The 72,089-nt window shown below is 34.9% G+C and overlaps 4 protein-coding genes across 5 annotated transcripts; 3 read left to right on the top strand and 1 right to left on the bottom strand.

Annotated features, from left to right (window-relative positions):
- The first annotated feature begins 23,414 nt into the window (after window positions 1-23,414).
- Window positions 23,415-24,055, top strand: LOC126689146 (monothiol glutaredoxin-S2). Its single transcript, XM_050384197.1, has one exon. It carries the CDS (start codon window positions 23,567-23,569, stop codon window positions 23,873-23,875), a length of 309 nt encoding a protein of 102 aa, XP_050240154.1. The 5' UTR covers window positions 23,415-23,566; the 3' UTR covers window positions 23,876-24,055.
- A 6,666-nt stretch (window positions 24,056-30,721) lies between these two features.
- Window positions 30,722-38,643, top strand: LOC126689145 (acyl-CoA-binding domain-containing protein 6). The gene is made up of 18 exons (XM_050384196.1): window positions 30,722-30,805; window positions 31,048-31,088; window positions 31,230-31,305; window positions 31,716-31,794; window positions 31,883-32,041; window positions 32,171-32,248; window positions 32,468-32,572; window positions 33,027-33,093; window positions 33,195-33,256; window positions 33,875-34,014; window positions 34,187-34,313; window positions 34,440-34,554; window positions 35,325-35,413; window positions 35,980-36,063; window positions 36,157-36,504; window positions 36,959-37,480; window positions 37,557-37,616; window positions 38,188-38,643. Exons 3-18 carry the CDS (start codon window positions 31,268-31,270, stop codon window positions 38,266-38,268), a joined length of 2,154 nt encoding a protein of 717 aa, XP_050240153.1. The 5' UTR covers window positions 30,722-30,805; window positions 31,048-31,088; window positions 31,230-31,267; the 3' UTR covers window positions 38,269-38,643.
- Window positions 38,644-39,727: 1,084 nt separating this feature from the next.
- Window positions 39,728-47,893, bottom strand: LOC126689144 (anaphase-promoting complex subunit 7). 2 transcript variants are annotated; one of them, XM_050384195.1, is made up of 19 exons: window positions 47,785-47,888; window positions 47,650-47,753; window positions 47,479-47,547; window positions 47,335-47,385; window positions 46,306-46,440; window positions 46,104-46,166; window positions 45,644-45,759; window positions 44,632-44,716; window positions 44,345-44,404; window positions 43,281-43,326; window positions 42,488-42,561; window positions 42,271-42,321; window positions 41,918-42,118; window positions 41,785-41,829; window positions 41,547-41,640; window positions 41,258-41,403; window positions 40,933-41,162; window positions 40,423-40,483; window positions 39,728-40,021 (listed from the first exon to the last, which is right to left on the bottom strand). In XM_050384195.1, exons 2-19 carry the CDS (start codon window positions 47,716-47,718, stop codon window positions 39,935-39,937), a joined length of 1,683 nt encoding a protein of 560 aa, XP_050240152.1. In that variant the 5' UTR covers window positions 47,719-47,753; window positions 47,785-47,888; the 3' UTR covers window positions 39,728-39,934. The 2 variants fall into 2 exon arrangements, with proteins under 2 accessions (XP_050240152.1, XP_050240151.1); XM_050384194.1 differs by having other exon boundaries at window positions 47,650-47,893.
- Window positions 47,894-51,794: 3,901 nt separating this feature from the next.
- Window positions 51,795-55,110, top strand: LOC126689142 (uncharacterized). Its single transcript, XM_050384193.1, has 5 exons — window positions 51,795-52,192; window positions 52,783-52,920; window positions 53,214-53,271; window positions 53,612-53,865; window positions 54,298-55,110. Exons 1-5 carry the CDS (start codon window positions 51,834-51,836, stop codon window positions 54,365-54,367), a joined length of 879 nt encoding a protein of 292 aa, XP_050240150.1. The 5' UTR covers window positions 51,795-51,833; the 3' UTR covers window positions 54,368-55,110.
- The last annotated feature ends 16,979 nt before the right edge of the window (window positions 55,111-72,089 follow it).

The following is a 72,089-nucleotide window of genomic DNA, read 5'->3' as shown; positions in this document are numbered from 1 at the left end:
CAACGGAGTGTATAAGCAGATGTTGAAAGCAGGACTTAGATTCCCTTTAAGTGCTCTTCACCGTTGTCTCCTTCAATACTTAGGACTGGCCGTCACCCAAATCTCTCTAAATGCTTGGAGAGTCTTCCTTGACGTGGAAGTCTTATATAGGGTCTTACTAATGGGGCGCGCAGGATGACGGTGGAGGAGTTCTTCCACTACTAACGTCCACCCGAGATTGTCTAGTCTAAGGGCATGTATAATTTCCTACCAAGGAAACCGTCACTCTGTTTAGTGTGTGAGACCCCTGATTCAAATAGAAACTGGAAGAGTCGGTACTTCTTCCTTCAAGGGGACGACTGGATGTGTCACCCTGACGATTAGGAGTACATGCCAATGGACAAAACTTGGGGTATAATGCCCTCGTCTGGTAGGTGTCCGTTTGTCTTAAGCTTCGTTTCCTTTTACTTGTTTTATTTGATATCCTAACTATCTTCTTGTTGGAGATCGTGATAGCTCAGAGGTTACTCTTAAGCAGTGGAATTTCTTGGAGCATATCTTTAGGATTAAGTTGTCGGACAAAACGTGGGTGAAGCTGGTTACTTTGGACACCATCCATTGGTATTGTGAGGGTCCTGAACCTACTGTAGCTGCCCGTCACCACGATAATCAAGCGTGCCGACGTAAGTTCATTGCTCAATACTTATTATTATTTTTAAAATTTTTGGTAGTTTACCTAACTCCCTCTTTCCATCCATCTTTATGCATAAATGGAAGACGGAAGGAGGAGGGCTTACATCAAGCAATAGGCGACTGCACGGAAGAAGGAGGGAATGGGTCCATCCAACCCGTCCATAAAGAGGAAACCGTCAGACAAGATCGACCATCTACCTAAGAAACCTAAGGTGGCGGTAGGGTGATAGGCCAAAAAAATATTGACCTCTTGTGATGAAGTAATTGATTAATTAGCCAAGTTTATTAATTAATCAAATTAACATGCAATTGTACGTGGTAGCACAAACAAATCACCAATAAACTAAACTATGCAACGAAAAATGAATTTATACGATGATTTGTTTACAAATGGGGAAAACCTACACGGCAAAAACCCTACTAGGTGATTTTAAGGTCACCACTCTCGAGAATCCACTGTTATCAAAACAAGCAGTTACAAGTAAAGGAATCCCAGTACCTTATACCAACCTATAGTTGAACCCTTACCCTAATACCCAATTGGACTTGTTCTGTAGTGATAATCTCTCATTTTCAATGCACGGCTCCCAGTATGTGATTAACCAATAGATGCGCAGATCCCAGTATGCGACTTGATCACCAACTTGAGAAGGATGTTAACTGCAAAGTTCTTTAGTTCATCACACGATGAAGATCATGAAGTTGCTTGGTCACAAAACCCTAAGGTGTACAAAACACAACAACTTCTTCAAGAGAAAGATGAATTAGGACATATGTTTCCGGTTCACAATATGCTTGTGAAAAACTTTTTCATTAAGTTGCATCAATTGTGATGGCCCTTAAAACAATCCTTATATATGTTTAGGGTTATGAGAAAAGAAAACCCAAACATACATTCACGGATTGGATGAAAATTAGAACTGAAAATCTGAACTTCATAAATCTAGACAGATACCCTATCTGTCGAGTCTCGGGCTGAAACAGCTCTCTTTAAACCTCGATAGATGCTAGCTGTCGAGCTTTAAAATCCTACACTTTCTGGCTTGATTCTTGGACAGACTTGCATGATTTTAACGCTTGAACTTGAAACCTTGTTTCTTGAAGCATTAAACACATCCTAGATCTACCCAATTACAAGTAAAGTGCGTTTTGTTAAAGGATTAGCTAATTACATAAAATAGCGACATATGTTCCTATCATTGAATCACATATGTCCTAACAATCTTCCCTTTGACAATCTGTGACAAAACCATAATAAACAAATGAACATATGAGAGAAGTCATAAATCATTCAACTCATATTTACTTGTTGAATACAATAAAATCTATCCTAGCATAAATTCTTGAAAAACTTTGCAAGAAGGGAGTTTATGGCAAGTAAACTTTGACAACCTGTAGTTTTGAAATACTTTAAGCAAAACTTATCAAGGCATCTTAGTGTGAAACAGAAATATAAGATTGCATACAAGAAAAATTGAAACATGTGTATAAAAAAAGAAAAGAAACAACACATGTAAAGACAGGTGAAAGAACTGTAATAACAACCTCAAATATATATATATATATATATATATATATCAACAAGTATAAGGTTTGCTATCACAATATGATCACAAGATGTAAGGTACAAGAACAATATATCTAAATAGAAAGGAAAAAAATAGATATATAAAGTCCTCACTACATCCCTCAAAGAAATGAACACTCCCCCTAACAAAAATCTCCTATACTAACCCTCCCCCTATGAGTATGACTACTCTCATATCTAAAACTACTTCTCATTTTTGTCACGAGTGACAAAGGGTAAGTATATCAAGTAGACATCTCATCATCACTGAGTGAGCTAGCACCCTTATCCTCATCATCATCGTCGTTGTCGGAGTCATCATCGTCGTCGGATGCCTTGGGAGGAGGAAAGGGAGACTCTACGTAACCACCAAGGTAAGCCTGTAGTTTGGCAATACGACTAACACGGGTGTTCACCTGACACAACTCATCACTGAGAGTGTCAAGGCGAGCATCCATACGCTGAAGCTGCGCTATGATCGCATCAAAAGTCACACCACCAACAGAAGAAGAGGGAGCGGAGGTGAATGGAGCTGAAGAAGTGGGAGGAGTTGCCGTCCTGGATCGCCTCGAACGTAGTTGTGCCTCGCTCCATTTAACGGTAGCGGCGTCTATGGCACACATGATATGGAAGTGGTCGGAAACAGGAAAAGGAACAGAAAATGGCGTAAAATCCTCATGATAGCCGAAGAGAAGATGAGCTTATCACGGGTCTCGTATCTCTATATACATCTATGATGGAAAGAATAAAATGAGAGGGAAAATCTGTAGTAAGATGCTCTAAAAGAGAAAGCAAAAATCGAGCACGGGGCTCGGTAATAGAGTTATAATGAGATAAAGGATGCAAAACAAAAGTCATAACCATGTTAAGAAACTGAGGACCTTTAACAAAGGCCGAACAAGGAGTGAACTAATAATTACCCCAATCAGAGGGACGCTCACAAAAAGCAGATATAAGCTCGTCTTTAGACACAGTCTTAAGACGCTTACAACTAGAGTAGTCAGGATGCGCTATCCTGGGGACATGGAGCACGTCGGATACAATATCCGGAGTGACCATGATGTGCGTACCTCGAACGCGAGTAACAAAGAGAGGAACTAAATAATCAAATCTATGCATGTTGGAGTAGAACTCCTGAACATAGTTGTCAAAACATGAATCGTATCGTGAATCGATTTTTAATTTTTTCATATCGTGTATCGTATCGTATTGTGTATCGTAAGATACACAAATACTTAATAAAATTTATAAAAAATTATAAATATACATATATAAAGGGTATATTCATTACAAATTTTGAATATATTCAACTAATGACTAATTTATTCATCACTTATGTAATAATATTTAACAAGCTAATTAAATAAATCAAACTAGCATGTGTTTATAACATACACATTCAAATTACTTAAATTCAAAAGTGATAATATATTACAAATGACCCAAAAATAATAATTTATTTTCATCATATTCATCAAATTTCCTAATCAACCTTATCTAAGTCAACACTATCATCATATTTGTAATTTTGCAAATTTATTTCTTCATTAAAATTTTCTTCATCATTATTCGTTATTAACATTTACTATCTCTTCTTGTTCTTTTTATTTTAATAATTTTTTTATACATTTTTTTTGGCATTCTAGTTTCTTGGACTTATAACAATAACAATAAAAATAAATTTAAAATAAATTTTTAAATATTAAAGAGAAAGGTAAGTATGTACTATGTAGTCCAATTATAGGAGAGAGGGGGAAAAAACTTATGAATATGTTATTTTAGTTGGCTAAATTAAGTAAACTAATAATTTTTTGCTAAAAACAAGTCTAACAACTTGTTAAATTCAAATAAAAGTACAAATTTTAACAAAAAATCTCATTTTAAAGTATTTGTCTATGTATTATACGATACATACGATTTTATGATATGATACGATTCATACGATATGCACACTATATCGTACAATTCATTAGCACTTACGATACGCCGATACGATACGAAACTTTTTCCACACAATACGATACGTATCGCGTATCATACGATACTGACAACTATGCTCCTGAATAAGCATGGATGGACAAGTGACCGAGACGTCACACAGTGACTCCCAACCCCTACTGTGAATGACAGTGGGTAGGTTAGTGTTGGAGAAGTCCGACAAAATGACTTGGCGTTTCGAATGAATGCCTCGTCTAGAGAAGTTCTTTGAAAAGTCCTATCAGGCTTTATCGTCACGGAACCGAACATGTGAGGGAGTAGGGTCAGAAGAAGTGGATGCCCCAGAATGAAGAGGTTTCCGAGACGAAGTAGACTTACGTTTAGGTGCCATGACGCAGCTAACGTAAATAAGAGAGAGAGAGAGAGAGAGAGAGAGAGAGAGAGAGAGAGAGGGAGTGAGAAACATGCAGAAAAGCATCAAACACAATCAATATATAAGAATATAGAGAATGTAAGGTACGTATGCATGAAAATACATGAGCATGTGATATGCAATAGTAAAAACATCATGAGCTCAGCTCAATCAAATCCTACCAGCATACAATCAGTTCAACAAAGTAAACACACACCTATAATGCATGAAACATTGTTATAATGCAAATGAGATGCAATGCATAATGATTTAGAACCATTTTCACAAAGCCCATCCCAAAAATTTCACAAAAATTCTACCAATTTTGAAAAACCCCAAAAAAATTTCAAAAACCCAAAACTTATACCTAAATGCATGAAAAATGAGAGATAAAGAGCATCTCAGAAGCAAGAAAAATGATCTTGAGGCCGAAAAGCTCTTGGGAAGGGAGTTTGAAGTGAGAAAGAAATGTTTTGAGAGGTGAAAAGACACAAAAGTATCAAGAGAGATCGAGAAAAGTGAGATCTGAGTCACGCAGATCCTATTTATAGACTCTCATAATTCTCAACAGATCAAGAGGTGTTGAGAGGTGTCAAGCTTTAAAGGTATGAAGAGAAACAACTATTGAGCAGTTGTCTAGAGGTGTCCATAGCAAAAAGAGGCTCGATAGATCGAGGAGCTATCAAGAAGCTATCGAGATTGCGATAAAAAGAAGCTGAAGAGCTCGATAGATAAGCCAGGTGTCGAGAGGTGTCGAGGAGCTATCGAGATTGCTCAAAAACAATTTTTCAAGAAGAGAAAAACACAGACATGAATGCAATCAAACATGCAACTCAACCAAGGATCCAAACAACATTTTAATCCCTCAAAAACATCTTAAAAAGAAAAATGTAAGCATATAGATCCTAAAACACACACACACACACACACACACACACTAAACAAGTCTAACTAATTTTTTATTTCAAAAACGAGTTAAGACAGTTTAGTGAGCATATATTAACACATGTAAACCTTGTGATGACCAAATCATATTGTACCTGCACAATTATCAAAAGTAGTAAAGAATATTGCATGTTATGTGTGAAAAACATCACAAGATTACATAAGTGTCTACATGTTATGACGATTTGAGATATGAGAAAATCAGTTTAACTCACACATAATCATAACTGTTTGATGGGGACTATCACCTTCAAGGTACATGCTATAACTCCCACTTCTCCTAGAATACACGCTTGCAATCATATATAAAGCATTTTGATTTTTTTGCTTTTATTCTTCTTTGTATATTTTTCTTTTAAGCAAATCATGCATAGGCATATAAGAGAGAGAAAAGAAATACCTAATGATGTCAAGCATTTTACATTCCACTTTTGCAATACCGAAGCATAAAAATGTCATTTCATAATTGGTGGGCAACAGTGATGAGATAGTTATTTATGCATTTTTCTTAAGATTTTCTAGTCCTTTCCGTCAAAAAGAGTGATACGAGTGTTAGGTACAAGAGATTACTTAATCTTACTCATCACAAACACGAGCCACAAAGTTTTAGAAAACTTTGTTTCAATGGCCATCCAAGATACACAAGTACCAATGTACACAAACACACACTGTTTTTTTTATTTTTCTAATTTTTAATTTTTTTTTAAATTTTTATATGAAAAAAAAAATAAACCAAAACTAAAAAGAAAAACAAGTTAAACAAAAAAAAAGCAATGCATAAAACTAGACTGACTCAAAACAATAAAGCAAAACACACAAGTAATGCACACACAAAAACAAGAAGGCGAGAGAGAGAAGAAGTGACAGAATCACTTAAAGCCCTTTTCTTTCCACATCTTGGAAGAACCTTTCCGTTTAGCAAACCTTTGATCCGGCGGTGAGGAGGAAGAATTAAAACCATTTAAGTTCGAAAGGAACATGAAGGTTTTGAGAAGATCTCCAAGAGAAGCAAAAGAGGATGGAAACTGATTCTGGTCTCCCAACGCGATTATGTTGCTGCCCTTTTGAGTGGCTAACTACTTGTAGGAATTAGGTCGAGTATATCCAGCTGCGCTGCAGTGATGACAGAAATGCTGCTTTTTCTGCTTAGGCTTTTGAGAGTTTCCCTTCTTAGTCCTAGGGTTTTTAATCTCTTTCTTATCAAGCTTAGGGGGTGCTTTTAAGATAGATTTACCCTTGTCTATGTTTTCACTAGCTAAGTCATTTTTAATATCATTGTTCTCAGTTTCAATATTATTAGCAGAAGGAACAAAAACAGTAGCACTAGTAGAAGCAATACTAGGAGAAGAGAAATCATATCCTAAACCGGTTCGATCGGAAGCAAATTTCTAAAAACTGAGCATCTCATCGAGCTTAGCGCTCCAGCTGAGCTCTGACTTGGAACAGTTTTGTCTCAAGCTTATTGGTCTTCTCAATCAATAAATTATTCTCAAATCTTAGTACTCCAATAGTTTGATTTGCTTCATCAAACTTTGTAGAGATTTTTTCTCACTCAAGCTCCACATCACTAAGTTTCTTGGTGGCCAACCTATACAACTTCTCATACTTTTCTAAGACCTTGTATAACTTTGCATAGGCTGTGTGGATGTCACTTGCTTATCCATCTTTTCAAATTTAGACTTCACCAATTCCTTTTCTTCATCCACATCTTCAGCAATCCTTTTAGTAGGATTTACGGTGGCAGTGAAGGCATTTAAGATTTCATCATCCTCATTATCAGAGTCATCCTCAGGCTCAGTGTTGTTCAAAGTAGCAGCAAGTGCCTTACTTTTTCCGATGGTCTTGAGATAAGTAGGGCACTCTTGTTTCATATGACTAAAACCTTGACACCCAAAGCACTTTGGTCCTGAGGGTACAATGTACTAACCGCCATCCTTAGCATCCTTCTTCCCTTTGTCTTGACTCTTGAATTGTGAAGAATTGGATTGCTTTCGGTCCTTGTCAAATCCTTTCGCATTGGCATTCTTCATAAACTTCTTGAATTGCCTTGTAATGTAGGACTTCATTTTAGAATCTTTATCGTTTGAAGACTCATCAGTATCACTGCTTTTGGCCTTCAATGCCATGCTCTTGCTCGATTTCCCGATCCTTGTCAAACCTAACTCATAGGTTTGCAAATTACCAACCAACTCATTCAAAGGAATTTTTTCAATATCCTTTGATTCCTTAATCGTGGTGATCTTGGCATGGAATCTTTCGGGTAGAGATTTGAGCACATTTCTCACAATCTTGAGTTTAGGAATGGTTTCCCTAAGATTAAAGGCTGAGTTCACCATGTCCTTGAGCTTGGCATAGAACTCATCGAACGACTCATCCTCCTCCATCTTGATTTCTTCAAAACTTGTAGTGAGCCTTTGAAACTTTGAATCCTTGACAGTCTAGGTTCTTTCATAGGTTGTTTGGAGGATGATCCATACTTCCTTTGCAGTTTCAGTGGAGGATATCTTCTTGAACTCCTCATTCGTGACTGCACTGAAAAGAGCATTCAATGACCTGCTGTTGAAGTTTGACGCCTTGATCTTAGCATCATCCCAGTCGGCCAGCATTTCTGTAGGCTTAGTCCAGCCTATCTCCACAGCTTGCCATACTTTCTCATCTAAAGACTACAAAAAAGCTCTCATGCATACTTTCCAGTATGCATAGTTAGTGCTATCAAATAAAGGAGGTATAATAAGAGACTATCTTCTATGCATGAAAAACAAGGGTCAATGGATCACACAACAAAGATTAACCCTAATCAGAGTGTGCGTGCTCTGATACCACTTGATTGGCCAAAAACGTATTGACCCTTTGTGATAAATTAATTGATTAATTAGTCAAGTTTATTAATTAATCAAATTAACATGCAATTGTATGTGGTAGCATAAAAAAATCACCAATAAACCAAAGTATGTAGCGAAAATAAATTGACACGGTGATTTGTTTATCGTCCTTGATTTGCATCAACACCTGATTAATCGGGGCAGTCAATAGGGTGAAGTTTATGAACCTTCCAGTAAGGGGTTTGGAGCGTCTATCATCCCGTCAGTTTCTGGTTCTAGCCATCTTCCATCCCCTTTCCTACGGTGTATCTTCCTGTCTTTCCCTCTTCTTGGGTTTCTCTTCCTGATTTAGTAACGCAACTTCGACGTTCATGTACTTAGTAGCTCGATAAAGCATGTCTGACATGGTCTTTGGGTCGTTTTTGTATAAAGAGAACATAAACTTCCCCTTTCGTAATCCATTGGTGAATGCAACAACAACTATCTTGTCGTCAGTTTCGTCTATCGAGAGGGCTTCTTTATTGAAATGAGTTATGTAGGATCTCAACGTCTCGTCCTCCTGTTGCCTGATGCTCATCAGGCACGCAGTGGACTTCTTATACCTGTACCCCTTGATAAAGTACGAGGTAAACTACACGCTCAGCTCTTTGAAGGTACTGATGGAGTTGGGTATCAGCCTGTTGAACCATACCCTTGCAGGACCCTTCAGAGTACGCACCTTTTTGGACGAACCGGTGGCTGTGGTGCCTCCTACAATCATTCTTATATCTCCTAGGGGTGGCCTGGGGCGCTCGTTCTCTCTTCCTGTTACCTTCTCCTGTGGTGGGTCTGCCATCTCTTTGCTAACAAATCATTGTAATTTCTCTTGCCTAATTAGGGCTTTAATCTGCTATTTCAAGTTATAGCATTCAGACGTGTTGTAACCATGATCCTGATGAAAACGGCAATATTTGTCTCTGGATCTCTTGTTGGGATCTCCCTTCAACTTGCTCGGCCATGTCAAGGTCGTATTGTCCTTGATCTGCATCAACACCTGATCAATCGGGGCAGTCAGCGGGGTGAAATTTGTGAACCTTCCAATAAGGGGTTCGGAGCGTCTATCCTCTCGTTGGTCTCCGGTTCTAGCTATCTTCTGTCCCCTTTTCTAAGGTGTATCTTCCTGTCTTTCCCTCTTCTTGGGTTTCTCTTCTTGAGCTAGTAACACATCTTCGGCGTTCATGTACTTAGTAGCTTGATAAAGCACGTCTGACATGGTCTTTGGGTCGTTTTTGTATAAAGAGAATAGAAACTTCCCTTTCCTAATCCATTGGTGAATGCAACAAAAAGTATCTTGTCGTTTGCTTCGTCTATCGAGAAGGCTTCTTTATTGAAATAGGTTATGTAGGATCTCAACGTCTCGTCCTCCCGTTGCTTGATGCTCATTAGGCACGTAGTGGACTTTTTATACCTATGCCCCCCGATAAAGTACGAGGTAAACTACGCACTCAGCTCCTTGAAGATACTGATGGAGTTGGGCATCAGCCTGCTGAACCATACCCTTGCAGGACCCTTCAAAGTAGTCGGGAAGGCTCAGCACATGATTTCGTCCACCACGCCTTTCAAGTGTATGAGGGTTTTGAATGACTCCAGGTGATCTAAGGAATCCTTTAACCCGTCGTAGGCTTCTACCTGTGGCATACGGAACTTCGGTGGAAAGGGAATGAAGTGAAGGGTGTGGTAAAAGGCAAGTCCGTCCGATGGACTAACTCGTCAAGGTCGCTTGACACCCGTCCTTTGAAGGCATTCATCATGAAGTCCATCCTCTCCTTCATCATCTGCATCTTCGCGACCATGTGTGGTGTTGTTGTTTCTGCAATGGATGGACAACTGGTATCTTGTTGCTCTTGTCTGCTCGGAGCATTGCTGCCTTTCGGTCCTTCTCGGTCCCTCCTTTTGGCACTAGTGCCCTCTTGCTTTTCTTCGTGACTATTGGGTCTAACATCCCTTTGGCACAACTATTCCTCCAGGTTGTGGTTTTGCTTAGTAAGGCTATCCACCGCCGCAGCTAGGGTCTGTACCTGTCTTTCAAGGGCAGTAATGCGTGGTTCCTCTCTGTTATTGTTGGTTGTCATCGAGGGAGTAAGTACCATGCAACTCTTTGTCTGGGAAGCGGTAGTATGGCCTCTGGTCTAATATTTCCTACAGACGGCGCCAATTGATGATGCCGAAAATTGTCAGTAAGTTGCACAGTTCTCACGTGTTCTAGACAAAACCTGCGTAACAAAGAAAAAAAAAACCTTACAGAGAATACCAGTGTGGTACCGGCAAAATACCCTCCAAAGGTTAATTTAGAGAATGTTCACCACTCTAGAATGCCAGAGCTGGGATAAGTTATGCGTACCTTGATATCTGGGGGTTTTGGGTTTTTATAGTAGTGTAGAACCGACCTTAGTATTCTTGGTGAAGAAGACGTTTCCTTATAGTTAAGATCTTCATAAATACACGTATTTTACGGAATTTTTCCCATATAGAGATTTCGTTGATTGAGGCTAATCGTGGGGCGCAAGACGTTTCCGTTTGAGATTTCTTGGAGACCACTTAAGCCACGTAGCTTAACTACCTATCTCCTTTGCATCTGTCTAATTTGAACTCGTCCATTATGGAGGGTCTGTCTGTTTTCCTGTTTCTTTGTCTAGGGCATAACCCGACCACTTCCTTAATATCGTCGCCTACAGTTAACCTTATTGAACTGATTCGTCTACCTCAATTTTATCCTCTCCAATAATCTACCACGTAAATCAATAATTATGGCAAGAATTGTGCATTTTTTTGGTGGTATTATAATTTTTTGGGTACGTGCAGGTGGGGAATGTCAAACTTTGGATAAAAATGATGATAACGTGGGATGAGAAGGGGACAGATCTACGTGTAAGTCATGCACGGATAGTTGCATCACAAAAGGCCATTTATGTGCATGGCTTAGCTTGAGCATAATTTTTTAGAATATTACATAAAGTTGTTGAGCTTTAGATATGATGTATATGTTTGTAGCACACTTCTCTATCAAAACTTGAGAAGATAAAAAGTGCGGAAACAGAAATAACCATGGGCGTGAACCACTAATTAGTAAGGGGCCGGGGGCCAAGTGAATCATCAAGAGGATAGAAAGGAGGCTAGAGAAACAATTTCCATTCAATTAAATGGTTTAAAGCGAAAAATAAACAAATAAATATTTGATAGGTGAAACCAAAATTGACAATTCATACAATTTTTTGAAGAAAACCTTTCCTCCTCCAATCCATCCACTTTAATTTGAATAGATAATCAGTTTTAACTTTTGACACTGGTTTTACCTTCCTCTCAATTTTTCTTCATTATTCTCTCCTACCAAAGGGAGAGATTTTATCTTCCCTTCCATAATCCTATAACCACATTCTATCCTAATTGAAAATTAGAAATTCTTTGTCCTGTTTTACTTCAAAACATCATATACTGAATAAATTATCACAAATTAATAAACTATACAACATTAAAAAAAAAAGAAAAAAAAAGAGCCCTACTGGCAATTTCTCTCTCTCTCTCTCTCTCTCTCTCTCTCTCTCTCTCTCTCTCTCTCTCTCTCTCTCTCTCTCTCTCTCTCTCTCTCTCTCTCTCTCTCCATAAACGGACCATTGATTATCATTTACGAAATCCACCAATGTTGGCCAACCACTAACTTTTTTTTTTTTTTTAATTATATTTTATATATAAATAAATTACTTTCTTGTTTACTTTTTTTTTTTTTTTTTTTTTTTTTTGGTGTAGATTCTAAATTTTTGGGTTTGTTTTCCTATATGAGATTCTCAAATCCTATTTAAGGTTTGATTTCATAAATAAAGGTTTAGTTCTTATAATTATTTAAAGATCAAGGTTTGTTTTCCTATTCAAAGATCAAAGTTTGTTGAAGCAATTCAAGAAGTACCTTCTATGCAATCTTCGATAGTCACTCAATTGTTTAATCACCAAAATCAAATAGTTCCTCAATTGATTCTTGATTGATTGAGATCTGGATTTCATCAGTTACTCTATTGATTGACGTCGCAGACTCTATTTTTCAATTACGTGTTTTAATTGAAGTCATGGTTTGTTTTCTTAACCCTACTAAAACACATTTATATATAGACTTATGTACTTACTTCCTAGCAGCTGATAGAAGTAGTAACCAAATACTACACACACAGAAAATCAAAGCCTCCATCTTGTGATTTCGTGAGTACAAAATAGTGATACATTTTCAGTATGCATTCATACTTGTGAGTTGTGAACAAGAGCTTGAAACCACAGAGTGTTGTTTCTCAGTGATTTCACTGCTATTTAAAGCTTCAATAGGTGCCTTGAAGTTAGTAAGATATTTTTGTAGTTTACATGGACAAGCCTTTTGTGAAGGGGTCCCTATACGAGAAGTTCAAAATTTTGAAACTGTTGCAGGTCGCAACAGTGAGTTCATCTATTGAGTTGTATATTCTAGGTAACAAGGGTCATTGTCTAGATTAATGGATTTCCTTAGTTGGGTTACGTTACCCCGTAATGGTTTTTCTTTTGAATGCGTTCTCCATTGGTTTTTACTTGACACCGTATCGATGTCTCATGATTGTATTGCTTTTATTGCCTTGGTACCAAATTTGGTGACTTGCCTTTTATTGGTTAAATCATTAGAACCCTGATTACATGATTTAATTGATAATTAAAAATGTATTGGGGTAATTTGGAATTATAATAAATATTGATGATTTTTTGTGTGAGTTAATAAAATATATCTTTTGACTTATTGCAAGGTTGTAACTAAATACAAGAAAACAAGTTAATTTTTTGAAAATATTTTTTAAAGGATGAATCAGTGTCTAAGAAAATATTTTCCGTTTGAAATAAATTGAGCTATATAAGTCTTTTTAATGCATATATGCATAAGACAAACAGACAACACATCCTCAAATAAGCTACATACTTACAAGCTTGCTTGATTACATAGTGCTACTGCTTGATGTGTTTAAAATTCGAATATTTTTAGACTTAAGTTTAGATTCTTTACCAAATAAAATAGTAAAAATAAATTTTTATTTTCAAGAAATTAAGTTGAGTTAAACTTTTTATGAATAATTTGATTCATTTACGGCGGGTACATATTAATTAATTTTTTAAGGAATATCGTTGGATTTTCCACTGAATGCCGATATGCTTGTACCGTGCGGCAATTTTGATGTCTCATTATCCTTTAACAACACTTACAAAGGAGCACATATAGTTATGCAATATATATATATATATATATAAGTATAACATATTCTTTTCAATGTATTATTTTGTTTTATTGGTACGTAATTAACATATTTTATTTCAAATCAGCACTAATTCGTATTTCGACTTGTCAAATCAAATTCATTAAACTTGCAAAAAGAATTTATAATTCCCATGTCTAGCCTAGACAATCAAATCAACATGTCGCATAAACCATGTGGGATGCGTGTGTGTATATTGCATACTGGGTACATTCCCCACTTTCAAATGCTAATTAATTAGTATATTTGATAATAATAATTATCTAACCAAAAAAATATTATAATAATAATAAGAAGAAGAAGAAGGATTTTATTAACATATTTCTATAAGGATTAACGTATATGTTAGGAAACCATTTAAGAAAGCTTTTTATGATAAGGGTCTGGTTAATGTATGTCTTTAGGACATCATTAACCATCTATTTTGAGAAAATTTTTATTGAAAATTGAAAAAACTGTCAAAACAGTTAATTACTTATTTATTTATTTATTTATTTTTTCATTTTTCTATAAAAAAGTTTTCTAAAATGGTTTACTAATGTATGCTCTAACGGCACACATTAGTAAAACCTGTTGGATATATTTCAACAATTTACTTTTGTGATTAACCAAAAGGAATAACATACGGATCTAAATACAAGCAATAACACAAATAGATATGATAGCCAAAAGTAATAAATAAATATTGTATATATATAAAAAGAAATCTGCAAATAATTAAAAACTCACAGACCAAATGCGTGAAAGATGAATGATTTAAATCAAGTCTTGTATTTGGCACAATTTCCTTAAAGCAGATTTCGCCCCTCACACAATCTGTGGTGCTTTAAGACTCACAGACATCTACCTCCCAGGATAAAATGATCTACAGCACGGAGAAGAAGCACACAAGGTCCATGCTCTGCGAACTACTCTATGTCTCTTTCTCTCTCTTTGACTTAAATGAATGTACAAAAGTTCTCGATAAAAAGTTTCTTAAAAATTGTTTTTCATGAATGAGGGGTTATGAAAATATACGTTACTGAACAGACAAATTGTTTCAGAAATAACTGTTGTATACAGACTTACTGACTCAAAAAATAAAATAATAAAATATTATTATTAATTGGACAAGTGGACCCAGTCCACACATACCTAAAACCCAACTCAATATCTAACCCAAAACTTATATTCTCTATCATTTTCTATATGGGACTTAAGGATTCTCACCACTTCAAATTATGTTCAAGTGAACACATTAGGAGTCAATTTCCTATTCACTCTATAATATTTTCTAACATAACCCTTATGATAAAATGAAAAAATAATTAACTTTTTTGATAGTTTTTCCAAATTTCCATAAACAGTTTCCAAAAATGGATGGGGTATATATTAACTGAACCCTAATAATAATAATAATAATAGAAGATGATTGTAGCACAAGTTACTCTATTCTTAAGATCAAGAAGAGCAAAATGTCAGTTTACTATAATCTATTTTGGTGAAGCTAAAATAAATTACATTTTATCTTAAAAAAAATAAGGCTTTTAAAAAACTTACATAGAAGAATGAATTAACTTAATTTCATTTTGAAATTGTATACCAAAAGAGTCTTAATCAGATTGTAAACAGATCCCAGATCTACGCACACTAATACATTGTATATTGATAGATTAAAGCAGCGTTTGGATAGCGTTGATGCGCGTCCAGCGTCTACGTTTTTCCTCTTTTTTTTCTTTTTTTTCTTTTTTTTTTTTTAAAGAAGCGCGTTTCTATCAGGTTTGTGGGTCAGGTGCACTATTCATGAGATCCACAAATCTCTTTTTTCACCAAAACTTTCATTAAAAGTGGGTCTCATGGCACTATTCATACATTTAAAAATTATTTTGCTATAATATTTTCAGTTTTCAACAAAATAAGTGGTATCTAAATACACCCTAAAGCAGCGTTTGGATAGTGTTGATGCACATCAAGTGTCTATGTTTTTTCTTTTTTTTTTTCTTTTTAGTTTAAAGAAGTGCGTTTCTGTTAGGTTTGTGGGTCCCATGCATTGTTTACAGGACTCACAAACCTCTTTTTTCACCAAAACTTTCATTAAAAGTGGGTCCCACGGTATTATTCATATATTTAAAAATTATTTTGTTATAATATTTTTAATTTTTAGCAAAATAAGCGGTATCCAAACACACTCGAAGTATGACATCAAAAGCAATGTTCAGGGGATGCTAGCTAGCACCAAGAACAACAAGAATCAAAATAAATATTTATAAAATCTTGGTGGAATAAGTAAGACAAATAAAGAACAAAACATGTGAAAATCAGTTTCTGAATAATTAAAACGATCACACACGCGTCGATGATATATATTTTGTTCGATAATCCATCTGAGGTGACCCAAGTTTTTGAGAGAATTTTCTTCTTTTTTCTTGCTTTTTGGTTTTGGATGGGAGAGAGATATTCTTTCTGTTTCGTATCTACAAAAGCAATAAAGGCAAAGAGTATAAAATATAAGGTAAAAATTCCCTGGCCTTTCCATTTCTTCTCTCTTTGTTTTTTTTGAGAGGAATAATAAGCTAGCAATTTGTAGAGGGTTTGTAATGCGGTACGCCTCATCAAACCAAAACCCTATATAGCTAATATATATGTGTGATGCTAGGATCCGTGCTTGCGTTCTTCTTTATCTTTTGCGCTAAAAGTTGACATTCTCTGTCCACCTTGCACGTCCCACACTCCTTTATTTCTTGTGGACCCTTATCCCCATGCCCTTTCTCTCTTTTTCTCTAACTAGGTGCATCTCATTCTCTTGAGTCATGCCTTCCTCATGTTTGTATTTTCTTTCACATATATATATATATATATATATATACCTACGTATGTATGATGGCAATTAATTCTTGTCAAGACCAAATTAAAATTATGAAGATTGATATATATATACACATATATAGAGAGAATTACAAACAAAATATATTGGGAATATACATGAATTTCATGATTTGTGAGAGGCAAAAAAATATACAGAAATATAACACACACAAGGTAATCACATGATACAAGAAATTAAGTCGTTCGGCAACTTGCTTACATTCACAAATTGTAGTGATTTATTATTTTCAAGGAAAAATACAAGATGCAGTAGTACAATGTCTCTCTCTCTCTCTCTCTCTCTCTCTCAAAACAACATACATTAAACCCTAATATGAAACAATGGTATTTATATCCCACGTATAAGATTCACAATGGGCTAAAAATGGGCCAAAAATATTTCATGGACTTATTCTTAGAAAATTTCCCATTAAAGATCATAACACTTTTATATCGGATAGGGTCATAATACAAATTAAACACAACTAAGCTCCACATAGCTCAACACAATAATCAAAATACAATATTTCTTAATCCAAGAAATGTATAATAGAAAAGTGTCTATCAAACTACACTAAAAATATACTAAGATTAACAAGAATATTATGACAATTTTATCTATCTCTAATCAAGTATCATGGAAATATTGGGTAGCTAGGTACAATAAGAAAAAAAATCTATAAAAAAATAATTAAATATTGTGAATTAAGTTGTAGCCCATGCTTTTTTAGAGAACTAAAATCACCAAGTATCAAATATGAACTAAAATTCTTAGTAATTTTACTTTCAATATAGACAATCAAAGTATCAAAAAAAAAAATTTGTCTTTGAAAATTCTTAGGATGCATAAATAAAGATGTATAAGAGCATTCACATTGATGGAGCTATAAATTTAGCAATTTGGCACTACAAAAAGTTACTTTATCTATTTTGCCTTCTTACTTTACAAAATACTTAACATCAGTGATTTTATTTTAGCTTTCAATACAATAAAATAATATATTCATTATAATAAAATATTATATTCATTACAATAAACAACGATCACAATCACAACCACCGCCATCACAACTGCCACCGCCACTACAATAAAATAATAGTTTATTCTTTCTCAATTTTTTTTTTACTAATATTAGCTAGTAATAACCTACTACTTAAGATTAATTTATTGTAAAAATATTGTGAAAATATTATGGTAGCATTTCTTAATTTTATTTTTCCCTTTTATCTCTTTATTTGTTTTCATCCATACACATTTCTTTCTTTTCTTTTTTTCTTTTTTCCTCTTTTTTTCTTCTCCACACATGTATACTTTACACTTCAGTCTCATTCATACATGTTTCTTTCTTTTCTTTATTTATTTTCATTTTTGTTTTTCTACTTCAACTCTCTCTCTCTCTCTCTCTCTCACACACACACACACACAGATCGGCTCAGATGGATCAGATTTGTTTGCTGTCTTTTTTTTAATCTTTTTTTTTTTTTTTTATCATTCTAATTTGATTAGTTTTAAGATTGTGATTTGAGTTTGTATTTTGATTGTGATTGGGTTTAGATAAAGATGTTTGTGAGAGAAAATATCTGGAATGGTTGAGTGGAGGAAGAAGGAAAAAAAAATGAAAGGGATAAGAGTGATTGGTGAGGTCGGCGCTGGGCAGAGGAAGTGCTAGTTCAAAGAGAAGAGAAGAAATGAGAAAGAATGAAAAAAAAGAAAAAAAAAAGAGAAAAAAGAATATTTTTAATACATAGCAATGTGAACACATGAATACTTTTTTTTTTTTTTTAACGTCTGAACTACAGTGCATAGATGTGGAGCCAAATTATTTAGTTTTGGCTCCATCAATGTAAGCATAGTTTTATATTCGGCGGTGCTAAAAATAATAAAATAACTTTTTAGCACAACCAATAATACTCCCTCCGTCCCACTTTGTTTGTCCTGTTTGAAAAGTCAAATATTTTAAGGGAACATCATTTATTATCTTGTCTGCCTTATAAAAATGTATAAGTTTACAAAACTACCCTTAAATAAATTTATCAGCTTTTTTTAAAGAGTTATTCTTAATGAGGCTTAGGGGTATAATAGGAATATTAGTAAACTAATAGCTTTTATTTTTAGAAACAAGACAATATTTTGGGACATCCCAAAATAGAATAGAGGACAAACAAAGTGGGACGGAGGGAGTAATGCTTTAAGTATGGTTGTGATTAGGCATAAGTAATAGTGTAATACTACTACATAAGTTAGATCTGCATGCATGCATTAACAAGTACGAAAGCTCTGTGTTACGTACGGTCAAGTAACCCTACAAACTGGCTTCCCAATTGGAATTAAGTCGGTCACTTCTTAATTTACAATTCACAAACAAGGAGTATATATCATATATGTATACAAAGCACTTATACTTTAGTGTTACCATCAAATATTGCACGAGCACGATTCGAATTTTTGACAAAAAGTTGAAAGCAAAAGTGAAGAAGCTTTTGATTTGATAACATCTTTCTAGAAATCACATATGATCTTTCTGAATAAACCATTCATTGTGATCGATCAAACAATGTATTGGCTGATAGCTACAACACTTGTTTTTATATACTTTTGTTTTTTTCTTTTGGCGATGAATATATATATATATATACCCTGCAATTTATTGCGTCATATGTAGGACATGGAGTCTATCCTTAGAAATTCTGTATTGATTAGTAACCACTCACAATATTTAAATTATGCACTACTCTTGATGGTTCACATCCACGAGTATATATAATATATATTTTACTCTATATTATAACTTAATAAAATTAAGTTTATATATATTTTCTATTATTATTTTACCACAACAAGTGGGGAATTTCTTTTTCTTTGAAAAAAAAGGGCGAATAGAGAGGATAATGTTTGGGGACCTCATGAGTCATGGCATCTCTGCCTTTTATTTCCATATGTACGGTCACTTTTCTGGGTATGGGACGTGTGCTGATCGAAAGTGTGATGAGAGATGAGACTCGGCTCATTGACAATGAGAACGTAAAAAACATTTCTTTTGTTAGAGAAGTTTCTACATGACGCGTGGTATGGTCTTTTTTTTTATTATATTTATTTATAATAATTGGTCTTTCATTTATATATTTATATATTGGGTAACTTAATAATTGGGTATATATTTACCCCACCAAAAAAAATGAAGTCTATTATTTCGGTGAAATTAACTTTGTGTCAATTGAATGGTTATAGCATGCATGCTACCATGATCCGGTTGCATCTAAATTTTTTAGTTTTAGTTTTAGTTTTTTTATTTTTTATTTTTTATTTATTTAAGTTTTAATTAAATACGTGAGATGCAATCTTCATCAAACGGTTGAATCAATGATGTTGATGTCTCGTATTCTTTTCATAGTATGTCCTATTTGGAAAGTATTTCCCAATAATCTTCTCTCTCACTGATTGCCCTTTTGTTTTACAAAACCAATTAGATATATTATTTACAGTTTTAAACAAGTTATATGATTCATTAAATATATTATATGTACGTGGGGGAATGGTTTTATCAATTTTAAGAGTTTTCCTAACAAAGGTTTGGAGGTAAATTTTTTCCTTAGGTTTCCTTTTTCTTAAATTAGATACTTCCTCCGTCCCATTTTGTTTGTCCTTTATTCTATTTTGGGATGTCCCAAAATATTGTCCTATTTCTAAAAATAAAAGTCACTAATTTACTAATATTCCTATTATACCCCTATTAATTTACTAATTCAATTTTTTGATAAATTTAATTAAGAGTAGTTTTGAAAACTTATACATTTTTAAAAGGTAGACAAAACAATAAATAATGTTCTCTTAAAAAGTTTGACTTTTCAAACTAGACAAACAAAGTGGGACGGAGGGAGTACAATTTTTCTTTAAAAAAAATAGATGTAATTGTTGGGTTATTGATTAACCCTAGTTAATTAATTCAATTACCCAAATTGATTAATTATTTAGATTTTATGCAAACATAGTAAAGGTACAAACAAATCACAAATCTAATCTAGAGTGTAGCAGAAAATAAATTGACACAGTGATTTGTTGATTTTATGGGAAAAACCTTCACAAGGCAAAAACCCCACAGGATAAATTTTAGGTCACCACTCCCAAGAACAAGCAGTTACAAATATAAGGAATCTTACCACTATGCAAATTATCCCAAAATACCAACCTACAATTATAACCCTTGTGCCAGTCTCCAATTAAACTTGATCTTGTAGAAACTTCTTCAATTACACAAATCTCTAATATGTGAGTACGTAACTCTTAACAACTTGAAGTTTGTTGTTGGATGCAAAATTCTTCACTACACATACTTGTAGAGAATTGAAGGCAACTTGGTTACAAAATTCTAAGGTGCATAAGAACGCAGTAGCTTCATAAAAAGCATGTAGATTCTTTATATGAGTCTCTGTGTATGATGATGACAGTAAAATAAAGCTTTTATATCATCTAGTAGGTTAAAAGACGAAACCCTAGAAAAGCCAAGTCATCATGGGTCGAAAAACAAATCTGAGATTTCTAAATCTGTGAAACTTGATAAATTGAGAGGTGTCGAGCTTCATTAATTCTTGATAGATAGAGGTATGGAGCTAGGTGTCCAGAATCCTATTTTAAGCTTTTACCACTTGGTTTTTTTTTTTTTTTTTTTTTTTTTTTTTTTTTTTTTTTTTTGCTTTAAAAACTTTTTCAAAGTACTTCGTGATATTCTTGAATCCACTTAAATCTACCCAAATATCAAATACAAGTAAATTGCGTTTTGTCATAAAATATACCAATTACATAAAAATATGACCCTAACAATAATTTTATTTACCAAATAGAGGTTTCCATTTGGATAAACTATTATTCATTAAATATTAACATAATAAAAGATATGAATAACTATTTTTTAAACATATTTCGACTTAGTCATTTATGATATATAAAAATGGAATTCGACGTTCTTTTATATCATCAAATTTATTTATGCTTAGTTATGTACTAAATTTTGAAACAATTTCTTGTTTTAATGTACAAAGTCAAGGAATCTATTAAAACATCAATTTTTACTACATATGTGAATAAGATTTTGAAATTTTCATAATAAAATTAATTTTAAAACTCTAGAAAATTTTAATCCTACGAGCCATTTTCTCTCATACTTGATTAAGCCTTACACGTTGGAATGCTATACATATTGTTAAATATACTAAAATAAATATGGAAGCAGAAATATAAAAGTAGAACATAAGGGTTATGTGGTTCAACCTGATAGCCTATATCTATGAAGGAAACCCCTTAAAAACTACATTTTTATTTTCAGAGTGAAGTACAAATCATGTGTTACAATGAACCCAACATTGGGTATATAATAAGATAAATCCTAGACTAACCATACACTATGATTAACAAACTTATTGTACAAATATAAGACTTAGTTTGCACTCAATATAAGATTGAGCTAGGACTTATGGTATTGGACTAATACATCTCAACCAACCACATCCGTTTGTATATTCAGTTTGCAACCGTTAAAAACACATTTGATTAGGTATTTTCAATATCATAAACAAAATAAAACTCTTATTATTTTATCACCACAGAACGGGGATTTTTCTTCTTCTTCTTCTTCTTAGAAAAATGAACAAAGAGAGAGGATAATGTTGGGGACCTTGTCCTTATGGCATCTGCAATATTTCTCTTTCCATTTACGGCTACTTTTCTTGGCATGGAACGTGCGCTTGACAGTGAGTGGAGACTTAGCTACTTAGCAATGAGAGGGAACAAAAATCTTTTGCTAGGAAAGTTTCCTTGTGACGCGTGGAATCGTCTTTCATTTTTTTTTTTTTTCCTTATTTAACTTATGCCAATTATATATCTTCTGTGAAACTTTAGTTTCAATTGGCTGGTGATATAATATGCATGCTACCATGATCATTTGTTTTTTTTCTTCCTTACAACAAGGGGAGGGGAATCCAAATTCCAAACCAATTAAGTTTCTCCTATATAGATGATCAAGATAATGCTACTAAATTTTAAGGCTCTTAATAATCATAATTGGGTTATATATCCTAATGTAGTATTACTATACATATATGAGAGATTCACTCTTCATAAAACAGTTTAATGCTGGATGTCTCTCTCACCTTCTTGCAACATTGCGGTCTATGTGAAAAATATTTCCCAATAAACTTTCCCCTCACTTGGCTTTATTATGTTTCCCTTTCTTGAATTAGATGCGATTCTATTTATAAAATAGAGGTCCACAATTGGATAAATCCAACTTCTTTCTCCAACTCAACAGATGCCTCCAAGATAGATACGGCTAAAAATAAATAATAAAAAAATAAAAAAATGCACCCCCTTCAAATTACCAAAATACAAACCAAGTTCACCCTATGAAAAAAAAGGTAATATATGTAGTCTGTCTCACAGAGTAACCAGACTCTTGATAAGACAAAATGAGTTTATTTTATCCAAATAATTCCTACTCCTCCCATTATATTTTCAAATACTCTGTATGTTGTCACTGAGTTGGAATATAATGTACGTAAATCTAGAAGAGGCATCGGGTCTTGCATAGATAACTGTCCTAATATACTGATAATATTGCAAGAAAAAGGAGCACGAATTAAAAGAAGATTTCACAATAAAAAAAGTATGCACATATAGGCACTGGATAATACTAAATGTCAATTCTTACCAAGGACAAGTTTCCATTGTTGTATGCCAATATTCGTTGTTGTGTAACTTTAGTCACTCTCTAGCCAAATATTAATCGCTTTCGAGTAATGATAAGAACAACATAAAGACCCAATTTAAAATATCTAAAGGAACATTCTCGTTTCACTTCACTATCAAATGTTCCCCCTTGTAATGTAATGTATGATATGCAAATCCTATATAAATAAGTAGCGATGGGAGCCAAGTCCTCCACACCAAAACTCAATTGCCTTCACATTCCTCACAACCCTAGCTACATTTTCGAGTGAAACCTTTCTCTCAAAATTTAGCATTGTGTCCAAATTTAGTCTTTTTCCTATACTACATTTCAAAATTTTGCATTAATTGGCAATGGAGAGAGTGACAACTTTGGCATCAGAGAGACCTGTGGTGATCTTCAGCAAGAGCTCTTGTTGTATGTGCCACTCGATCAAGACCCTCCTCAATGATTTTGGGGTGAACCCAACTGTGTATGAGCTTGATGAGATTCAAAGAGGGAGGGACATTGAGCAAGCTCTTTCAAGGCTTGGTTGTAGCCCAAGTGTCCCAGCTGTGTTCATTGGAGGTGAACTTGTGGGGGGAGCCAATGAGGTCATGAGTCTTCACCTTAAGAGGTCCTTAATCCCAATGCTTAGACGTGCTGGGGCAATATGGGTTTGATTAACATAGCTTATAACATCATCAGGCGCTAATAAATGTTGTGGCTATAACACAATAATATATGCATGAGAAATAGCCGTCAGATGTATTAAACCTATAGAGTGAGAGCTTACTATAAAGTCTACTACGTACGTGTACTCTAAGCTTTTTGTAATAATGTAATGTTATGCTTTTTGCTAATGTACGTTGTCCCAATTTGCATCAATGGCATAACTCCTAAGTTTAATATTGTTCTTAATAAGCTCATATTGTTGGGGCAAACTGACGAGCTTCAATTTTTTTAATATTTATTTAGTAGGGGAAATTACATTTTGCCCGCTTATGACTTGCCTGAAAAATACTTTGCTTACTTGTAGTTTAAAAATTAGCACTTTACCCACCTGAAGTAAGCTCTATTTGTCTCTAGTTACCCACATCTATTAAAAAAATGGACAAATTTTTATTTTTGCTACTCTTCTATGTTTCTCTCATCTCAAAACATAAAAAACTAAAAAAAATCAAGACAAAAGAAGATCTAAAAGCTAGGTTTTGTAAAAATTAAAACCTAACTTTTAGATCTTTTTCTCTTACCTTTGAAGAAATTCATTGTCCCAAACTTGAAGTCTAAGAGTCTTCATGTTTCGAAGAATACATGCTTCAAGGATCTTGTGTCAATATCTTTAGTCATGTATGAGATAAGAAAATACTTTGCTTATTTGTGGTTTAAAAATTAGCACTTTACCCACCTGAGGTAAGCTCTATCTATCTCCAGTTACCCACATCTATTAAAAAAATAGACAAATTTTTATTTTTGCTACCCTTCTATGTTTCTCTCATCTCAAAACATAAAAAACTAAAAAAAATCAAGACAAAAGAAGATCTAAAAGCTAGGTTTTGTAAAAATTAAAACCTAACTTTTAGATCTTTTTCTCTTACCTTTGAAGAAATTCATTGTCCCAAACTTGAAGTCTAAGAGTCTTCATGTTTCAAAGAATACATGCTTCAAGGATCTTGTGTCAATATCTTTAGTCATGTTTGAGATAAGGAAATACTCGAGGACCTTCTAAGTCATTGAATTGAGGTCATGCTTTGATAACCAAGATTTGAATTTTGTGGATTCAAAATATTTGAACTCGAAATGCATGGGTTAATATTTATTCTCTGCGTCAAATATATCAATGGAAGGCCTTACAATCTGAAAGTTTTTGATATTGTCTTTGAAGGCCTTAATAGCATAGTGATTTGGATTGGGAACTCCCTTCTCTCTAGACACACGTGCGTAGCAAAATAGTGCCCAGAATAGAAGAAATTAAATGCAAACTTTGTTCTCCGTCTTTTTGGCTTTGAACTCGGGGTATCCGTGTCTTTAACCAGGATTAATGCATTAGAGCATAGCATCAAGAAAGCAAAGGACTACTTCAGCCAAGAGATCGGGCCACTTCAAACATGAAAGACTCTTGGACTTCAAGCATGGGACAATGAATTCCTTCAAAGGTTAGAGAAAAAAGATCTAAAAGTTAGGTTTTGATTTTTACAAAACCTAACTTTTAGATCTTCTTTTCTCTTGATTTTTATTTTTATTTTTTTAATTTTAATTTTAATTTTTTTTTTATGTTTTGAGAGAAGGGGGACATAAAATGATAGCAAAAATACAAATTTACCTATTTTTTTAACAGAGGTGGGTAACAGGTGGAGCTTACCTCAAGTGAATAAAGTGTCAATCAATTTTTAAACCACAAGTAGGCAAAGTATTTTTCGGGCAAACCAAAGGTGGTATCTCTTTTACAAATAGTATAAAAAGTCCTGCCTCAACTTGGCAGGCTTTATTGCCATTCATCTATGTGCTTTTATACTGGAGTATAGAAATTTTAATAATTTATATAAATAGTATAATACCTACTGTGATAGTTTTAAATAAAATTATATATTTTTTTAAATATGATTTCATCTAAAAAAATGTTATCAAAATACTCTTTCAGAAAATACTATGTTTTGTTGTCTTGTTTATCTAAAATATAATTTTAAAACTACCATATCTTCTTGAAAAGTTTTGAAGTTCTTGTATTTGCCTGGTAAACTGGAAAAGGAAAATTACAAAAGCTTAACGCACAACATGTATGATAGATATAACAATAATTACAATAGAGATCAATTCCAAAGCTCCAAGCAGGCAAGCAATGGTTTTATCCTAAACTCATAGGAAATTAACAAAATTGATACTTCTGTTGAGTTACACGTGTGAGTAAAGTCCCACATTGAATAAAAATGAGAAAAACGAGTGATTAATATAAAATAATTAAGCACATACCCATTTGGCTTAGACTTTTTAATTTGGGCTAAAATGTGTCTCTATATATTATATTAATTAATCAAGGAAGCTCCCTAAAGTGTTTATCCCCCTAACAAGTGGTATCAGAGTTCATGATGATGTGCGGCGAAGGTGGTGAAGTGTTCATGGTCCCTATCAGTGGGGACAGAGAAAGCCTAAACGGCCCACACATAAAGATTCTAAAAAAAAAAAAAAAAAAAAGTAAAGAAAAGAAAAGCCAAACAAAGGAAAGAAAAAAAATAGCCCAACAAAGGAATATTGCTAATGGCTTGTAAATAATGGTGTGGTGTGAGGTTTCCATGGACATGGATGTGCGGAGTTTCTATGGATGTGCGTGCGGGGTTGACATGTGATTCCCATGGATGGCATACGAGAGACCCATGGATGATGCGTTGATGAAGTGAAAAGCCCATTAGGCAAGGGGGAGTGAGTAGGACTTGTTCATGGCCCACAGAGAGGTCTTGAAGCCTATGGAGAGGTAGAGACTCACACATGAGGGGGAGATTGTTAGGTTACACGTGTGAGTGGAGTCTCACATTAAATAAAGATGAGAAGAACTAGTGGTTAATATAATATAATTGAGCACATACTTATTAGGCTGAGGCATTTTGGGTTAAAGTACGCTTCTATATGTTATATTAATTACTCAAAGAAAGTCGCCAAGGTCTTTATCCCCCCAACACCTTCTTAGCTTCTTTTTTATTCCCCGTCTCTTTCTCCAAAAGCCCTAGCATGCTGTACTATCTCCATCAATATGGCTTTCTTGGACTTTAAATTCATGCATATAGTCCCAATTAATTCTTTCTTATCCAAACGACAAAGCATTCTATGGTACGTACAATGATAGTGACATATTTGTGCATCAAATTCTCATTAGTCCCTCCTTCACCATGAGCATTTTCCCTTTAGTTATAAGACTCATAAATGTCAAAAATGTATTAGATGCCACAAATCAACATCCTATGCATATGGCAAATGTATATATAATTAATGCATTGGACTTTTTTTCTTTTTCTTTTTTTGTATAAAAAATCACTCGAGCAATAGGCTGGCAGTAAAAGAAGGAAAAAATTAATTTGAGGGAAAAATAAAACTAAAATTAGCCTAATCAATCACGGGCTAGCCCAAAACTCAGTCCAAACCACTTCTGAAAATGAATGGGGCTAATTTCAGCCCAAAGAAATTAGTTGGGAGCGAACTGGGCTTAATCAGGAATCTTTAGGCAGGCCATTGGTCCTCGGCCTAATCTCAACAAGGCTGTACATTCCCAATTGGGCACCTAAAACTCAGTTTTGTGTTTTCTTTTTAGGAAATTAGAGGCCCATCAGTATATGGCCTATCCGCCTGTGCTTATTTCATGTTAGGATGGCAATGTTTTAGAGCTTTTCAAGTACTTGACTATTCTCGTGATTATGTGTAGTTCCCTTCTCACACTCGTCAAGTAATTATCTTCAGGTAATTATAAGGAGGAATTCTTTTGAAGTGTCTTTAAGATGTTGACTAATGTTACAATCGGTTGAAGTGAAAAGGTGAATGATGGAAAGGGGGGGGGGGGGGATAAGAAATTAGAGGCCTATTAGTATGTGGTCTATGCCTATGTAATGTAAGGAAGGCAATGTTTTAGAGCTTTCAACCACTTGACTATTCTTGTAGTTATGTCTTCTCTCACTCATCAGGTAATTTATAAGGAGGAATTCCTTTGAGGTGTCTTTAAGATGTTGACTAATGTTACAATTGCTTGGAGTGAAAAGGTGAATGATGGAAAAGGGGGAGAGGGGTGGGGAGAAAATGAGTGTTTTGCATTGTTTGATTGAGGGGAAGGAAAATTGGTGGGTGATTTTCCAGCCGGCCCACAAAATATAATCTCCCCAAAATGGAGAGAAAAAGATGATGTGAAGTTTAAAAGACACTATTACCCCTATTATCCCATTATTTCAAACTATAATAAGGGCATAATAGTAATTTAATTTCTATCATTTGACTTTTCCATCATTCCTACCAAAATGGAAAATTAAAACATTTTTTTTATCTTCCCAAAATTTTCCATTCTTGAACTTTTTCATCTTCTCAACCAAATAAAGCCTATGTGTTTTAAATCTAGGACCTTATGGATCTTGCGAGAACCTAATAGGTTAACCCCCCTTTTTTTATGAACAAAAAAGGGTCTCACGCATGTGATCATTGACCTTGCCCACTTAAATCCGCTATTGATGGTGTGGGGCATCCCTGAGCACGTTAGGCTTATCCGCGTTATGACATAGCATTTTTGTGAAGCGCACGACTCAAACCAAACCTGGCAAATTCTAAACTGGCAAATATGATCAAGTCCAAAACTCCTACCAACACATCACGCCCTCAAGAGGCTAATAGGTTAACCCCTGAAGTTTATCTTTTTAATATTCTAATATGTAGGCACAAATGCTTTCAAGATTCTTATAAAATAATGTCAAGTTTGGTTAAATTAGATTATTAAGATAAAATTAGACTACCCCTAAAAAGTAAAAAATAAAATAAATAAAAAAAGAGCTAAAATTAGATAGTTACAATTGCACAGTTTGTTTGTTTGTTTGTTTTTTGAATCTGTTACAATTGCACTTAATTACACAAAATCATATGCCAAATTTAATTTTAAAAAAAGAAAAATCGATCACATTTCTTATAATACAAATTTATTTTCTTCCTTTGATAACGAAGTCAACAATCAAAAAAATTTCTCTTAAACTCCCACAAGTAGAGAGAAGCCAAATTCCTATGTAATCTCAAGAAAATTCAAAAGTTGTTAAAGTGTATGTTTGACATCTCATTTAAAACCATGCCATTTCAAACTGTAACTTTTTTTAAACCCCACCATTTTTTTTAGGTATAGCTTTTTAATTGCATGATCAAAAACACATTACTCTTAAATGGATTTATTTTATGAGCATTGCTATGAAAACTATAACATTTATTGAATGTATTTTTTACCAATTGATCTATCTAACTTTTAAATACAAATAATATATTAATTAAAAAAATATTCGTAATTTTATTGAATATTGATGGCCAATTATTATTATTATTTTTTACAAGTCGAAAAGAAAAACTAAATTGGTTATAATATCAATCTATAAGTTTCTTTTTAAATGAAAAGTATAGTAACTTGTCAAAATGTCAAAACATTTTAAAAGTGAGTCTAAATTTGTCAAGAATTGAGAGTAAATTTCATACTTTAAACCATTTAATAAAAGATTGTTACATCAACATTTTACCTATAATTTAATATATCTTACTATACTTAAAAATATCTCAATAAATCCTTAATTTAATTGGATTTATATATGAATATTAAAATTAATTAAATATAATTATATTTATTTTTAAATATGTAATAAGATAATATAACATATTAAAATTAAAGAAGTAAAATATGAATTTTATTTTATATTATTTATTTACCGAATTTAATCCGTTCTAATATATATATATATATATATTATAGCTTAGGAAGATGTGACATCTCACCTATTCCGAAAATGTTGTGACATATAACCTGACAACTATTTTTACTAAAAAGTGACTTTTACTTCTGTTCACAAGAAAAAGAAAAAGTGACTTTACTTGGAAAAATTGAAGGAAAAGATATCAGAGTGTCTACGAAATGCAGTTGCAGAGAGAGTCAGCTTGAATTGCTTCAAACTACAAAGTTACAAATCCCAACACGTGCGTGGTAGAGAGATTCTGATCCCATGGGTGAGTCTCCTCTCACATATTCCAAGTCCCGAGACAAGCCCTGAAGCTATGGCCCATACACAATAAATGTCTCTCTCTCTCTACAAGTCACATGTCACAAACTCTCTAGTCTCTACCTCGAGTACCAAACCAAACAAAAGACCCCATCAACGTATTTCTCTTCACTCACTCAACGGTCATTCACACTGTTTTTAAAACCACTACCAACCAAAACCTCTCTCCCTAGTCTAAAACCCAAATAAACCCCACACTCACCACAAAACAACAACAAAAAAAGGCACAGCCAATGCTAACCTACGCACTATAATGTTACTTCATTGGTTCACTTCACTCACTGGTTATTATTACTTCACTAGTTCAGTCACACGTTGTTGCTCTCTCTTTCTCTCTACTTTGAGCTAGCCAGCAATCTCTCTGAATGATCATAACTGTGAGTAACAGAGTAAAAATGGTGAATTTATAATTTTATTATTCATAACTTGTCATATGAGTAAGTTATGGTAAAAGTTGTGATCTTAATTTTTGTGAATTATAAAGTTAAAAAATACATGTACTTATAAAGTTGAAAAAAATAAGATAATAAGAAAGCCAAAAAAAATTATCAGTTGATTTAAGCAAAATGACAGTTAATTAGAGTTTTTTTTTTTTTGGATTGAGACAGTTAATTAGAGTTTGTCACTTAAAAATTATGATAAAAGATGTGAGTTTATTTGCGGCCGCAGAACTCCACCACAAAACAACAACATTAAAAACGCAACAAGTGCTTAACCTACGCACTATAACGTTACTTCAGTCACTCACTGGTTATTATTACAGCTCACTGTAGAGAGAGAGAGAGAGAGCAACAATGTGTGGAAAACAGTAGTATTATAAAACACTGTCTATCATTGAAGGTCTTCTTTTTGTACTTACTCTCTCAAGTCTCAACTATTTTTTATTATTTTTCTCTACTTATTATCTATATTCATTTCTAACACTTCGTCTTCAATCTCACTCTCATCTTATTACAATGTTGCTCTTCCTCACCAGCCTTCTTCTTCCACTGCTTCTTCAATAATAACTCTTTTTTGTTCCTACTTTTCTTACTTACTTTCATATTGTTTTATTTTACATAACTTTCTCGGTAACCAAACAGCTAGCGCGGTCATTCATTGTTTTGTTAAATACTTCTCAGAGGTGAGCTTGTTTGTCATTTCAAAAAAAAAAAAAAAAAAAAAATCTCGATTAATCTCTGTTTATTATTGTCAGTGAATATTTATTGTTATTATTATTATTTTTAAGTAATATAATAATGTGGCTTTATTCGTTAATTTTTAGGGTCTGGTTTTGGCATTTCAAGCTCTGATCTCAGAAAAATGTTCAGTTTTTCTCGTAGAAAATTGAAGCATACAAGGTCAGCTTCTCTTTATTTACCTCTTTATTTATAAATTTATTGTCCATTTACTTTTTATTTTATTATGCAGAAATGTTGTTTATTTTTTGTTTTAGTTAGTGGAGAAATTTGAGCTTGATTTTGAAGCATATCGATTATTCATGTATATAAAAAAGGAAAATAAAATAAAAGACTATTGAAGTTTTTGAAACATAAATGCATTATCAATATAAAATCTCCAAAGTTAGTGCCATTTAACTCATTATATGATCTTTTTGATAAACACCAACATTGTAGTTAATTCATATAATGTTATTCTATTGATTGACAAAAACAAATGTTGTAAAGTTTAGAATCATGTTGAAAAAACAGAAAGATGGTATAATATACATTTGTTGATACTAATTTTGAAATGTGGGGAGGTGCATCAGATTGAAAGTCCATCTACCGGACACTGCTCAGGGAACTCGAAGTCCCATAAGACAGACGAAGAAGACTAGTGGATCAAAAGTATGGATTTTTATTTCAATTCTGAATTTTTTTTTTCAAGTGGGTTTGCATTGATGAGTATGTGTGTAAAGTATTTACAATTTTGCAGAGTGAATGTGCTGCACCTCCAACTAGTGCTTCTGATGAACTCAATCACCAGTGTTCGTCTTCTGCTGCTGCACCTGAGATTAGTAATTGTGCTTCTGGTAACTTGGAGAATTGGATGGTGTTGTCAATTGCTGGAGAAAAACCTACTCCTCGATTTAATGTATAATGTTATTTGGCAGTAACTCGTGAATGAGCTTGATTTATATGGTGTAGCTGATTGAATTTGATTAATTTAAGTTTTTTTTTAAAAAAAAAAAAAAAATCACCATGTTACTCTTTTCATGAATAGCATGCGGCAACTCTGATTGGGAACAAGATGATAGTGGTCGGTGGTGAATCTGGAAATGGGTTGTTGGATGATGTACAGGTAGGGAATGTTCCTTTTCCCTTAAAAAATTTACATTCAAAGTGGCACCAAAAGATTTAAGTTGTTCAAAAAAAGGACAGGGAGGTGGGGGTAGGGGGGGGAGGACACCAGATTATTTATGTTTAACATCAAAGTAATTGATTAAATTAGATTTTTAATTTAGTTTCACACCATAAATGCATGATATACATGTATGTTTTTTTTCATGTGTATTTTCAGGTGCTTAATTTCGATAGATTTACCTGGTCAACAGCATCATCAAAGATTTACTTGTCACCAAGCAGTCTGCCACTAAAGATTCCTGCTTGCAAGGGCCATAGTCTGGTATTATTATATGTCTCAACTACTATTTTGTTTTGCTTTGTTTTGTAGCTGAATTGTTATTTATTTATTTATTTATTTGAGATTTTTCAATATTGGGATATTGAATGTAATGGACGAGAGAATTTAGGGTTCTATTTCTGAGGATCTATCTATGAACACCCACTGCTCAAGCAAAGAAGTAAGAACAATTGTTATTTTGTGGGTGCAAAAGGTTGGCGTGCACCATGGTTTGCACCCTGCAGAAGTTTTTTAATGCCACTCCCCTGTATGTATGTCAGTTGAGCTTTGTGTGCGCTTCTTTTTCCTCCCCTGAATCAAGCATAATGCATATAATATGCGGACTATCCCCTAGTGTTAGTTTGCTGGTTAATCATATTGTCCCAGGTCATGTAGGCTGCAAAAACCTTAAATTGCTCAAGTGCTGACAGTTCTTTTTGTTGCCTTCCCTGACTAGGTTTCTTGGGGAAAAAAGGTTCTCCTGATTGGAGGAAAGACTGAACCTAACAGTGACAGAGTTTCAGGTTGGGTATTTCTGCGTGTATATTTTGATTTTGTTTTGTCATATTTTCATTTACTATATTTTTCCAAATGATGCCTAATCACATGATTTTGGATTTTGTAGTGTGGGCATTTGACACTGAAACGGAGTGCTGGTCACTTATAGAAGCAAAGGGTGACATACCGGTATATCACGTGGCTTGATAAAATTTTAGATTAGCTGTGTTGTAGAAGTAGGTTTACTTAACACCCCCCACCACACCCCCCCCCCCCCCCCCCCCCCCCCCCCCCCCCCCCCCCCCCCCCCCCCCCACCCCCCCACACAAAAAAAAAAAAAAAAACCACCCACAGTTTCTTCTTTTGGAAGTTACAATTTGGCAAGGTCATTATTGGAAAAGAAACCCCTCCCATGCTTATCATGTGTGCCAAATATCATGAGAATTAGATGTTTCTATCCTCATGATCCATATAATTGTTTTATTTTTAATAATGAATTAAAATTAGAATGCTAATTTGGATTGCTATTTGGACAAGACGGCTATCAATCTCCAAAAAACATGATAATTGGCAAGCATGAAACGTGAGAAAATAACTTGTTGGTTGCTTTTGTTATTATGCAAATTTTGCCAAGGGGTGTAAGAATGCAATTCATGTAGGTAGTCCATGTCTTGGATTAGGACAATGTTATATACCTTACTGAGGTGGAAAAATGATATTACATTTCTTTCCTTTAAGATACGAAATTTATAATCTAAAAGGTCCATGAAAAATAAGAAGTTCTAACCTGAAGTTTATGTATTGCAGGTCGCTCGTAGTGGTCATACTGTGGTAAGGGCAAGCTCTGTTTTACTCCTATTTGGGGGTGAAGATGCTAAAAAGAGGAAACTAAATGATCTACACATGTTTGATTTGAAATCTTTGACATGGCTTCCTCTTCATTACACGTGAGTAGGTTCTAGTGTACTTTGTGAAATTTGTTGATACTATTTTGTACACAAGCTCCAAGTTTAGTACTTGTCACCTTTCTCATGGAGAATTCTGGTTGCTTCTCTTGTTGCCATATACCTTGATTCAGAAGCAAAGGGTTTTTCTTATTCTTTTTAATTGTATGTACAGAGGAACAGGGCCATCTCCAAGATCTAACCATGTGGCAACTCTTTATGATGATAAAACTCTTTTTTTATTTGGAGGAGCATCAAAGTCCAAGACTTTGAATGACTTGTACTCTTTTGACTTTGAAACGGTATGTGGAACATCTCCTCATCTTTTTTTTTTAATGGATTATGTGAGTGAGTAATTTCATCTCTCATAGAAGCAAGCCAAAGATTCTTTAGATTTGACATTTTGATAATTAGATCTTCTTTCTCAGATGGTATGGTCAAGAATAAAGATACGCGGTTTCCATCCATCACCAAGGGCCGGTTCCTGTGGAGTCCTGTGTGGAACTAAATGGTATATAGCGGGGGGTGGAAGCAGGAAAAAACGTATGCCTTATGAGCTTAGAAGCATTGTTAGAATATTTTGACCCTTTTCTCTCATTTGGTCACTTAAAAAGCATGTGGACCTTTCTCTCATGTTGCAACCATGAATTGATTGAACTTGTTGCGCATTATGGTATTATGTTAGGTTTGATGCAAGAAGTACCTTTTGCTCCTCCTTTTCTTCCCTCTAATAGATCTTCAAGGGTCTTCATGCCTCCGATACCCTTGCTTTCACATCATTCACTCTTGGATAGACAATCCTGACCTATCTACTTTAGGATGTTCCTGCCATATGTTTCAGTGTTTCTTATTCTTTTCTTGGCTTTTTTTATACACAAAGAGTCACAATGGTTCTAAACTCTGGAGCATGGTGATGATTTCAACCATATAAGTTGCCACCTATACCATAATGTAGGAAGGCTATCAAAATCAACCTGATTTTGGTTCTGAGAAAGCATTTGATGATTTAGGAAAAAAGAAAGAAAAACGAGAGGAAGATTGAAGGCTTTCAACTCCTTTGATTCCCATGATTTGAAGAAGTTTATATTTGTAAAATTTGTGTACATTCAGACCCTGTCTGGCTGCTATTGATGTTGTTTTCACCTTCATAACTAAGTCCTCTATCCTTGTGTTAAGATCATCAATGTCTCACTGGCCTGGGAGTTGAGTTCTGATGTGGATCAAATGCATTGCAGCTTTGAGCAATTTTGCTCTAGTTTCAATAATTTTTTTTTGACATTCATTTATGAACTTTTTACTCCTAATTATTCCAGGACATGTGGAGACTTTGATCTTTGATGTTTTAAAGGTTGAGTGGTCTGTGGCTGTTGCATCACTGCCATCTTCCATCACCACCAACAAGGTGAGTCATATAGATTTTGTTCTTTGCATTATCAAGTATTGCAAATCTTTTTAATGCTAGCCTCATGCCATATGATGTGCCAAAATTATGCATCAATTTATTTTTTTGATATCTCTATAAGAGTAATACAAATGGCCATAAATCCATCAGCTTTCTATTTTATCCTTGAAGGCTTGAATTTATCTGTTGGTTCTTTGATTACTATCTCAAATTAGTCAAAACTTATCATCCATTTTTGCTGTTAGTTTAACCTTGGAATTAAAAGCTAATATTCTGGCTTTTAGCTTTAGGATGGGAAGTCCATATTGATGCCACACCCTCGTGGTAAGCTGACGCCATCTCAAATTGTGCATAGCCTTTGTATGGCTTTCACTTTCGCTATTGAGCTTATGGGAATACCACATAAGGATGACATTTGAGCTTATGGGTTGCCTGAGCTGATGTAATTAGTCCATAATTGCTATGATATTTGTTATATGATATCATTTTGAGATGATGTGTCTAGTGTTAGTTGCATTCTTCTTGGCAAGATGAAATTATTTGTCTAAAGATTGTTGTATTTTCAGGGTTTCAGCCTAGTTCTTGTACAGCACAAGGAAAAGGATTTTCTTGTTGCCTTTGGGGGATCCAAAAAGGAGCCGTCAAATCAGGTTGGATACAGAAATCATGTATTTGCATGTTCGTTGACTTGCAATTGATCATTGACTTCCTTCATTTTCTAACCATATGTTGTTTTGTGGCAGGTTGAGGTCCTGCTAATGGAAAAGAGTAAATCATCCATGGGACAAAGATCTATCCCTGGAAAAGGTACAGGAGCTCTGCTATTTGAGAAACGCTTATCGTCCACAGGATTGGCTGCTCACCTTAGTAATGATTCTTCCCAACGTTCTGTTGATTCTGTTGCTCGACAAAATCTAGCATCGGCCATTGAACAACATGGTTCAGGAAGAAAATCTTTGTCAGAGTCAATTGTTGATCCAAATTCTGTTCCCGGCAATGTTTCACTTCGCAAGCAATTTCATAATGAGGAAGAATACAAAATGCCTTTTAAGATGGCAAATGGATCAGAAGATGACAATTCTTCCTTACAGGTAGACTGAGAAGTTTCCAATTATTTACTATGTCAATCTTCTTTTATTAAATTTATTTGAGATATAGACATGCAGATTCATTTTGGATGAATTGAAAACCTCTAATTTTAATTTTGGGTAGTTTCTCGTAGATTGTTGTTGACTGTGGGTCCAATTGGGAGCCTACTTTATCCAAAAGCAAGATATTTTCCTTCCCAACAGTATCTTTGATCTTGATCATCTATTCTGTGATGGGTTTCTTCTTCTAATCTCAACCCATGACTGCCACAATATAGCATAGTATTCCAGTGGTAATAAATAAGCTGGGATGTTCCCGCTTAAAAAGAAAAGGAAGGCCGGGGTGGGGGGGGGGGGGGGTGCTTGATAACTAAGTTTGATTCCATGCTCTACTCTTGGAATTTCCTAAGATTTTAATGTGAAATTCATTTAATATTGCATTTTGTGTTAATCTCAGGCAACAGAACAAAGAATTAATCGATCTAACACGGGAATTCAGACTAACATAACTGGAGGCAAACTCAATGCAGAGGAAGCCTCTTTGTATGAATCTGATAATGCATTTACTCATAACCACAGAATTGGAAATGTTCCAGTTGAATTTGAGGATGTGGCATTCCCAGAAAGTGATATCAAATCTGGAGTGTTTTCAACTTCTTCCAGTGTATATCAATTTTACGAATTAAATATGGCTACCTTAATAAGGAAGAATGGAATGCTAGAAGGACAGTTGGCAGCTGCAGTGGCAAGCCGAGAAGCTGCAGAAAGGAATTTGTCATCTGTTCTCAAAAGCAGACAGGAGATAGAGAAAAAATTGGCAGACACTGTGAAGGGGATGGAGTTACTAAAAGAGAAGCTGGCTGGTGTAGAGATGGCACAAGAAGACGCTAACAGCCTATCAAATATAGTCCACTCTGACAATATAAGGCTTGAGCATGATGTGGCTTTCCTGAAGGCAGTCTTGGACGATACTCAGAAGGTAAATGCAGCCATCTTGTATTATGAATGGTTACATCAATTATGGCATTTTGCTGATTTTTTGAAATCCTTTGTAGGAGCTGCACTCAACTAGAGGAGTTCTTGCAGGAGAAAGGGCAAGGGCCTTCCAACTACAGGTATGGCTTTGAACAAAATGTACTAGTAGCCACAAAAAGGCGAAAGAGGGATAATTATCTGCTATTGCTGCTGCTTAACTTGTACATGGCATAGCCATCTTTTTACCATTGTTCTTCTCTTTATGATTTATATATTACCCTTTTATAAAAGGGGTTGTCAGGTGGATGTTTTGACATTGTAGGTGATTGATCCATTAGACTAACTTGTTTATAAATTAGTAGAAGTGGTAAAAAATGATATGACAATTAAAGAAATAGTAGAGAGTATGACTCCGGATAGAATAGAATGACAAAAAAGAATATATGTGGCTGATCCTGATTAGTCTATTGAGAATTCATAGTTGATCCCAAAGGTTTGGGACTAAAAGACTAGGTGGTGATAGTTATTATTGTTGTTATGAGGTAAAAGCCTGTGGTTGAGGACAATGGCATGTGAGTCTCAAGCATCCCAAACAAACTATCTTCATATCTTTGCAGCTATGTTATTAAACAAGCATATCCGTCTTAATATTTATCCTATTTTCCCTTCCTGGGTTTATTTAGGCCACCATTGCCTCATGTTGTCATGCAGGTCGAAGTCTTTCATCTCAAACAAAGATTGCAATCTATGGAGAACAGAGCGCCCACCCCAAGGAAACCTTTCAATGTGTAGTGTGGAGAATGGAGAACAAATCTGAATGATCAAGGCCATCCATCAACAGTGAGTAACAGGCTGTCTTATGGAAGACCGTGGGGGACAGGCAATATAAGATAACCATGGTGGGAATCGTTGGACAAAACCCAGAACTATCTAGCCTGTAAAACCACCTCAATTGTCCAACTGGAAGCAATAATCTACATTTTCAAGCTTAGCGTTAGAGAATTTTAGTAATTCAGTTCTGTACATAAGTGAAGCTAATGTGACTTGGGAACGTGTGTTTTGTAGTAATATTTTGTTTGTCTTTTATAATAGCTAAAGAAAACACTTCCACCATACTTGCCTCATTTATTGGAAGACCAATTTAACGGCCAAAAAGAAGTTAATCTTGCTTTTGTGTGCTGACCATTCCTGTACATTGCGAACTTTATGTATTAAAAATTTGAAATTATGAGAAAGGGTTTCCATTTCTTTTAATAACATAGGAAATCTTTGTTTAGAGAGTCCTTGGACTCGTCTTTAGCCAGTAAAACTTAAGGGCAGTTGATTCCATCTATCAGAACTAGCAGCCGGGTAATATGTGAACATTCATCCTCAATAGGCTTCTACTAAGTTTCGCAATCCAAATTTCTACACACATTGGTCAAAAGTGTGTTGGGACTAAGTCCGATGCCAAGCGATACACCTGTAATTACAGACTAACATAATTCAAGGCAAGCTTAATGTGGAGGGAACCCCATTAATATGTGAGTATTGGTAATTCCTACTTAGTAAGATGCGAGAGTGAAGCCTTTCTACGAAGGATTATCTAAGGCATCCTCCTAATGAGCAAACCACCCATATTGCCAGAAATCCAAATGGCATAATCAGCTCTTCTTTATTAGGGTTCGAATACCCTTATTTTACAGTGTACCTTTGAGAATTGAAAACCATCGACAAATGTAATAATTTTACTCTTCCGTGAATGACAAGCATGTAAAAGACAAAATTTTGTCTTCAAACCGCAAGTACTACTGCCCTATTTTGGACTTTGCTTCAACTGGGTTTCTGTTTCGAGGGCTCCAAAATCTTATCATGCTACAATCATCGTAAGGAACCACAATCCACCACATAATAAGTCCAAGAGCATATTGATTTTTTATTATTTATTTATGGCTGAATAAAGAGAAAATATAATATGTCTAGACAACTGGATATATCAGTGTAAGAATCGTCTGGTCAATTTGACTTGCACAATATACATTTGGTAAAGAAACTAATTCCATTAAAATTACACAGCATATTATGTACATTCTAATTTAAAAACCCCAAAAAAACCTTTCGAAAAAGGGGCTCAACACATCCACACTTTGTTTTTAATTGAAGTCGTGACTTCTTGAGTGTGTGTAACAACCATTGCTCTTTTCAAAATAACTTATTTTTCGTTTCTGCCTGCATCACAGGTACACCCCCATAAATCAACATCCAGCCCACATGATACATCCATGTCACTTTTTTATAATGGTTAAATTCAAGTTTTTGCAGTAAAATTTCAATTTTTCAGTTCCCTAACGTGAAATCTGTAATTATGGGTCACAAGTTTGCTTGCAACGCAGCACAGCAATCTCACATTACATGTTACTCATTTACAACTGAATAATATTATAAGGTGTTTCATATATGTAAACTTCAAAAATTTTCCTCATAAAAGATCAGTCTCTTCTTGGTCTCCGTCAGCATCCTCTACCTCATTTTCTTCATCTTCTTCGGGTGCATCTGGATCCACGCCCTACAAGAAAATACAAGGTTAATCCCAAGGAAAATGCACTCTTAAGGGCTTTTGGTAAATTTACTGCTTGCCCCAAACATGAAATTTTGAACTTTCTAAATTCTTGGTAGAGAGGAGACATGACTAAAACTCATGACCACTTGCTGTTACGATGCTAAATAACCATATCGCCCCAAATCTTAAATTGATAGAAACGTATGAATTTAATCTTAACCACTATCTAACAAGTTTAATTCCTCTGCATTTCCCTTTTTTTAAGAAATTTTTTTCTTAATTGCCCACACTTCAAGTATATTACATAAAATACAAAAAATAATCATGAAGCAAAGAATAGTGAAGTGTATGGAGAGAAATTGAAGGAACTGTAACTAATAAGCTGAAAGGGCAACATTATCAGAAACCTTCATTTGTTTCTCTAAGCGCTCTAGCCCCTTTTTTGCAGCTTCATTTTGTGGGTTTATCCTGCAACACAGTAAAAGAGTAAAAATTAAAGCATTTTTGAATAAAGGCATTGGAGGTTTTACCCTCCCCTGTTCTTTTAATCATAGGCTGCCCACATATTTCATTGACATTCAGTGTCCAATTTTACATCCTCAGGAAGTAGAATGGCCTGAGACCACTCATAGAAATTCATAAAGTTGAATAGATAAATTCAAAAGTAGCATGTTACCAAAAAAATTCATAAGTAGCAGCCATTTCAAACTAGACAGCACAACTTAATAATGAGACCATGCCATCAGTAGTAGTGATGGCTCTAATCAAGAACTTTTAACTTCAAATACTATGTAAATTACAATGAGACATTCTCATGCTCAAAAGCCTGAGAATGGAAGAAAATCTGCAACAATGCAGAATTTATGTCTGGAATTTCCTGATCCAGAAAGAGATTCATATCTTATATTAGATTTTACCTCAACGCAGACTGATAATGTGATAAAGCATCTTGAAGCATATTTGTTGCAGCAAATACTTGAGCTAGTTTAACATGAAGAGAGTCGTCAGCCCAATCCTTGAGATATCGCTCAAGCAGAGATACAGCATCTCCATTTCGACCTTCAATAACATGGAGCTCAGCTAAAGCTAATGCGGCTCCTAGGTAACCGGGCTCCAACCTAAGTGCTGACTCATAGAATTTTTTGGCCTGTTACAAGTTTAGAAAAATTAACAATCTTTGAAATCTGGATGAATGCAACCTTTACTTCTAAGCTGATGCTGAAAAGATATATAAAGCTTTACCTTCTCTCTGCCACCAGAGTTACTAGCATGAACATCACCAACTAATTTTAGCGCCTTTGCCGATTGAGGCATTGCCTTCATTGCCTCCCTGGCAGCATACAAAGCCTCTTTGGTTTTAGAGAGAACCAAATAAGACTGAACCAAACCTGAAATCATAAATGAGTCCTTAATCATTTCATGGCTTCTGCATTTTTCTGTTATTCATACTTTCTTTAGAAAATAAATACATGTCTATGGTAAAAGTGAGCTGCATGTTATGCAGGTGAGCGTTCCCCCATGAAAGTTGCACCTTGATACGAACGAATATCAGGTCTCAATTCTTGAGCTGACCTAAAAGCAACTGCGGCAGCTTCAGCTCGCTTCGCTGTTAACAACAGGTTACCCTGAAAACTTGAAGAAATTTTTTTGATCATGGAATTGAAGATAAAGAGCAAAATATAATGAAATATTTATGGGGTATATGGCTCTTCAATCAGAATCCAGGAATCAAACTACCTATTCTATCAGGTGTTAAATTGTTTTAATACCTTCATAATGTGACCTGGTATGTGCCTCTCATCAATTCGAATGCTCTGGTTGCAAAGAATTAATAGATTTCATGAGATATGTTAATAAGAAAAGAGATCCATGCAGTATTTTTTTTCAAATTAACCAACTGACCCTGTCAGCATAAGACAAAGCTCCTCTTTCATCTTTCCTTTCCCACAGTACAGACAAAGTCACAAACACTTCTGGCCTTGTAGGATCAATACTCAGCAAATCATGTGCTAACTTGTTAAGCTTTGTATAATCAGACTTTGTCTTTAGAAGTATTGCATACTCATCCATATAAGTAACAACGTATGGATCTATTAATCGAACCTGTAAGGACCAAAAACTTTACGTTTATATCATCTTGCATGTACCTCTCTCCCTGTGTTTTGGTTGATGCGTGTGTGTGTGCGCGCATGAGAGAGAGAGAGAGAGAGAAGGGGGGGGGGGGGATAGTAATTGTATAAAAAAGAACTCATTACCTTTTCAAAATTCATTATGGCCTCCTCATTCTTGCCAATAATGGCTTCAATCTTCACATGATAGGTTTATAAATGTACAAGTAAAACAGAAAGATTAATCAAAATGCTGTCGTCTTGCTAGTACCAACCTACTGAATGTAACATTCAAGAGCACTAAATGCGAAAATTTTGGCATATTAAACAAGCTTTGGAATTTTTGAAATACAATCAGCCCTACCTTTGCAATTTCAAGTAATAGGTGTATATTATTAGGAAAGCGTTGCAAGAGATCTGCAAAGAGTTCCAAACCACCTGGCAACGAAAAAAGAACTATAAAAATCATTGATTAAAAGTTAAAATTCAGGCAGATAACAAGCAAAAGTTTAGAATTAATCAATTCTGCCAATGAAACTACACCTGAGGATAAGAAAAGTTATGAGGCATAAACTAACACATATATTAGGAGTAGCAGTAGCAAACAACTTTTTCCCTACCATAGAGGACATCATCTACATGTCTTTCCCATGTAATTTAATCAAACAATAGACCAAGTGATCAACGGTTATAATTCCCAGCCTTATTTCCTCTTATGTCCTTTTCCTTATCATTTGCCTTGGGTAAGAGTTCAAGTACGAGCAACCTCTTCTTAAACCAGAGGTGAAGATTGCACAAACTATCAAAATTTGACAGATAGTGTGATTCCAGGATCATTACAAAAAATTGAAGTTATATTGTGTAATCTTCACCAGCCTGAGTGCTGTTAGATATCCTTTACACGTTTCTATGAGAAGAGGTTACACTTTCATGCAAATACAGTGTTTATCAGTAGACCATGCCAATTGGAAACAAGCTCAGTAGTTCTAAGCTTCTTTATTTGGAAGCTTCATAACAATTGGATAATAGATTTCACCATAAATCACCAACAGAAAATTGAAAAATGTAGATCATGCCTTGTGATCTGAATATGATGCAGTTCTACAGCACACACCACACAGATAAAACTCTCAAAATCAGAAGAGATATTAGTCTACCTTTGTAATCGTTTGAAGCAATGCAACATTGGGCCTCAACATAGCGCTGCACAAAAAGGAATAATAATTAACTAAGATTTTTTTTTTTTTTTGGGGGGGGGGGTGGGGGGGGGGGGGGGCGCGTTGGGAATAGCAATCTTAGTGTATAATGAAAAAAAAAATCTCCAACAGTATATATAGCATTGTGTGTTTTAATAATGACTTAATGGATAAACAAAGTTTATTAATTTTATAAGAAAGACGAATCAAGCATCTAGCCAACGAATGATAACATGGACACTGCCAATAAATTAAGACTTGGAATAAATGGGTTAAAAAAAAAAAAAGACTAATTCCAAGATGAAAAAAGGGATATTTTGAGTGATAAAAGTGCAAAAATGTTGTCTTTTGCATGACTAAGTGAGCATAGGCTAAGTGACACCTGATCATGATATGTGCTTTTTGAAATCAAAACCATGCTAAGAACAAAGATCTCTATCTCTATACAATATTTGTATTTTTTATTTATTTATAATTCAATTGTTACAATAGGGGAGTTGGATTCGAACCCTGTCTCTCCTTATAAAGGAGACCAGGCAATACCACTGAGTACAAGGCCCTTGATCTATGTAATATTTGTAATTCACATTGAAACAATAAAATAGACTTGCAGGATCAACCTGTCAGAAGTAGTTTCAGCTAAATCAACTATCAATGCAGCTTATAGAAACTCATATTTTCACTTTATTATCATTGCTAAGTTAGTATTAACCAGTTAAATATATCTAAAGGCACTTTATCAACAAAACAGCGCAGCAAACTACCAAAGAAAACAGCCCAAAGGCATACTAGGTAGAAAGCTTGCTGAACTATCAAAATAAATTCCAGATCCACATTTTACAATACATATGATCATACTTGGAGTGCATATGTGGTTTATAAGCCCACACAACAAGATTTTCATGACAGAAGGGAAAAAGGTTCTGCAAATGGCAATTGCCAACAAAAAGCTGATAATACAGAGGATGATGAAGCTAGTAACTCATGATGGGACAAAATATCATATCTCTTCATTAAGTACTTACTTGCAGCCAGCGGCTTGAATCAAAATGATCAAATGAAGCCCTCCCACTTCTATTTGGAGTCTGTAATTAAAATTTAAGAAGAACAACAGCATAAAAATGATGATATTTTATTTTTCAAACACTATGAACTAGGAGGAATTGTTGTACTAAAATCAAGTTACAATTAGGAGAAGACGTAACACTCATACAAGATAAAGTCCTTGAAAATGAAGAAAAATATGATTTGTGCAATGCATAAATTGATTGATCACCAATATGAAGTTGGTTTAATGGTTTCACCAACAAACCTGAGGAAACAATGATATAATGTCCTTGGCTGAAGCTCCCATCTCTGCCAGAGCAGTAATAGCCTCAAGGACATACGGGCAATGCCTATCAAAAAGACACAAAAATAAAGCTTGATTTTGACAACCGATACAATAAATCACAAAATCGATACTATTTCTATAATTCAGGTGATTTAGCATGCTATTTCAAAGCAGAGATCCATTTGATAACAATACACTTTTATGTATACACCTGTTGGCAAGCAAAGGCTTGCCAAGAAGGATGTAAGTGGAGCAGCGTCCATGGGTCTAGGAACTTAGTGAGAGAAATTGGCAATCCAAATCCAAAGAACATTCAATGCATATGCCTAGGGCTACTAGAGTTGGTCAGGACTTGTAAGCAATTTTTAGTCGAAGATTTAATTTCAGATTATATTAGAGCCACAAGGGAAAGACTTGAGGCATAGAATTAAGAAAGAGCCGTGCAAGTTACTATATAGATTCAACAAAATATTTTGTCTCCCTTTATATTTCTACACTACTGTGACGGCTTGTGTGTGCATACAGAGAGAGAGATGCAGAGATTTCTCTTTTTCTTTTATTTTTTGATAAGTAGAAAGGGAGAGAATTTTGGCCTACAGTACGAATTGAAGATCTGATTCTGACCACAACCCTTCCTCACTTCAAAGGCAGCACCTTCACCACTATGTTTACTGGCTATGCATTCTAGTATCTATGTTCAAGTAAGCATACAATAAACATGTCCACTCAAGTTCAATAACGGAAATTGTGTAATTAAATTTTTTCTCCTTTTTTACCTATAAAAATAATATCCTTTTCATATGTAGATTTTTGTATTTCACACAATTCATTGTATTAGGATTCAGCATGTGGAGAAAAACACATTTGGAAGTTTGTATTCTTCAGCAAAAGATAATAAAGAAGATAATCAAGAAAACAAATCGACAGATGTAAGATAGATTAAAGTATAAGATGAAGGGAAGTAGGTGTAAACCCAATTAACTTCTCAAACCTTAAACACTCTTTGTAACTACTCATAGCAAGACGGCTATGTCTAGAATTTCGATAAAGCTTCCCCAGCAACAGATTCATCTGTAAATTTCTTGATTTTCCTGGAATTCCCTCCATCTGCAAAGTACAAATAATGAGATTGCACATACAAAAGATGAAAGGTATAAGATAAGAAAGCAGCTATGAACAAAACCAATAAAATATACATCAGAAATTTTAGGATCTCGGTACATCATTATACAATGCCACATGAGGATCCCTTACAAAACCTTACTTATCAAAAAAAAAAAAAAAAGGATCCCTTACAAAAATAAAAGCAATCTGGGATCTTTCCTATCTCTAATTCCTCCACCAACAAACTTTTCTTATCATTCTTCTTCATATTAAATGAAAGAGACTAGCAACAAGAATATGCAGAGAGAGAGAGAGAGAGAGAGAGAGAGAACATCAATAGGCTCAACCTCAGTAAGGGCTGCTCTGTTCTCATTTAATGCACAGTGACAAGATGCGATTTTGAACTTAACCTGTCCATTAGACAGAAAAGGATAACAATCCATAAACAGCTTAACCTTAAACATAAAAAGTTTCAAAAAAAATATTATTATTAAGCTCCAGATAAGCTGAAAAATGAAACCAAATTCATAACGAACATAATTGATCTACCTCATTTTCATTAATTGCTGAGATGCTAAAAGAATTTGGAGAAGATGACCTGTTTGGTGGCAATGAACTTCTAGAAGTTGTTGAATTCTGTTTAGGAATAATCTTGTAGTATTGCAATGCTTGTTTGTAAGTATGCTGTTAGAAAACAGAAAGACATCAAAACTTAAAAAAAATCCCAAAAAAAATAACAACAATTAAAATCATATGCATAATTCAATAGGAGTGATCCAAAAGAATTGCACATAGAATAAATCTACATGTGATTGAACAATTTTCTTGTAGCCCAGTGGTACTTCTCCTCAAATAGAAAGGAGGATTGTGGTTTGAACCACAGTTAAATGCATGATTTGCATATGGTTTGGGATTCTTCTATTGATTGTTTCATTCATGATAAAGTGACTAATTTTACCCTGGCCATCGACCTACTAACCGTTCTCATTTTTTACAGGCTCGGGACCGGCTGTGAACAAAATACATGATAGTAAGCAAAGACAGCAAAGTTCTTATCTTGATTGTATAATCATTTAAAGAAGATTAAACGATGAAAGCACAAAATTTTTTTTACTCTAACACAGCACCAAAATTTTAGATTTCCACAGACTCTAAGCTCGATCCTTCAACTTAATTAACAACAGCAAGTCCTAAACCACACTTAATATAAACCTTCCAATTTCGCACATTAATGATGACCCGACTTCTTACAAGTTTTTGTGTCAAAGATGCTAAAGTTGCAAAATTTGAATGAATTAGTCACAGCAGATCCTAGCCTATTAAGTATTGAATCAAGCCAAAAACTCAATCCAACTCTTTTGAACCCCCGAGCGCAAACCTTAACACATAACATAAAGCTTCAAATAAAAATGACTGCATTGGGATATAACCGTGTATTCACTATTCAGATTTAAAGAAAAATGACAACATTTCTGCTTATTGAGCAGTTACCATAGCATTTTTTTCACATTGAAATGCACAGTAAATTTCAAACAAAGTTTAAGTCTGAGTGTGTGTGTGTGAGAGTTTGTTTCATACAATTGCTCGGCGATACTCTCGCTCACGAAACAATGCGTCACTAAGAAGAACCTGCAGTGGAAATAGCAAAGAAAACGAGAATAAAGAAGTTGAAATTTTCGAATTTGAAGGGAAAAATGAAAATTGAAAAAAAAAAATCCAAACCAGGCTTTCGGCCTTGATGTGAGGACTGGTTTCGGCATTAGCGGCTGGCGATGAAACGAGAAAACAACCCTGATTCAAACAAATCAATCGGATTAAAGTAAAGCGAAATTGAAATCTAAGAGTAAAGAAGTGAAAATTGATTTTATAGGGGAAGTGAGAAATGAAAAATACGAGGGTCTGAGCTGAGGTGTAGAGGCCGTGTTCGAGGAGAGTAGTGATTTGCTCTTTAGGGACGTCCATTGTGATTGGTTGTGTTGAGTGAGACTGTAATGAGTGAGAGAGAGAGAGAAGAAGCGCGTGTTGTGTTGTGTTGCTTTGGGAGTGAGGTTTTTGAAGAAAGCCTCCGGTTCTAACCCCGCTCACTTTTTAAAACCCCTCTTCTCTGTCTCTCGTAGTGGCAGTGCAAATATGTTTGGATTTTGGTGTCAAGTGGTTTTTACCTCCCTATTCCTAAGGGCTTGACCAAATTCAAATTGTTCAAACTTTGTATCATTTTGGGTATGATTCACGGTAATTTTTCTCTATCATGTTGTTAAAATACTAACGTGCTTTTTTTTTTTTTTTATATGTAGACAGGATTCGATATTGGATCTCTTATTCAACAAAAAGAAGTCACTGATTTAAGTTTTATGGGATGTGTGATAATGGGCTAATAGCTCAATAGCATTAATGTGTTAATGGAACTAACTTCTTTTTGTTTAATTATTTTCCTTTAATAGTTTTTATTTATTTATTTAAATCTTGAGTTTTCATAATGGGTGTTGTTTTATAGGTATGACAACAGGAGCAGAACGAGTTCAAATCATAAAAATATGATTGGGCCAAGAGTGGGAGTAGGTTGGGGCAAGGTAAGGTAAGTATATTTTGCCATCCTTAATGCATTAGTTTTGAAACTTTTAAGAGTAAGAGAGACGAGAGAGAAGAGGGGAGAGGGGTGACAGTAAGAATATAAAACAAATATACTAGAAACCATGTGTGTGGATACACTTACTTAGGCAAGGAGGGATACGAAAGGACAAATCCATCTCGTCCTGCCATCTTTGAGTCAAAGTAAACCACGTGTGATGAGTCTAGTCAAATTAATGTTTTTCACATCTCCTTTTAAAACTATTTACACGGTTTATTGTGATTGAAGTAACATCTTTTCACTTGAGTCTATCAATTTACCATTAACATCATTTTATTATACATCAATTACAATGAGCCAAAATTGGGACTCACTCTAGACTTTTAATTGTAGGGAAATTTTGTCATCCCTTACATTATGTTTTATGCTACATGTGGTAGAGATGTACACGGGTTGGGTTGGGTTGAGTTGACTCGGGTTAGAAGATTTTTTCAACCCAACATAACCATCACGTGTGTTGAAACCAACCTAACCCAACCCACATAAGTCGGGTTGGGTTGGTGAATTGAGCAAAATTTTCCAAACAGTATGATTCTGAAAAAAATTTAGGCGGATGGCATGCGTTCAAAGTTTTTTAGTTAGTTAGATTGTTTTTTGGAAATCGAGTATAGTAAAATCGATTTTTAGCCAAAATCGTCAAAATCGAGTTTAATATACTCGACTTCCTACCGAGAATTTGCTCTGAGATGGATAGCAAAGGAAGTTGAGTATAGTAAACTCGATTTTGGCTGGAAGTCGATTTCCAAAAAATAGTCCAACTAACTAATAAACTTTGAACGCATGCCATCCGCCTAAAATTTTCCCAATATTATACTGTTTGGCAAATTTTACTGGTGAATTGTGTTGCGATGTTTTATCTCTTGTAAAAAATTAGACTTTCATCAATTATTTAAGCTTTTCTTATTTTATTTTTTACAATTTACATAATATGCTGTTGAGGGAAGAAATTGATGCCTCTGAATGAAATGTTGGGAAACCAAATCGAGACTCAACTATGGGCTCTTGAGATGACACCCATAGGCTTTCGGTGTGATGACAAGCCTATCCAAGCAAGAAGAAACAAGAACTGCACTTAACAAAACAGCAACAAAGGCCTAATAAAAAATACGTTACAATACTTAATTAGTATGTTAGTGGTCTTGTTTTGATAGTCCAAGGGAAAACGAATTCTCCAGCGGTAATGGTGAAGTTGTTCTCAAGTCCAAAGGGTAAATTGTCCAACAGTAGGGGTAGAATTACACGGTCTAACCATCAATAATTAGATAGATTTAGGCAAATTTTAGGTCCTTATATGTCTCATTCAAGAGCAATTTATTGTGCTTTCAGCCATTGTTACATCAATTTGAGGAAAAAGTTCAATCGTTACAAATACATCATACCCTTCAACAGTAAAGTAAAAAGTAAAAATTAAAGGCTCCATAGGAAGAAAAAATGGAGGATTAATTGGCATGGTGTGAAGGGAGAGAAAAACCCCTAGCTCAGTACAGCAAATTTTAAGCTAAGACTTTAGTGAGTGTAAATTTGTAAGGCATGAATAAGATGAATGTGGGCTGCTTTTGAGTTAGTAAGATGAGGTTGATGTTGAGATTGAAGTCTTTTATGGGTAATAGGCTGTTTGTGGTTAGCTAGAAGAGACTCATGAGTTGTGGTAGTGTAAAGGAAGGAGAAGAATGTCTGGGATGAGATGGGTATGGGTTGAAGGTGATGGATGGTGAGCTAGAAGAAAGTTGAACCACGAGTAAAAATGGCCAACGAATTTCAGAGTCCCAGAAGGGTGGCTTGGTTGGTTTTTTGGTTAGCTTCTTTGTGCTTTTATAATGGAGTTTTCAAAGAAGCATTTATTGACAAAGCTCCAAAAAACGTGTGACCATTCAGAGGTGATGAATCAGAGTCAAGCTTCCCTGGGATTCTTGCTCAGAAGTAGGAAAATCCATTTAGGGAGTTGCTTTGCTTTTTTAGGTAATGATAAGATTTTAGAGCTTTTTGCATTAAATGCCAGGATTCTTGGGGCTGAGTTTGATTATTGTGATTTGAGACGTGTATCATGAGTGAATCCTAATGCTGCAACTGAGATTCGGACCCCTAAAAAGTAAGATTTAACACCCCAAGCTAGGTGTCAAGTTCTAGCCTACTTCAAGGGGGTTCCGTTGGAGATCCTTTTATGGCCTCCAAACCACATGTTCCTAATTTTCCCCCTTTAGGATTCATGGTCTTGGTACATGAATCACGTTTTAAACATTTTTAGCATTTTTAACATCAATTTGTTGGAGTTTGAACAATTTGGTTTCAGCTCCCCTTCCGCTGGAGGTGCAGTTTTGGGGAAGATGATGGAGTTCCATCATTCTTTAGGCTTCAGCTGATGTGATAGCCTTTGGGCACTGTTCACGTTAGGTGAGGGGTGACAGAAAATTGAGGGGACAACCTTTAGTCCATTCTCAAAGGTTTGGTTCCCTTGATTGAGTCCCTAGTTGCTCTTTTTGGTTAGGACTGAACAGGGGCTGTTCTCCTTTGCCCTCTACTGGTGTTTCTTGCTCACATGGCCTTAGTTGTGTGCGCATATTGTCATGGGTTTTTATTCCTCATGGAATTTTATTAGTAAACATTTTTTTGGGTTTCTTCATAAATACTTGCAATGGGTCTTTTCTTGCTACGGTAGTATGGTATTTTTTCTTTGCCAAGCGTTGATAATCTTGGACTCTTTTCTTTTTGATAAAGTAGTGTTAATGAAAATTGAGTTTTGATATTGCCAATGAGAATTGGGCTTTGATGTTGCCAATGAGAATTGGGCTTTGAATGAATCGCTATGGGTTTGAATCATGGGCTTCGATTATGGATTTTGAATTCCATTGATAAAATTTGTTTTGCTATGGACTTGAATCGTGGGCTTTTTAAATATTGGTAAGCATAAGTATTCTTGGGTTTTAAATATAATAAGGCGTGTGTATTTGAAAGTGAATAGGTGGTACTTAAATAAAATTAGGTGTGATAAAAAAAGTACCCTAACACATGCTTAAATTATATTTCAAATTTTCTAAATTAATTCTCTCAATACTAGAATGAATCAAAATAAAGGTAATACAATAAATTTATATGCATATGGTGGGTTGGGTTGGGTGATATTATATGAGTTGAAAAAACCTATCGACCTAAACCGACACATCCTGAAACTCAAATAAAATTGCAACCTTACCCAATCCACCAACTCACCAACCTAAGGTATTTGGTATGGTGGGTTGGTCCAATAAAAAAAAAAAAAAAAAAGGTATGGTGGGTTGGATACGGACCATGCCTGCGGGTTAGACTGGCATTACAGCAAATAAAAGCCAGCCCAAAGCCCAACCACGAACAACCTGTACTTTGGCCCAAGAAGCCCATATCCTAACTTAAAATAAACAAAAAGCCTCTCTCTCTCTCTCTCTCTTCTCTCTATCGCTGTGTGAAAGCAATCATGGAATCGTCATCGTCTTCTCGACTGAACCGCGAGAAGATGGTAGAGAAGGTAATTTGGCCAGCGATACGAGGGCGATCTTGTCCAATCTGCCTCAAAGACCTGGAAGCTCGAGAAGCCGCGGTGCTTACAGATTGCAAACACGCTTACTGCGTCGGATGCATTCGGAAGTGGAGTGGTCTCAAACGGAACTGCCCTCTCTGTAACGCTCACTTCGATTCCTGGTTCTGCGATATCTCCCTTTCTTCTCGAACCTTCTACAAAGAGAGATTATCTGCTTTGAACAATAATATTGCTGATAATACTAGAAACGACGACGTTCAGGTTGGTTTCAGCCGAATAGGTCATCGACATCGAAGGTGAGTAATTTTGAGATTTATGTATATATTGCTGTTTGTTTTCCGAGAAACTGTAGGAAAAAAAAGAAGAGGAATTTGACTTTTGAATAAAAGAAAAAAGTTGTTAATTTGTGAATTATTCGCAGTATTGTTGTGGTATTTTTTAGCTTAAAATTTTGGATTAAAGTTGATGTTAGCCGAATAGATAATTGAAAGTGATTTTCAAAAAAAATATTTGTTTCTCTGTTTGGTTGCTGAGAAGGTGTAAGAAAAAGAAAAGAAATTTACGTTTTGGAATAGGAAAGAAAATGGAATGAAAGAAAAACTAGTCTTTTTAGTTTGTGAAATAGGCTGAGTAATAGTTAAGTGATGGCGGCGTTCTTTTTTTAAATTGGTTTAAAAAGAGTAGAGCCTCGAAGTTGAGTTTTTATTATATTTGTTTCTGTGTTTGGCTGCTGAGAAAGTGTGAGGTAAAGGAGAGAAATAGAGTGTTTTGTTTGTTTTTGTTTCTTTTGTTTTGTATTGAATTGAGTTCATAGTTGTTTGTATATATGATTTTGTTAGAATTGGGATTTTGAATTCAGTTATTACCTTTGCCCAACTTTATATAGGAGTATTCGTAGAATAAGGAACGAATTAAATAGCCTTAGCTGGCAACCAAGGTCATTGCCGTGGCGGAGATCTTTTGGACGGCCAGGATCTGTGCCTCTTGATGTTATTGCTGAAAGAAAACTTCAATGGCGTGCCAGGTACCTTATCTAAAATACAAATTATGAATATTATTTTGGCATTTGGGTTATGACATGTACATAGACTTACATATTTAGCGATGGTATTGAATTTTTCTTGTTATCTGTTCATTTTTCTAATAGCTCCCATGGTTCTTGCTAATTTTGGCATTTGGGTTATGAACATACATACATACATACATAGCAACGGGCTTAAATTTTTCTTCTGTTTTTCCTTGTTCCTAAAGGCATTTATCTGATAGCTCTGATTGTTTTTGTGCTAATTTTGGCATTTGGGCTATGATTTTGTGCAGCATTTATAGGCGACGTTTGCGGGCTGTTTCTTCACCTTCCCAAAATTGTCGTGAGCAGGTATGATTACTTATTTCTCGCCTTAGAAGCATGGAGGATCATTGTTTTTGCATTATCGGAATACAATTGTTATCACCAATTGAATGAATTTGTTATCCAATCACATTATTCTTTCTAGCATCCATAGCTCTATGAACTTTTTTTTCCCTCTTCAATGGGTTGATTTATAATGCATTTATTAGTGTTTGATCTTGATGTGATGCCCGTTTGTAATGAAAGTCATTGTCAAAGGACCTGATTATCGATTAATACAAAACTCTTTTATTGAATTGTAATTACAATCAGAAAGAAGGGTTGAGTTTAACCTGATCTAATTCATTTTTCATCTTTGAACTCTCAGAATATATCAGGAAATATTGGTGCAAAGGAAAGAATAGTGCAAAGAATAGGACCATGGATTCGAAGGGAGCTACAGGCTATCCTTGGGGACTCAGATCCATCTGTTATTGTTCATGTTGCCTCCTCACTTTTCATTGCAAGCCTTGAAAACAATAATAATGTCAATTCGGAACAGCTTAATGTTGAAGATGAATCCATTGCTCCTTTGCGTCGTTTCTTGGATGACAGAACCAGTATGTTTTGGCATGAATTAAGGTACAGAATCTGCATACAATTGATAGCCTCAAAAGCTTAACTAATTTAGACAACCTGGAATACATTATGTTTGGGAATCTGTCAAAATAATTTGGCTACACATATCAAACTGTTGCATTTTTAGTTGGGAAAGAATTTTTGGCTGTCTGAACAAGAAATTTAGTTGATCACTATGCTGGCAAGCCTGGCATCCTTGCAAATTTGTGCAGCATTAGTAAAAAGAGTTAGCAGCGGTCTACATTAGCACATTACTAGCAGTCTAGCACTCCACTACACTAATTGAGGTTAATTAGATTCCTATGTTTCATTCTTTTAATTATTTATATAAAAATATTTTCCTTTATACTGTATATGGATGGAGTGAAAAGAGCTTTGTCTTATTATATTGTCATCTGTTGTGGCTTTTTTTAACTATAAAATCTTTCCTTTCAGGTGTTTTGCAGAGAGTTCATTAAACATGGAGACATATGATGCGGTAGTTGAATATGAGCAGTTGGGTTGAGCCGGAAGAAGGCTTATCAGTTCGTCTTAATTCTGAACAACCTTTTCCTTTATTTCACCTGGTGATGCCATGTTGGAAACTTGAGGTATCCCTTCTTTCTAAACTTGCCTCCCAGTTTAAAGAAGTCGGTCTGCTCAACAAGGTTCCAGGAGCTGCTTTCATGCATCTTATGTGAGGTAGCGTAGCTTGGTTACTGGAAGCAAAACAAAATTTGGAGTTAACGTGGATTTAAGCCCACATCTTGCTTGTGATGAAGCTGGATAAAAGATTGCAGCCACAAGGGCTGATCCGATAATGAGACTGACAATCTTCTGTTACAAGATGTTGGTTTGGGAGAGGTGCTGGTTTACTTTGGGGCAGCCAAATATTATCAAGGCAATGGTTTTTAGTATTGAAGTGGCTTAGATCTCTCAGTTTCACAACTTTCCAAAGCCCCAAAGATATCAAGGCAATAGTTTTGAGCCTTGAAGTGGCGTAGATCTCTGAATTTCATAATTTTTCAAAGCATCATCAAAATCGAGGGTGTTATGTTGTGTCATCGTAAATTAAGCCATTTTTCAAAATTCAACAAAATCAAGGACGGAACTCCCCAGATTTGGATGGTCCAGCATGAAATCTTTGCCTTCACATTGGCCCTAATACATTACTAAAATATGCAATTGCTCCAGAGGATCATGTATGGAGCCAAATTTGTTGCAGCAAAATCATGATGGTATTATTGATTTAATTTATTTTTTAACCCATGGTAGTTGTTTTTAGTTTGCTGATAATTTATTTTGGTTTGAGATTTTAATGTGTACAAAAGGACTCGTAGTATTTGGTCTATCAACCAATACAAAAAGCAATATTTTGCACATTTACGCGAGGTTGTGCTTACGTAAAAAACAGGCTTGGCCACATAACCTGATCTTTAATTTTGGAAGCAGGGAAATATAAATCAAATAAAATTGTTTCTCATATGTATCGGCAAACAGGAGATTTAAAATATCTTTCGTTTTGAGGTTCAGATTTGGCCTGCTGCTAATCTTCAACCATGTACACTGGAAGATTTGAAGCCAATATAAACCCCATGCATAACAATCAAACAAAATTTACTTAACAAGGCTGAATTCCCCAATCTGTTTGGGGGAATTCTCCTTTTAACTCGTTATATGGTGATTGAAAGGATAGTTATGTGTACTACTAGTCACATAATTTTTTAAATAAGTCACATGACTTGTGTAAATAATATTGGAGAAGATTCCTTCAACTTGGTTCAGAGAAAAACCTTTTCCAAAATAGTATTGGTATGGCTGCTTATAGTGTCACACTAAGAGCACTCACAGCAGTGTAGCTAAATAGCTATATAGCTATTTTAACTATATCAAAACACAAAAAAAGGGCTGTAGTAGTGGAGCTAAATCTAAAAATTTTAGCTTCTCAGCTACAGTGCACATCTATCTTTAGATGTGCACCATAGCGCAAAGGTAAAAAAAAAAAAAAAAAAAAAAAAAATTTTATTACACTTCTCTCTCTCTGGCTTCTCTTCTTTCTTCTTTCTTCCTCAAATTTTTTTTTTCTCTCTAGCTTGCCGGCTAGCTCCCTCATCATTGATCTGTTTCGCCGACCTAGCTCGCCGACCCACCCCAAGCCCCATCGCCGAGTCGACTTGGTTCCCAAGTACCCAGATGGGTTACTGTTGTTTTCTCAGTTGGCAAGCTGTGAAGGCAAGCTGATTTTGATGGGTGAGAACAAGAACGAACGGGACGAATGGGCCGATTTGAGGAATTGGGGTGGGTTTACAATCTAAGGAAGGACGAGTGGGCCGAGTTGACTTGAATGAGTCATGAACAGGATGAGTGCGAAGGGGTGGTGATTGGGTGGTGGTTTTTTCTTTCCTACTGTGGACTGGTGGTGGTGGTGGTGGTGGATGATTGTGCTGTGCTGTGCTAGTGTTTTTTTTTTTTTTTGGGTGGATGTTTTTATTATTATTATTTTAATGAGTTATTTGTATTATTTTAATCAAATAGCTAAAAGTATAACTCCATTGCTGTAGGGTGTGAAGAGGTAAAATAGATAAAGTGATTTTTGTAGGTGCTAAATAGTTATATTTTTTGCTCCACTGTTGTGGATGCTTAAGGAGCTATGCATAAAAGAAATATTTGTCAAAATCATTTTTCTTCTCCATTTTAGTATTTATTATTTCCCAAATTTTACAGTTCTACAGGCATTGCAATTGTCATATCATATATGATTAATGCTGGCTAATGATCTGAGATATTAACATTGTCGCTTTTACCGTATTCAACGTTGAGCAAATATCACAAATTTTACAGCTTTTGCATGGTTCGGACATGGAGACTTAATTGTATGATTTATTCATTTAATTTTATCATTCGAATCCTCACTTAAAATGCAAAAAGAATTGCTCAATCTCAATCACCAGCCTTATGAAATTGAACCATTTAGGCACTTCTGGGCAATGAGACCATGGTATCTCAACCTTTGTGGCTAGTGTTATGTACAGTGGCACACAAACTTTGGCAGTTTGTTACTTGAAACTCCGAAATTCATGATTGTTTGCAAGGTGATTCTAAGTTGTGTACTTTGGCAGTGTGCTATGGGCAATGAGTGAAGTATGCCGGGAACAGAAAATTTTCCATGGATCAGAGTGTCTAATATCTTAGAGTCTAATTAACCAAAAAGGAGTCCATTCGAGTTGTAAATACACACACACCCAAAAAAAAAAAACCAAACAAACAAACAAAAAGAATAGCACTGCAATTAATTCATTTATTGGTCCAGTGGTATTCACTTTTCATGCCTTACGTGATTAATGAGGTTTTGGGTTCAAGATTCCCGTATGAAATTATCTGGAATGTGTGGAAGTGGAACAGAATTGAATTAGCATATGTGTGTACGTGGTACTATATATTAAACAAAACTATTAAGACTTCGGGAAAAGAAAGTGGCAAAGAAAAATAAAAATAAAAATATTGCTTGAAGACTTGAGAGAGAGAGAGAGAGAGAGAGAGAGAGAGAGCAAAGAATGTGTAAATTGCTAATGACCTGCAGGCTGCACTTATTATTAATTTATTAGTATTTAGTATTGGACTAATCCTCGCTGAACAATAATTCCAGAAATCTACTGCTTTTGTATGATTTTCAGGTAATGCAGAGAAGTAATTAGATGGTTTATCAATTTTTATCATTTATATCATTGAATTATATGATGATCATTATATATATATATAAAAAATAATATGATGATCCACCATAGCCGACCTAAAAATTCAAGACTAAAACTAGATTGTTGTTGTTACCAAAAAAAAATCTCTTAAAAGATGACTAAAGAACAAAGATTAATCAAACAAAGTCCAATGAAAATGAAGTTTTTTGGCAAGCTTTCCCCGCAATGAGATCATGGTCTCAGCCTTGGTGCTATAAGCTTTAAGCGCACAAGATTTGGGTACTACATTTGTGCAAATGCTATGGGATCAATGAGTCATAAAGTAAAATTGACATGGCAAAACAAAGCAGTGTTTTCGAGGCGTAAAACCAAAAACAAAGAAGAAGCAGTAGAACTGCAATCAAACATTAGGAATGGTTATGACTATTCAGTGCCAAAAATTTAAAGCAAGGAAAATGAATATTGAACAGGACTTCATTATAACCTCATCACAAGATTACCGGAAATTATTGTATACTCTCGGAGTACCATAAATACATACTCCCTCCTCTCACATGAATGGAGGGTCCCACTATGAATTAGTGGGACCTACCATTCATGTGAGAAGAGAGAATACGCATTTATGGTATTCCGAGAGTACTTAATAATTTTCCGTGGTTTGTAATGGCGACAAATTCTTGCCAATAAATAAAAGGTACCAAGTTGTTATAAATGCAAATTTTGTTGAGTTAAAAACCTAAATAAAGAAAATTTTAAAGAATACACTACATGGAAAAATCTCATATTCTCTCACATGAGGTCTGAGATTTTTTTACTTTATACGCGACAGAACATGATTGATTTTAGGATTAATATCTTAGTTTCTAACGTAATGCGTACTCCCTCAGTACCATAAATGCGTACTCCCTCCTCTCACATGAATGGTGGGTCCCACCATGAATGGTGGGTTCCACTAATTAAATTCATGGTGGGACCCACCATTTATGTGAGAGGAGGGAGTACGCATTTATGGTACTCCGGGAGTACCTAATAATTTTTCCCAAACCACACAAAAAGATGGTAGAAAATTAAATCTAAAATTGTGTTAAAACAAAGTACAATAATTAAAACAAACATTTTTTTCCCCTAAATTTACATAACCACAATAAACGAAACTTGAGTAAAAATTATTAACACTCATGTTTAAATACAATTTTACCAGTCCTGAATTTCCATAAGATGCTTACTTAGTGAGTTCTCAGAGGTATTTTTTTTTTTTAATGTCAATTCATCCTAATTCGATATTTATGTGTTTACTTGGTGAAATTTATGTGCTTGTTAATCAATGAAAGAACTGAAAGTGGGATGAAACCTAGCACAAAAAATTAAAGATCTAAATAGCGTTACGATTTGAAGTATTCACACATCAATTTGATGAATTGAAAACATACAAAGTATTCTCAAAAAAAGAAAAGAAAGAAAACATACAAAGTAAGGTATTTAATTAGTATTTTAAATTTTAAAAGAGTTTCCCAAATCCCTAAGCACAACACTCTTCATATGGCTGATATTAGGATGAATACATGCCACTTTGGTAACCCAAAGCCATGATGATTCCCATGCTTACAACTGCCAACACGTGTGATATAGTAGAGGTTGTATCTTGTACACCTCTCCTGCTCTCCATGTAGCACCCTGAATAGTTGTTTTCAATTTCATCAATCATGTAAATTACAATTTCAAAAAAGAAAAGAAAAAAAGAATTATTATTTGTCTTTCATCATACATATGCAAATTAAACAGGCTGAGTCTTTTCATGCCCACATCACCCGATCTTTAATTTTGGAAGTAGGGAAATATAAATCAAATAAAATTGTTTCTCATATGTATCAGTAAACAAGAGATTTAAAATATCTTTCTTTTTGAGGTTCAGATTTGGCTTGCTGTTAATCTTTAACCATGTACACCGGAGGATTTGAAGTCAATATACACCCCATGTATAAGAATCAAACAAGATCTACTTAACAAGGTTGAATTCTCCAATCTAGTTTGTAGGATTATCCTTTAATTCACTATACGTTGATTGAAAGGATCATTTATGTGTATTATTAGTCACACAACTTTTTCAATAAGTCATATGACTTATTTAAATAATACATGTGGATAATTTATACATTGCCGGTCACATTGTGAATTGGAGGAGATTCCTCTAAATTGGTCTAGAGAAAAACCTTTTCCAAAACGGTATCTGGTATGCATACCAAATATGGCTGCTTATAGTGTCCCCTTAAGCATAAAATTCAAGAAGTATTTGTCAAACTATTTTTCTTTTCCATTTTATTAGTTAATTTTTCCAAAATTCACAATTCTGCAGGCATGGAAATTGTCATATCATATACGAGTAATGCTGGCTAATGATCTGAGATATTAACATTGTTGCTATTCCACGTTAAGCAAATATCACAAATTTACAGCTTTTGCATGGTTCAGACATGGAGACTTAATTGTATGATTTATTCATGTAATTTATTATTTTAATTTATCCATTTAATTTTATCATTCGAATCATCTCTTAAAATGATAAAAGAATTGCTCGATCTCAATCACCAGCCTTATGAAATTGAACTATTTAGGCACTTCAGGGCAATGAGACCTTCTTATCTCAACCTTTGGCTAGTGTTATGTAACAGTACTGGCGCACAAACTTAGGCAGTTTGTTCCTTGGAACTCGGAAATTAATGATTGTTTGCCAAGTGATTCTACGTTGTGTACTTTGGCAATGAGTGAAATCTGCCCGGAACAGAAAATTTTCCATGGGATAAGTGTCTAAAGGTGGTGTGTTGAAATATCAGTCAAGCTGCAAGTCGTTTAGGTGTTTTAGTTGTCACTCTGATGTGCTACATGCAGTTTTATATTTACTGTTATTTGTTGCTTAATTTATCACGTGTTGATCATGTGAGTTAGTTATTAGTTTGTTAATGACTCAATGTATATAAACTAATAAGTTCTTAATAATATTCAAGTAGAGCATTATTCATTCAGTTCTCTCTCTTCCAAACTTCCCTCTCTCCCAATTTCAATATGGTATCAGAGCGAGTTGGCTCGGTGTATTCCATCGATTCCTAACTCATCCTCCATTGTTGGGTTTTTCTTGAAGCTTTCTTCACTTTGTATTTCCTTTTTCTTTCATTGATCTCTCTTGCAAATTTTCTTTAATTCTTTGCTTTCTCTGATTCTTGAAACTAAGTTCTCTGTAAAACCCAGTTCAAGCTTCTTCAATGGCTTCCGCATCTGCCAATACAGATTCCGTATCATCTACTTCTCAAACCTCTGTGCTTGCTTGGGAAAAACCATCCAGTCCCTATTTTTTGCATAGTAGTGAGAATCCTGGCTTGATTCTGGTTAATCAGCCTCTTACTGAAGAGAACTATGCTACTTGGAGTCGAGCTATCATTTATGCTCTTGATTCCAAGAACAAAACAGATTTTGTTGATGGCACCATCAAAGCTCCAACAAGTTCTTCAGATCCAATTTTCCTTGCTTGGAAGAAATGCAATAGAATGGTCCTTTCTTGGTTGATCAATTCGATGTCCAAGAATTTGATTTCAACTGTGATTTACTTGAATATTGCGCAAGAAGTTTGGACAGATCTCAAGAACCGATTCTCTCAGAGCAATGGTCCTAGGGTTTTTGAATTGCGAAGAATGGTGAGTACTCTCTCTTAGGATAATCTCTCTGTGAGTAGTTATTACACGAAATTCAAGGTAATCTGGGATGAATTGGTCAATTATAAGCCAATTCCTTCATGTTCTTGTGGTATTTGCACCTGTGGTTCAATGGTTGCTCGGGTTGAGTATCAAGAAGAGGAGTGTACTATGAATTTTCTGATGGGGCTTAATGAATCTTTTGCAACTGTTAGGGGACAGATCCTACTGATGAAGCCTTTACCTTCACTGAATCAAGTCTTCTCTCTCATCACTCAAGAAGAGAAGCAAAGAAGAGTTGGTTCCAATGCCATTGCAATTGAATCTGCTGTAATCTTCTCTAGAGGTCCTAATAATTCATCTAACAAGGGTAATTATACCAACAAGCCTAATGGAAAAAGGGAAAGACCAATTTGTTCACACTGTGGGATTCTTGGTCATGTGGTGGACAAATGCTACAAGATTCATGGTTACCCTCCTGGGTATAAGAACAAAGGCAAGGGGCACTTAGCCAATCAAGTTTCAATGGGTTTCAATCTGGATCACACAGATACTATGGAGGAGTTGACCACAGTGGCTTTCACTTCTTCTCAATGTCACCAGCTCATGTCCATGTTGCAAGCCCATACCTTGGGATCACAAGGAAATCAAGATTCTTCTCTTGGAACTCATTAAGCTGCCACACTCATCAGTCATATTGCTCCTATCACCAAGTCCTTGCCACCTGGTACTTTTCACACTGCATGTATTTTACCTACACCTAATAGTGACATTTTAGATAAACCTGAATGCTTAGACTCTATTAATTCCATTCCTCTTTGTTTACATTCATCCACCAACTTAGATCACTCAGTTTTTTCTTCCAATCTTGTCATTCCACCTACCTTGTTACCTAATGAATGGATTATTGATAGTGGTGCTATTGATCACATGGTTCATTCCATTTCATATCTTACCAAAATTACTTTTGTAGCTCACATCTCTATCAAACTTCCTAATGGTGAATCTCTCTTAGTCACTCATGTTGGTCAAGTGCAGTTATCATGTGATTTGGTCCTTGACAATGTCTTGTGTGTTCCTTCCTTTTCATTCAATCTTATTTCCATTGGGAAATTAACACATTATCTGAGGTGTTGCTGCATTTTTCTCTCTTAATTTTGAATTTCATATGCCTCAATTTTTCTCTTCCAAGGGTACCTTACATCAACTGAGTTGTGTAGATACACCTCAACAGAACTCAGTTGTTGAAAGGAAACACCAACATATTCTGAGTGTTGCTAGAGCCCTTAGGTTTCAAGCTAATCTGCCTTTGAAGTCCTGGGAGATAGCATCCTTACAGCAGTTTATCTTATTAATAAGTTGCCTAGTCCTTTGTTGAATAATAAAACTCCCTATGAAATCCTTTTGGGTACTGTTCCTTCTTACTCTCATCTTAAAGTCCTAGGTTGTCTATGCTTTGCATCTACTCTCTCTAGGAATAGATCTAAATTTGATCCTAGAGCCTCTCCCTGTGTCTTTCTTGGTTATCCCTATGGTGTCCAAGGATATAAGTTGTTCAATCTTGAAACCAAGTCCATTTTCTTGTCCAGAGATGTTGTCTTCCATGAACACATTTTTCCTTTTCATTCCATGGATTTTGATCTTAACTATGCTTCTAACTCTCAACCACTTTCTGGTGGTTCTTTATTTCCACCTCCCACCTTCATTTTTGATGATTCACCAATGGAAGTTTCTGACACAATGATTGACACTCATATACCTCACATACCTGATTTACCTATCTCTTCTCCACATGCTATACCAGACCATCCTATCAATCCTGACCCTAGTCTAGTCACACTTGCTCCACCTGACCAGCCTGTACAACCTGTCCATCTGTCTAGTCTGTCAAACTACGTGTAAAAAACACAACAACATAGTACATGTAAAAAACAAAAAACAGTAACAATCTCCATCTATTCATTTTTCTTTAAAATTTAAATTATAATACTTCATGTAAGAAGACAAAACAACATAATACCCATAAAAAAAAAAAAAAAAGCAATGTATTCAATAGCAAAATCTTATTCTTCACACATAACTTTTTTTTTTTCTTTTTAAGATAATTATTGTTCATACTGATTTAACAAAAATGTTTTTGCATAATGTAAAAAAAAAAAAATGTAAATAAGGTAATAAGTATTTTTTTTTTTTGAAAAGAAGGTAATAAGTATTTGAGTTTAAAATAAACACCTTCTCTTTCTTTTTCAAAAAAAAAAAGTATCTATATATAAGAAACGTTTCTTTGTTTGTTTGTTTTTTTTGGTTACAAAAGAAAAGTTTCCTTTTTCCCATAAAAAAATGTTTTTTTTTTTTTTTTTCTATTCATATGAACTTTTTTTTAATCCACCTTTAATGGATTTATGAGATAGCAACAAACAAATTGATTAGAAATCTGAATTTCAATAGGATTTAAATTCTATATCAAATGAAATTCTACCTATATATATATATATATTTGAAGGGAAGTTTATTCCAATATGTGAATGCCTAAATCCCATGACAGGTGTGCATTCTTTCTTCATTATTATTTTTCATTTTGTTTAAGTTATTTTTCTTTAACTTCAAAAAAATTAATAAAAACTTCTCACATACGTTTTAACCCAATTCATAATATTAAACTTTTGTGATAGGCCAAAAATGAATTGATCCCTTGTGATGAATTAACAAATTAATTTAGCCAAGTGAATTAATTAAGTTAATTAACATGCAAACGCATGGTAGCACAAACAAATCATCAATAAACTAAGTATGTAGCGGAAAATAAATTTGACACGGTGATTTGTTTACGAATGGGGAAAACCAACACGACAAAAACCCCACTGGGTGATTTTCAGGTCACCACTCGCGAAATCCCACTATTATCACAATAAGCGGTTACAAGTAAAGGAATTCCAGTACCTTATACCAACATACATTTGAACCCTTACCCCAATACCCAATTAGACTTGTTCTGTAGTGACAATTTCTCCTTTTGATGCACGGCTCCTAAGTACGTGACTAATTAATTGCACGGATCCCAGTACGCGACTTCAATCACCAACTAGAGAAGGTTGTTGGCTGCAAAGTTCTTCAGTTCATCCCAACGATGAAGATCAAGAAGATGCTTGGTCACAAAACCCTACGGTGCACAAAAACAGCAACTTCTTCACAAGAATGATGAACTAGGGAAAAACTGTGTCTCCGGTCACAAATTGCTTGAAAAAACTTTGCTCAACACTTGTGTAACTTGTGAACACTTTGACAGTCCTTAAAATAATCCTTTTATATGTCTAGGGTTGTGAGAAAAAACAGCCCAAACACATAATCACGGATTAGAGTCAAAATAGAATTGGAATTCTGTTTTTCATAAATCTCAACAGATACCCTATCTGTCGAGCTGTTGTCAAGCCACGGGGCTGAACAACTCTATAGGTCTTGATAGATAGCTAGTTGTTGAGCTTTAATGAATAGTACTTCTTCAGCTTGAATCTTGGACAGACTTGCGTGGCTTTAACACTTGATCTTGAAACACAGTTTCTTGAAGTATTAAACATATCCTAGATCTACTCAATTACAAGTAAAGTGCGTTTTATCAAAGGATTAGCCAATTATATAAAATAGTGATATATATTCCTAACAAGTGAATCACATATGTCCTAACAATCTCCCTCTTGCCAATCCGTGACAAAACCACAACAAACACATGAACATATGAGAGAAGTCATAAATCGCTCAACTTATATTCACTTGTTGAATATAATAAAATCTATCCTAACACAAACTCTTGAAAAACTTTACAAGAAGAGAGTTTATGGCAAGTAGACTTTGACAACTTGTATTTCTGAAATACTTTAAACAGAACTCATCAAGGCATCTTTGTATGAAACAGAAATAATAGATTGCATATAAGTAATAAGAACCATGTGTATAAAGAAAGAAAAGAAACAACACATGCAAAGATAGGTGAAAGAAACATACATCCTCATATATAAAGAAAATAAGTATAATGTATGTCAAAACAAGACCCATGTACAAGAAAAAAATGTATCTAAAATAGAGAAAAGAAAAAGATATATATAATCCTCACTACATCCCTTATAATATCAACACTCCACCTAACAAAAGTGTCCTATACTAACTCTCCCCCTAAGAATGACTACTCTCATATCCAAAACTACACCCCCTTTTTGTCACGAGTGATAAAAGGTAAGAGTGTCAAGTAGACATCTCATCGGTAGAGCTAGCATCTCCATCATCATCATCATCAGAAGCACCATCGTCATCACCATCATCATCATCCTTATCCTTAGAATCAGAAGCCATTGGAGGAGGTGGTGGAGGAGAAACCTCAAGAGCATAGCCACCCATGATTGCTTGCCGCTGTGCAATACGATCGACATGAACGTTCACTCGATATAGCTCTGTAGAGAGTGTATCAAGGCGAGCATCCATGTGCTGCAGCTGCGCCATGATGTCTCCGAGTGACGCATCACTCGTAAAAGAGGAAGGAGCAGATATGGATGGAGTAGAACGAGGTGGAGTTGAACAAGAGGGAGGAGCTGCAGAATCCGACTACTATGACCTAAACTGCGCCTCGCTACATTTAACGGTAGCGGCGTCTATGGCACACATGAAAGAAAAGTGGTCAAAAGAGGGAAAAGGAACAGAAAAATGGCATAAAATCTGCGTGATAGCCGAAGGGAAAATGAGCTTATCACGGGTAGCCGTATCCTTAAACACATCTATAATAGAAAGAATAAAATGTGAAGAAAAATCTATAGTGAGGTGCTCTAACAAGGAAAGCAAAAATCGAGCATAAGGCTTTGTGATGGAGTTATAGTGAAAGAGTGGGTGTAAAACAAAAGTCATCACCATGTTCATGAATCTAGAACCTTTAGCAAAGGTCTTACATGGTGTAAACTGACGATCACCCCAAACAGAAGGGCGCTCGCAGAAAGTAGACATCATCTCGTCTTTGGACATAGTCCTCAGACGCTCACATTTGGTGTAGTCAGGATGCTCTACCTTCGGAACATAAAGCACATCGGATACCAACTCTGGTGTGACAACAATGCGCGTACCTCGAATGCGAGTAGAAAAGAGAGGTACTGAAGAATCAATTCCATGCATGTTGGAGTAAAACTCTTGAATCAGCATGGAAGGACATGTGACCGGGACGTCACACAGTAACTCCCAACCTCGATTGTGAATGACATCGGGTAGGTCAGTGTCGGCGAAGTCTGCCAAAATGACTCAACATTCCGAATGAACACTTTGTCGAGAAAAGTTCTCCGAGAAGTCTTTTCGGGCATCCTCATCATGAAACCGAATATGAGAAGGAGTAGGATCAGAAGAAGACGATGCCCCGAAACGAAGAGGGTTCTGGGACGGAGTTGAATTACACTTAGGTGCCATAGACACAACTAATGTAAATAGAAAAGAGAGGGAGAGAAAGAGACAATCAGAAAAGTCCCAAAGCACTTCAAATATAACAAGTATATTAAAAAGAGAGTACGTATGCATGGGGAATGCATGAACATGTGATATGCAAAAGAAATTGCTTCATGGGCTCAGCCCAATGTAATCCTACTAGCACACAAATAGTTTAACATGTATAACACACAACTAAATGCATGAAAATACAGTTATAATGCACATGGAATGCAATGTATGAGATTTTAAACTCATGTAAGGAAAAACCCATCCCGAATTTCAACAAACACTCATTAATTTTGAAAAACCCCAAAATTTTCAAAAACCCCCAAAACCCAGGTTTCAAAACATGAAAATGCATGTAAATGAGAGAAAAGAAACATACCAAGTGAAGAGAAAACTTGAAAAAGCTCGAAAATCACTTGGGAAGAAGATTTGGAGTGAGTGAGAAAGGTTTGGAAGGTGAAAAGACACTTCTGTTGAGAGAGATATCGAGAAAAGTGAGAACCGGATTGCTCTTGTCCTTTATATAGATCCTCAGTAATTCTTGACAGATAGAGGTGTCGAGCCATCTGTCGAGGAAGGTGTCGAGAAAAACAACGTCAATAGATGTAGCTGTCGAGAAGGTGTCGAGGAACAAAGCAAAGACACAAGAACAGAAGCTCGATCGATCCATCAACTGTCAAGAAGCTATCGAGGATCTAAGAACTTTCTTGATCGATCCACCTAGCAGTTGAGGATCTGTCGAGATTGCGATAGGAAACAGCTTAAGATCTCGACAGATAGCCAGGTGTCGAGGAGGTGTCGAGATTGCTTAAAATCAGTTTTTAAGAAGGGAAAAACATAGATATGAATGCAATCAAGCATGCAACTCAACCAAGAATCCAATCAACATTTTAAGTTCTCAAAATTATCTCTCAACAACAATTTTAAGCACAATGATCCCAAAAACACACACACATACACTAAACAAGTCTAACCAATTTTATATTTCAAAAACAAGTTAAGACAGTTTAGTGAGCATACATTAACACATGTAAAATCTTGTGATGGCCAAATCACATTGTACCTGCACATGTATCAAGAGTAGCAAAGAATATTGCGTGTTGTGTGTGAAAAATATCGTAAGATTGCATAAGTGTATACATGTTATGATGATTTGAGATATGAGAAAATCACTTTAACTTACACACAATCATAACTGTTTGATGGGGACTATCACCTTCGAGGTACATCCTATAACTCTCATATCTCCTAGAATACACGCTTGCAATCATATTTAAAGCATTTTGATCTTTTTGCTTTTTATTTTTCTTTGCATATTTTTTTAAAGCAAATCATGTATGGGCATATAAGAGAGAGAAAATAAATACCCAATGATGTTAAGCATTTGACATTCTAATTTTGCTATGCCGAAGCACAAAAATGTCATTGACATTGCACTTTTGCTATGCCGAAGCATACAAATGTCATATCATGATTGGCAGGTAACAGTGGTGAGATGGTTATTTATGCCTTTCTCTTAGAATTTTCTAGTCCTTCCTGTCAAAAAGAGTGATACGAGTGTTAAGTACAAGAGATCACTTAATCTTACTCATCACAAACAAGAGCCACAAAGCTCACTTACTTAGTTGTGCATAGAGATGCTCATCTAAGTTACAAGAGATACAAAGTTTAGAAAACTTTGTTTCAATGGTCATCTAAGGTACACAAGTACCAATGTACACAAACACACACTATTTTTGTATTTTTTTGATTTTTCAATTTTTTTTATATCAAAAACAAAATAAACAAAACTGAAAACAAACAAAAACAAGTTAAACAAAACAAAGTATAAAATTAGACTGACTCAAAACTTGAAAGCAAAACACACAAGTAATGCACACACAAAAACAAGAAGAAAGAAAGAGAAAAGTGAAAGAATCACTTGGAGCCCTTTTCATTCCACGCTTTGGAAGAACTTTTCCTTTGAGTGAACCCTTGAACCGGCGGTGAGGGGGAAGAATTGAAACTGTTCAAGTTTGAATGGAACATGAGGGCTTTGACAAGATCTCCAAGGGGAGTAAGAGAGTGTTGAAGCTGATTCTAACTTCCAAATGCTATCATGCCGTTGCTCTGTTGAGTGGCTAACCACTTATAGCAATTTAGTCGAGTATGACCAGAATCTCCACAATGATGACAGAGATGCTGCTTCTTCTGTTTAGGTTTTTGAGAGTTAGCCTTCTTAGCCTTAGGGTTTTTAGCTTCCTTCTTATCTTGATTAGAAGAGAAACCATACCCCAAACCTGTTCAATCAGAAGCAGATTTCTGAAGACTGACCATCTCATCAAGCTTTGCATTTGAAGTCCTTTCTAATTGAGCTCTGACTTGAAACAGTTCCGCTTCAAACTTCTTGGTCTTCTTAGCCAAGAAATTGTTCTCGAACCTTAGTACTCCAATAGTCTAATTAGCCTCATCAAACTTTGTGGAAAGCTTTTCACGATCAAGTTCCACATCACTGAGCTTCTTGGTGGTCAGCCTATAAAGTTTCTCATGTTTCTCAAAAATCTTGTATAATTTCTCATAGGTTGTAAATGTAACACCTGTCTCACTTATATTTAATTTAATTGCTTCTAGAGTGGAGTTGATGAATTATTTAAATTATTTTGGAAGTGGTATTATTTTTATATTATGATTTTAAAAAAGAAAAAAAAGAAAAAGGATAACTTGAATAGTTATTTTGTGGTTTAGCTTATTCAAGTTTTTTTTAGTGGGCTTTAAATGTCAGCCCAAGTGGAATTAGTTTTAACGTGTAAGTAAGTTAGGGTTCCCTGCTGAAAAAAAAAAAAAAAAATCAGTGGTTAGCGTATAAAAGATTAGGAGTAGAGAATTAGGGTTCTCAAAATTGAAAGGATAGAAGACCGTGGCACTACTAGGGGCAGACAACAAATTTGTTGTATTGAGGTAAACATCTATTTATGCAAGCCTTTTTGATATCGTTGGACACATAGTTGATTAAGGAACCTTCGTCTCTAGGCTGCTTAAAAATATTAGAATTATAATAATAGTTGCATTGGAATAGAAGTTATCATGGAAGTATATTTTAGACTTGCATTATTTTATTTGATTTTGAAACTGATCCTCATTTATGTACGTGGAGTAGCATCACATCCTATATAGGTTAAACACTTGTAGATGTCCTAGGGTGGTGTTTAGATGGTCTATGTGCACGTATATATAGGTATAACAGGTTTTAGTTTTGGGGAATACATTGCGTTTATATAAAATCTAGAATAGGTATGATGTATTTTAGAAAGATATGTTAAATTTTATATTGCCAAATCTTCATAATGGCTAAGGAATTGTTTTATCAGTGGACTTTCGGGTTATTCAAAATCTGCCCTTATTGAGTTATTTAATCCTTATTTAGGTTCTAGTTGACATCGTTTCAGACAATTGAAGTGAAGCTTGGTTTAGTAACTAGAGGTAAGTGAACTTCAGAACATGACGTCTCTCAAGACGTGTATATATATATATATATATATATATATATATTTGGTAAAACTATATTTATACATACATGATTGCAAAAATGAAGTTTCCAAAAACTTATACCATTGTCAATGCTTTATACATACTTAAATTTAATTATTTCTTGTATATTACTTTGAAATTGTATAAGTTAAGAATGACTCAAAATTATATTTTTGAGAAAGTAGTTGTTATATGATATATGATTAGCAATATTGTAATAAGGTAATAATGTATTTAAATGGTTAGCTAGACAGTCTGCAACCTTTGCCAACACAGGGTTAAGTGTTGGTCTTCGGCCGATGTAGTGTTATTGTGGTGTGGTGCAGTGTTATCGTTTGCTCTTTGGAGCCAGTGTTGCCTCCTTGAGGTTAGTGTTATTGTTTCCAATGGGAATCACCTACCGAGTCTTTAGCAGTTTATGTCTTTGTCTAGCTAATATCTAATGTTTTCCATATCGAACTATGGTTTTATTGTTATTGATCTTATAAGTGGAAAAATTGTTTATTGTCATAATATATTGTTTCTACCCATTTAATGTATTTTGGCTAACTAAAGTGGTTATTATTTTATTTAATGATTACAGCATTATAGTTAAATGTTTTATTCTTGACAGTTTTATAGAATATATTATATTACTGTTAAAACTATTTGTAAATGTTTTGTAAAGACTATATTTTGTCAATTTTACTAATGTTTTGTTTTGAAAGACAACCTCATGTTATGTAGTCTCTTATTGAGCTTCTAGCTCACCCCCCTTTCTCCACCCTTTCAGATTAGAGCAATGGAATATCTTTTGGTGGTAGATCATTGGAGCAATAGATTGAAGACTTCTTTTGGAGCTATGTTAATTGATGGATTGTTTTAGTATATTTTCTTAGGATAGTAAATTTGTTATTTGTGGAACTCTTTGAGATTGTATTTGGAGACTTTATTGTTAAAGTTTTTGCTTTATGGATTTCATAGGAAAGATTTTGATGGGTTGAAGTTTATTTTTGGATATTTAATTACACTTTGTTCCATTATATTAGTGCTGATTATTTATAAGATAGGTTATGCATCTAAACCCTTGGTATGGGTTTGGGGTGTTACAGTATGGATATCATCTTGATCATCTATCTTCTCAAACTTGGACTCCACCAATTCCTCTTCTTCATCCACATCTTCAACAATCCCATCAGTAGGATTGACAGTGGCAGTGAAGGCATTCAAGATTCTGTTGTCCTGAATCATCCTCAGGCTCAGTGTCGCTCAAGGTAGCAGCAAGTGCCTTACTCTTCCCAATGCTCTTAAGATATGTAGGACACTCCTGTTTCATGAGATCGAAGCCTTGACACCCAAAGCACTTAGGTCCTATGGGAATAGTGTACTGATCGCTATCCCTAGCATCCTTCTTCCCTTTGTCATGGCTTTTGAACTGAGAAGAACTGGATTGCCTACGGTCCTTGTTGAAGCCCTTCTCATTGGTATTCTTCATGAACTTCTTGAATTGCCTGGTGATGTAGGACTTCATCTTAGAATCCTCATCATCTGAAGACTCATCAGTGTCACTGCTCTTGGCGTTCAATGCCATGCTCTTGCCCTTACCCGACTTGCCAATTCTTGTTAAGCCTAGCTCGTAGGCCTGCAAATTACCAACTAGCTCTGTCAAAGGAATCTTGTCAATATCCTTTAATTCCTTGATCGCCGTAATCTTGGCATGGAATCTCTCGGGCAGAGATCTGAGCACTTTCCTCACAATCTTGGGTTCAGGAATGGTTTCCCCAAGATTGAAGGCTGAGTTCACTATGTCCTTGAGCTTGACATAGAACTCATCGAATGACTCATCCTCCTCCATCTTAATCTCTTCGAAGCTTGTAGTGAGCCTTTGAAGTTTCGAGTCCTTAACAGCCTTAGTTCCTTCATA

Source organism: Quercus robur, chromosome 6 (genome assembly GCF_932294415.1).
Source record: "Quercus robur chromosome 6, dhQueRobu3.1, whole genome shotgun sequence".
In the NCBI taxonomy this organism is placed as follows: Eukaryota; Viridiplantae; Streptophyta; class Magnoliopsida; order Fagales; family Fagaceae; genus Quercus; species Quercus robur.
Note: the sequence above shows the minus strand (reverse complement) of the source record. Positions and strands in the feature narration are given on the sequence as shown.

Excerpts from the sequence above, each read along its gene's own strand:
- LOC126689145 (XM_050384196.1), top strand. The coding sequence starts at position 31,268 with ATGTTCAGTTTTTCTCGTAGAAAATTGAAGCATACAAG. Across the intron at positions 31,306-31,715 it reads AGAAAATTGAAGCATACAAG|ATTGAAAGTCCATCTACCGG; the intron begins GTCAGCTTCTCT and ends GAGGTGCATCAG. Across the intron at positions 35,414-35,979 it reads CTTCCATCACCACCAACAAG|GGTTTCAGCCTAGTTCTTGT; the intron begins GTGAGTCATATA and ends TTGTATTTTCAG.
- LOC126689144 (XM_050384194.1), bottom strand. The coding sequence starts at position 47,718 with ATGGACGTCCCTAAAGAGCAAATCACTACTCTCCTCGAACACGGCCTC. Across the intron at positions 41,404-41,546 it reads TGATATTCGTTCGTATCAAG|GTTTGGTTCAGTCTTATTTG; the intron begins GTGCAACTTTCA and ends TTATGATTTCAG. Across the intron at positions 40,022-40,422 it reads GCTTAGAGAAACAAATGAAG|GGCGTGGATCCAGATGCACC; the intron begins GTTTCTGATAAT and ends ATTTTCTTGTAG.
- LOC126689146 (XM_050384197.1), top strand. The coding sequence starts at position 23,567 with ATGGAGAGAGTGACAACTTTGGCATCAGAGAGACCTGTGGTGATCTTC.
- LOC126689142 (XM_050384193.1), top strand. The coding sequence starts at position 51,834 with ATGGAATCGTCATCGTCTTCTCGACTGAACCGCGAGAAGATGGTAGAG. Across the intron at positions 52,193-52,782 it reads ATAGGTCATCGACATCGAAG|GAGTATTCGTAGAATAAGGA; the intron begins GTGAGTAATTTT and ends AACTTTATATAG. Across the intron at positions 53,866-54,297 it reads ATGTTTTGGCATGAATTAAG|GTGTTTTGCAGAGAGTTCAT; the intron begins GTACAGAATCTG and ends CTTTCCTTTCAG.